Below are 54318 nucleotides of genomic sequence, written 5' to 3' on the forward strand. Positions count from 1 at the left end.
CAAGAAATTTTTTCTGATGTGGAAGATCAGTCAAAACTGCAACCACAGAGCATACTCGGAATTTCAAGAGACTTTACAACCAATGCTCTACCAAGAACGATCCCTGACCGACTTGGCTCTGATACCAATTGTTGAATAAGAAGAGTATCCAAGATAACTTTAATGATCCCAAGAAGAAGAAAATAGAGCACACTCTTAAAGAAAGCTCACAAAACAAACTAATTAGCAAAGCTTTTCTTATTTAGCTCTAGGCTTTGTTTTTCCTTAGATGATATACAATGCTTGGGGACTTGGGTATTTATAGCAAACCAAATGAAAGCTACACCACACACTTAATTAAACTAAGTTTATTTACTACCACACAAAACACATTAATTGCACCTAATTATGTTGTCTTCCACACAACCTTACCTAACTTTGCAATTGTAAGCAATTACATCATCAAACTAGATATGGACTTGGGCTTTAGATTGGGTTGTGGATTACTTATTGTTTTGGGTTGACATTGATTCTCAACACTAACTTCCAACGGGAGCACTCCTTTGGTCTGAGACTTATCACCAACGAAGCTGCTCATAGTGATCCCTGACGGAATGAGTTCATTATCAGAACGGCGTAAAGCCTTCATGAAGGATATCGGCATAATGTTGACTGTGGCTCCACAGTCGACAAACACTTTAGAGATGGGAAATCCTTCGATGTGAGCCGTGACATACAACGGCTTCAGGTGTTGGAGATTAACTGAGGGGGAACGGGGAAATAGCTCGGCCAAAGCTGCCTTAAGGTTGTCCCCGCTTCGGTTGTCTCTATCGTCGTCGTTTGCGACGAAGTCTACTTGCGTTGCTTCCTCGGTAACTACGTCCCCGTCCAAGAAATTCGACTGGTGGGTACCTGGCTGGAATTCAGCTGGTAGGACGTGGACCATACTGATCTCCATATGTTCGAGGACCGAGGGACCCATTGGATCGTGGTCGTCGTCTTCTGCAGAACTAACCTCAGTTGTAGTTGGCGGAACATCCTCGATTAAACTTTTGAGTTCCTTGGTAAGAACCGGTATCTGAGACATGGGAACCAAATCGAGTGCGGGTGGGCTATTTCCCTCGACGATGTTGACTGCCGAAGATTTACGTTGGTCCTTGGTTACACGGGCTCGTTCTTCATAGGCAATACGGGCGTTCCTCGTGTCTAGATATGTATCCAACCGTGCTATCCGTTGTTCCTCGTCGGCCGTGAGGCCGAAAAGCGATACAGCCGAGAAAACTTCGAAATGATAGCGTAAATGCTGGAGGTCTTCAAGCGAAAAGGGTAATTCGGCGGTGTCGATGTCTGTATAGGGATCGACCTCAAAACCAAGGACCCGAGCCTCCCGTATATGTTGGAACCTAGCTTTAATTGCTGGGTCGGAAGTTTTCTGGATAATTTGCTCGGCATTAGGGCAAGTTAAAGCTAAGTCGAGAGCTTCCTGACACGCCTTGGGTAATCCGTACAAGTCATTGGCGGAGTATTTCTTATGAAACTCTCGTATGTATTCCAGGGATTCACCGAGGAATGGAGGGTGTAAGTTGCGCCGTATTTTAATAAACGGCTCGCGCGGGGGTAACGGAGAAAATTTCTTTTCGGCCTCTTGTCGAAAGTACTCTAGACGAGCTCTCGTTTCCCCAGGCCGGAGAAGGATCTTAATACGTTTCTCAGATTCCTCAATGGTGGTTTTGAAACCGGTAGCTGCTACTTTCTTCCCTTCGGCTAACTCTGTCATGATAGTCGGGGTTGGCCGTTCGCTAATGTCTTCCACGACCTTCTTTGGTTGCCACTGGTTGGCCGGGCTGGCCTGCACTTCTCGTCGCCGAGCCATGCAATCTATCCGTTGACGACGACGTTTTTGGGATTTGGACAGCGCCGTATACAAGCCAGTCGGAGAATTGTAACTGTACCAGCGTTGATCCGATGTCCTGGGTGGTTTCAAAGTTTTGCGATCGGCTGGTGAGCCCGAACTGTTGGTATTGCGTGAGTAATAATCCTCATTGTAGAAAGGTGCGTCGAAATCCAGGCGCCGCCTGACTGAGGTCTGGTCTTTCGGCCGTACTTGTGGGCCGAGTCGATCAAACACTTGACATCGTGGACCGTTACCAAGTCTCTTCGGTGATGTTACAAGGGCCGTGGGGGTGTTGAAAATGTCTTATTCCCAGGTTCAACTGGTGTTTTACAATGATCACATAAAACTGTTGATTCATGAGTTCCGTCGAGACTTGATCTCGTCATAGGATCATCGACCGGTGGCCCTGATTGTTCCGCAGGTGGTGCATTTGAAAACAAATCAAGCTTTAGTCTTGTTCGACCATTCCGTTGATGGATATGCTGTACCGGGATGTATTCGGCCTTCCCTTTGTTTTTAGGAATATGAGCATCCACCATACCGATTGTTGTTGAAGGGAAGGGATTGACGTTGACCGCCATCTGTTTTTCCGGAAATTTCAACTTTCCTTTCTCGATCCAACTTTGAATTGTGTCTCGAAACACAACACAATTATTGGTTGCATGCTTATTAGAATTATGATACTTGCAGTATATCTTTCCTTTTAATTCATCGGCCTTAGGGATAGTATGTCCCGGCCGAAGCTTGATGATTTTTGCTGCCAATAATTGATCGAAAATTGCATCAGCTTTGGTGATATCAAAAGTGTATACTTTTGATGACTTACTCATTTCCTCAGCGGCCGAACGGGTTTTGGCGTCTTTGGAACTCACTTGCGCCAAAGCCTTGCAAACGTAGGGTTTGTCTATTACTATCTCGGCCGCATCCACACTAACATACTAGGGGTCTTCACTTTCGGCCGATGCATAGCTAACCGTGGGATTCTTATACAACGTCCCCCGGGATGGTGACTTTGATATCTTTTCTTCTCAGAGCAGATAATCATATTGTTCAACGTGTTGAGCAAGTTCGTACATATCTCGAATATTTTCCCCCAGAAACTTCTTTTTGTACTCCACGTCTAATCCGTTGAGGGCGATCCTGACGAACTCCACTTCGGGGAGTGGTACTCGACACCAATTCCTGGCCGACTTAAACCTTGTTAAGTACTCCATTGGAGATTCGTCGGATGCTTGAGCCATCCTGGCCAAGGATGATACGGACATCTCCATCCCTGGCCGATAGAATTGTTCATGGAACTTTTCGACTAATTCTTCCCAACTCTGCACAGAATTGGGTGGAAGATTAATGTACCAGGCGAAAGCTGAGCCTGTCAGTGAAAAATTGAACAAACATAGTTTGTAGAAGTCGCTGTTGACGTCTCCACACTGCGCTGTGAACCGAGCCATATGTTCTAATGAAGATAGAGACGATTCCCCGGCGAAGAGGCTGAAATCAGGGATCTTAAATCCTCGTGGGTATTCAAACCTTTCTACATAAGCCGGGTATGGATGGATGAATTTTGGAAACTTCGGCCCTTTCTTTAGGGCCGAATCAATCATTCTCTAGACTTCAGTCATGTTTACGAAAGCGGCTTCTTCTCCCTGGCTTGGTCCCTCGGATCTATTTCCTGGTCCTCTTCTTTCTAAGGGGACTGGTTGCGGCCGAGCGGACCCTCTCTCGGCTGGTATGGGCACACTCGTCGAGAGCTCCCGAGGTTGGCCGACCTGGCCATCTTCGAAGGCTTTACTAACCAGTAGTTCAAGCATTCTGGTCTGTGTATCGTTGTTACTTCATATTGCTTCTAACAAATCATTCATCTTTTGACCAATCGACTGCTCGACCTGACAATACTGTTCATCCAGTCGTCTCCTAAGGAATGTCCTAGTTGGTGGATCGGAACCTTCCCCACCATCGTCATCACAATCTTCCACAATCCCTTCCACAAACATTCCAGCCGTTTGATTCGGGACTGTTGGGTTGTGAGGTTGCCCGCCGAGACAGATTTCATTCTCTCGGCGTGTTACACTTGTGGCCTCGGGCGGCGCAACAATGATCGGATTTTTTGTAGAGTGCAAATCCTGCCCAAGGCCTTGCACTGGCAAGTCAGTTGTTAACTTTCCCATAATTGTTTTCTTCTTTGTAGACCGTGTTTCAACGGGCATGAACTCCGAAGGTTTAGCACAAAGGTCCCACCGGGCGTGCCAAAATGTTGACTCTAAAAATTACAAAACCTACGTGGCGCGCAGACCGAGTAACTAATAAGCTAACTATGTCCTTCGGTCGGATGCGGGGCGTGCCAACTCGTAGGCCGAGCTTGGCCGAGGAGTAAAATTTGTTGATGTCGCTTTGGGCGCGTCGTTGACTTCTCTATCTTGCGATTGCGACCGAGGAAGGAACGTTCTCGGTCTCTGGGTTCTACAGCCTGAAGACAAGGCTGCTAATTTTGCGGAGTTCACAAATCGTCGGAGCCCGATTCGGTCACTGTGATTATATTCGTAAGAGTATAAGCACGTCGAATCGAGACTAAACTATATGGGCACAGGTACTCAAACGTGATGTATGTCTTGATGGTGAACGTAGTTCGGCCGTCGGAATGCCGAACCTTGAAGCTCACTTGCGAGTATCCAATCATAAAACCACTCGGCGTCCAGTCCGCCGAGTAATGCAATTCGTAACACCTAACTATGCCGAGAAGGCTAGCAAGGTGACCTCTGCCAACAAAGGTTCGAAAACCCTTCTCGACCGAGACTTAGATAGATAACCGGTCGACCTCGACGTAGTGCTGTTTATCCAAACTGAAGATGCTTCTTGGTCGGCTGATTCTGCGGCAGCAGTGCTGTTTATCCAAACTGAAGATGCTCACCGGGTGCTTCCACAGTGCTGTTTATCCAAACTGAAGGTGTGTCGGCAGGAAAAGAAAAGGAAAAATCTCAAGGTGTTTGAGAGGTTTTGCGCAGGGCAATTGTATGCTGATTTTGAAGGGCCTTTTTTGTTGCATGATTTCTTGTATTTATAGTGCCCCATTCCTTGAAACCAATTCTGATTTAGATTAGGAGTCCTTGTCCCATTTCGCCTCTAACTCGAACAAACCTACTCCTTCTGGGATTCTGAATTTTCCTTCTTTTCGGGACTCCATTCCTTGCCGGTCGAGAATCCTGGTCGCACTAGGACTTCCTCGACCTTTTCTATTTATCCGGACTACTTGCCAGCTTGCCCGGGACTTATTATTCGACCCATAGTATTTATCATCTCCTTGGGCCGAGCACATCCTGCTGCTCGGTCCAACAATAATATTTTGGGCCCAAACATACTCCCACGGCAAGTACCTAATCTCGAAGTGCGCCTTGAAGACATTCCAATTCTCCTTGTCAGCTTCCAATAATAAATCCCTCTCATAGTTCCACCTTGCCAAGAACAAAATTTCTTTAAGGGGGTTAAATTGTGACACTCGTCCCAAATTTAATCTTATTTTATTCCTTGGCATTGAGAAATTAAGAAACTGCCCCTGACAAGCTAAATGGAAACCCTACGTGGAAATCTTTCATAGACATTTGAGTCCATATCACTTTTTTGTCCCTTTGCACATCTTTCTAGGTAGGCGTGTACTTATAGACATGTGAGCGCGAACAAGGTGTAAATCAGACAATTTATGCACATTTTCCAATGAAGGACAAAATGGTATTTTTGCACTCTCGGGAATCTATTACTTGTTTATCGAGAAAACAATGAGCTGTCAGTATTACGGATTGCAAACTGTGATATTGATGACTTATCCATTAGGTTTGTTAAGCAAGTGGGCAAGTAGGCACTTCTATGTTAGCATTTTATTAATTAGGCCTCATGCCTAATTAATTATTATTTGAGCTTGACCCAAGGACACGCATACACATCTTAGGAGTACTTTACGATACAAATGCGTGGGCACAAATAGAACTGAATTCAGAGTTACAACGAAGAATTTAAGAAACACGGACGTCAAGAGCAATTTGGTAATTTCACATTTCGGGGAGATATTTATGCTTTTGACTTTTGTGGCATTGGAGTGTGAGCCAAGTGAGGGCCATACCCTATTTTTCCCCTGTCTTCCATGACACGCTTGACCCTGATATTCCCTGAACAATAGGGTAGACACGTGTTGGCCGATACCTGAAGGTGACAAAGCCATATTAGGATGCATGAGAACTATGAATATAAATAAGACTTATAAATTTAAATATAATTAAAATGCAAATGAGGAACGTGTTCAAAGCATACAATCTAACTAGAACACTAAAGGGAATAATATAAAATTGAATGAATAAAAGAATGGGTCCTACACCAAGAGGACTCGAAGATGCCGATGCGGAAGTGCCTTGATACCGGGATTGTATGCCTCAATTCTAAGTCCTGAGAGGGCGCAAAACAAACATGAGTGGACCAAGTTGATATATATAAATATTACTGAAACAATTATCAACATACTAACCCCCAAAATTTAATGAAAACTCAATAGCATAATATGTAATAGGTTTTCAGAAAACCCTAGCATGCCATAAAACCTTCATGAAACATATCTCGTATATAGTGTGCTAACTAATGGTATCAAGTATCAGTATCTCTTGGCCCGAAGCCAGTACGTACATTTCTCGGCCCAAAACCATCAATATGTATCTCCTGCCAACCATATGTCTCCCTCAGCCATATATCTCCCTCGCTGTAGGTAGAACAATGACCACTAGATACGCACAAATCATTGAACATAGTCTTTCCAAACATAGTTACATATATCTCAAAACATCTTCATAACATATAGTCATCCATCATATATACTATAAAGAAGTCTAAAGAAAACATGTTCATAAATAGTATATAGTCATCCATCATATATACTACAAAGAACATAAGTTCAATAAAATATGGTATTCCAAAATATTCTCAATATAGCATGATAATCATATAATGTAAATCCAATTTACCTATACAACGTTTCATAAAATGTAAGCATTAAATCGTGCTTTTCATGTATGCATTTCTACTAATAAACATGCATTTTAGAAAGGGTCCACTCACAGATACTCCGTCGTTAAAGAGTCGTACGAAATAGGAATGACAGAATTGCCACTAATATTCGCACCTAAGCGCATTAAGGGTACAATTAACAAAACTATACTCAAAAGATTGAATTTCGAAAAATGAACGTCAAAAACGCTTTTAGGACGACGTTGAAATTAGCCTAGGAAGGGTCCCGGATGAAACCCGAAAGAAAAAAAAAAAAAGACAACAAAAGTCAACATTGACCGGTCTAAGTCAAAGTCAACGGTCAGTGTTGACCGGGTCAACGGGTCTGGGTTAGGTCAAGTTAACTGGGTCAAAACAAGTCCAAGGATAATTTATATTTCACAACTTTTTGTGAGGATTTTCAATTTCCAATGGTCACAACCCTTTTTGGAAATTGATAAGAATAGCGTCTGTTACCGAAAAGTCTCCCAAGCAAAGTATTTAATCTAAACGAAGTCAACACTCACAGAATTTGGTGTGAAGCTAACGGTTGATGGTTAAGGAACTTGGCTTTGTCATTGGAGTAAGCAAGAAGGTTATCGTTAGAACAATCGCCCAAAATTGTTCTAAACACACGAATTTCCTCAGTAAGAACGAGTCCAAGAACATTTATTCGATCCCACCAACTACCACTTACTAGATGTCGTCACAACTAGCGCTTTCTCCAACACACACTTCGAAAGTTTCGAATAGTTTCACATAAATGTGACTCTATCCTAGGGAACGCATGTCGCAAAGTGACATCATCATTTTAGATCTCCAAACTCAAACCACTAAGATTTTTCTGTTTCCCAACATTCCTATGTAGATTCAACTTCGCCTGTAATTCTTAGGGAATGCATGTTACAGAGCATCGGTCCGATGTTAGAAGTCATCCAACAAACTAATTCGTCACTGATGAGGCACAATCTCGACACGTGCTTCTTCTTCTTCCATAAGATGTGACTATTCATGTAGTATGAGGGTTACACAACCATGCCGAAAGACAACAAATCCGGAAGTCGTGACATCAAAATGATGTCATGACCGACACACTACTACAGTGACAGAAGATCCTAAGTATGCTCTGAACAAACCACGCTTTGATATCAAATTGACACGCTTAACCCTAATATTCTCCCAAACACCAGGGTAGGCATGTGCTAGCTTCATCACCTTCGGGTGTCGACCAACACTTGCCTACCCTAATGTTTGGGAGAATATCAAGGTCTGGCGTGTCATCCCATGTCCCCTCTCCGTATTTCCCTCTCACTTTATTCTCTCTTTCTCTTTGTTCCATTCTGTCTTCCTCACCCATCTTTCTTTCTCTCTAACTCCATCACCTCTTTTACCTCGTTCCATCTCGATCCCTCACCTTCCCCTATTTGCCTTCATTTTGATCCCCACCCTTATCCACTAGTTTTTCCTCCCCACCCTCCAAACCTTTTTTTTTTCACCACCTCCTTGTTCACCACCATTTTCTTTCTTCTTCTTCTTCTTTTTCTTCTTCTTCTTCTTTTGCCTTATCTTCTTCTTCTTCCACAAAGTTTGTTCATTACTGCCAATTTGACCACCATTTTCTTCTTCTTTTTCCTCTTCTTTATCTCATTCCCCTTCTTTTGCCTCTTCATCTTTTCCCTCTTCTTTTTCTTGTCTTTCCTCTTTAGCTTGTTCTCCCACATCTTTTTTTCTTTCTTCTTCCTCGTTATTCTCCTCTACATGTTTTTCCTTCACTACCCTCCTTAATTCCACCACCAACTTTGATAGCTATTCCACTTTCTTCAGCATAATCATGTCAGAAATATCCTTCTTGTGGGCCAACCGCGCGAATGACACCTTTAACTCTTTGATCTGCAGTTTCAACTCAACAACATCATTTGTGTCCAGAGTCAAGTTCTCATGAATCACAACATCCATATCATCGCCCCATGTCTAGTACGTTTTGTTCCTCTCCACTTTAGTCAGAACAATTTCTCTAATCCTTACAACCTACCATTTAAAGCCATGCATCATAAATACATTTATCACACATACAATATTCACACACATTCACTTTCATTCATAAAATTCAAAAGTTTTGCAATATAGTTATACCTCTCGACTTTCGGTTGTATACAACTATAGCTTCTTATGGATCAGCTGCTTCTTCATTGTCTTCCACCGTAAAATTTTGGGTGTAACAGCCAAATTCATCATCTAGTAGCAATGTAGAGGCTTCTCAAGTTGGGAAATTTTTCGTATGCTATACCTGCACGTATTCCTCAATAAATTAATACTCAATCACATTAACAAAGCCAATATTACCAATGTAAGCAACATATATTACCTTAAAAGCGTACGAAAGTACTTTGTAGCCTCATCCAGACCGTTGCGCTCTCTTCGTTCTCCTAACTTCTTCTTATTCCTCCTTCTTATCTCCCTTACTATCCTCTCAACTCTATCTCTACCTCTCATTGAAGCAGCAAATGAGAGGTTGTCATGAAGTTGTCCAAAGGAGATGGAACCCCATGCAAAGTTGTTAAACCTATCCATATGCTCCAGGAGGTGGAGGTAGTATAGAATCACAACAACATTGTTCTTTGCCCCTATCAATACAGCCTCAACAAAGTATACCAGAACTAGCTTGAAGGCATTGTCCCTATTCTTACACTCCTTAAACGCCCTTTCAAGCTCCCCTTAAGTCACATATATTTTTTTGGTGACTTTCTTAGAGGCTTTACCTTTTTCTCTTTTCTTTCTTCCCCTTGCTACTTTCACCTACCAACCTTAATTTCCCAAGAAAATACACCCTCAGTAGCCTAATCCTTTGTGGCTCAACCTTTATATCATGGGGTTCGTCGCATCTTAGCCCGGTAATAAGGCAGGAGTCCTGCTTTGTGAACTGGGTCAATTCACAACCTATTAAATAGGTTAGCCCCTCTTGATCTTTAACCCCTTGATTTGCCACTCTACAGAGCGACAACTCATGGAACAATTGCCTATTGAAATCCAATTCGTACATGCCCTAAAGGTGGCCAAAGCAGGATTCCCTAAAGGCACCAAGTTGTTCTTCATTAAACTTCTCCCTAATCAATCTTAACACATAAGGGGCTTGGGATATGTTTTTAACCCTTCCTCTATACGCATCTTCTCAGGTTACTAGTTGGACACCTTAGGTTGCCATATCCTGTACACATGACAATACACCAACAATCAACAACCTATCACCAAAGTTTCATAGCTATATATCTACTGTGAACAGAGCATCATTACTTAAGCATTTCAAGTCCCACTATCAAATTAACAATAATTCAGATACAAAAATTAGTTCCATCTCGAAACTACAACTTTACCAAGACAATAAATAATGGCCCAACCTCTATACTACCTGTCAATATAGCTTCATAACTTCACAACGCACCCAAATTTATCAAAAATTTCACATATATCCACCAATTCCAACTAATTACATCAATGAACATGCATCATTAACCTTATACCTAACTTAATTTATAATACGTAAAAGAAAAAAGCAAAATTAAATTCTACGGTTCCATTTTCAAAACTTACCAAATTTGAAATTCACTGGGGGAAAACAAGTATGATGTCGGTTATCGCGGAAGCACTTTGAACCCAACTCGAATAAAGTGAAAGGAACGTCCTTTTATGTGGAACCTTACTGCATAGCTTTCAACCAAACTCCCCTAATTTTTTTCACTGCTATTTGGAATTTCAGTGAGGCTGGAGAGCACAAGCACATACCAACTATAACTGAGTTTGGAACGGGAATGATGTTTGAGCAAACGCATGAGAGTGAGAGAGTTTTGGGATGAGGTCAAGACAAATTAAAGATGGTAAGTGTTTATGTCTGCGCAGGGGGCGGAGTTTAAATCCCAACAAAATTTAAATTCATGCCAGGTACCCTTTTTATTAAGTGATGGGTCATTTATGACCCGGTTTCACTTTAAGCTCATTATGATGGATCCGTTTTCAGCAGTTCAAATTGCATGCAACGGGTCACATCCTGTCTGCACGCAAGGTTCGGAAAATATGGTCCACACCTTAGAAATCGCTCTAATGTAAAAACTGGTTTGGAGGAGAAAAGAGGGTCACGCTTTCTTGGCTGGAAACACATATTGTACTCCTAAACCTGTCTCCATTAACCACTTAGTACTACGGTCTAGTAGCATTCCTCTTCACTTGCAAGTGAGAGGTTTTAGGTTCAATTCTTGCCAAAGCGAATTTGAACCATATTATTGCTAGCCCATTGTGAGGCTAAGCCCACCTCCTCCCTCTTAGTGTAGATAATATCGTTGGCTCAAACAAAAAAAAAACAAAACAAAAAAACCTGTTCTCAACAGTGTTCGGATGGCTTCGACATCGAGTTAGAGCTCGGGTTTTGAGTATGCTATATTTGGGCCTGAACTCTTTGTCGTATTGGGCCTTTTTCAGTAGCCCAAAAGGAAATGAAGGAAAAAAAAAAAAAAAAAAAACAAGCACCAAAACATAACAAAACCCTCCACTTTTGACCAATGCCCTAACGCGTTTCGTCTCCGACTCCTTCTGCGTCTCCTACATCTCTGTCTCTCTCCCTCTCTCTCCCTCTCTCTCCCAATTTGCTCATAGAAAATGGACGCCATCGACTCAGTGGTAGATCCGCTCAGAGAGTTCTCCAAGGACAGCATTCGCCTCGTCAAGCGCTGCCACAAGCCCGATCGCAAAGGTAATTCAATATTCGGGTCCGATCTGTGTTTTCCCAGATCTGGTTATGCAGAAATTAGGACTTTTTTATTCTCTGATATCCATGTGTCATTGATGATATTTGATGGTTGATTGTGGTGTAGAATTCTCCAAGGTCGCGCTTCGGACAGCGATTGGGTTCGTGGTGATGGGATTCGTTGGGTTCTTCGTGAAGCTGATCTTCATCCCCATCAACAACATCATCGTCGGATCTGTTTAGGTAATTGTTGGATCTCTGTCTTGGTCTGCTCTAATTCATTGATTCAAATTGTTGATAGAAATTGTGGAGATTTGATTGGAATGCTCGATCGATGCATTATGTAATTAGGTTGTTTTGGATTTGGATTTCGGATCGATTGTAGTATTTGCCATGCCTTGGAAATTCAATGTCAGATAGTTGTTTGCTCAATTTTTATGAACAATCTAAAGTTTCGATCAGGAACGTATCGGTTGAGTTTGCATATACATACTTGGCTTGGCTTATCTGACGGTACAACTGAAATGGTTATTTAATGTCGATAATTTTACCAACTTTTTGTTTAGATGTGTGCATTGTTCTTGGTTTTGAGATTTTTACCCTGTTGCGATTAATTCGAGGGTTTGTAACGGGTAGCCATTTTGCGTTGCTGCTTGATACTGGGTAGAAATGGATGTGGTACTAGCAATGGTGTTCTAGGATTCGTATAGCCGACCCCGCTTAGTGGGATAAGGCTTTCTTGATATTATATTCCGACTTATCCAATCTAAAAAACAAGTTAAAAGTTATAAAGTCATATTTGACTCCAAATTTGGTGGTGAAATTATTAATATGTCAGATTTATACGGAGTCAAATTTGACCATAAGCTTTTACTCTTTGCATTATAGAGGGATTAAGTCAGGTTTAAAATTAAACATAGCACCAAAATCATATATGACCCCAACTATTCCGGGGCACTAGAGAAGGATTGAGTCAAGATTAGAGTCAAATATAACTTTCAACTCCAAATTTCCAGTCCATTGGAAATAGCCTTAGGAAGCTGATATCGAGCCAAGGACGATTAACACAATTATTGATTCTGTGTAAGAATTGGTCCAATGTTCATATATCTTGAATATATTATTGTTAGTTTCATGTTTATTGGATTTATTCATGTGTAATTACATAGATTTCATTTAGGTGTTGTTATACTATGGATTACAGACCGTAGGTGAGCGAGTTGGTTAGGAGTGTTAGAAACACATTTCATATCTTTGCTTGTAGGATATGATGTGGATTGGGGACTGATTTTGTTTTCCCGTATGATTGCAGGTCATGCTGAAGATCAAGTTAGACAGATGGTAGATGCAGCGGACCTTAAAAAAGCATTAGCTTTTAGTTCTCATGTGTTCCTTGTTTCTGTAAAACCATGATACATGTATTTTCTTGTTTTTGATATTTGGGACCTTGTGACCTTGTCTCTTTCTCGTTTAATCAAAATTTGTGTTGTTCTGGATTCGCTTACTTGATGATTATCGTTGTACTTTTTAACCAATAAAATGTTGGAGGGATGATTGTGCGTAAAACGGTAAAGAAGTATTGAATGTGATGGTCTCCAGCGATGGATTCAGTAGCATGTTTTTACAGTATGAATTCATACAGTATGGCTATTGCTCCCGTTCGAACCAAGGGTATGTGTTAGTTACGATTGATATTGGATGTGTTTGGATACAGTGCAATTTCGGGTTCCAAATAAAGATGCACTACGAGTACCACATCACTAATTCAATGAAAGTTTGATTCAACTGTAAAAACGCGAGTTTATTTTAACGAATGTGTGATTTGCCCCTAAAACTTGAGTTTAGTTTAATCTCAGTTTCCGTAAGTGAAACTACGAATCAATAAACTCGAGTTTAGGGGCATAGCAAAAAGCACGCCTACGAGTACATAAAAATGGAGGCCGAAATTTATAAGAAAACAGAAGTCAGACACAAGACATAACTCCCTTAAAACAAATGCAAAAAATAAAGAATGAGGATCCTCTTTGGATGCTCTTTGTGAGAATTCCGAAGATTCTTAAATCGTGTCCGTTCATTGTATAACATGCGGTTAGTTTTTGTCAGGTGTTGTTCATGTTTAACTTTAAATAAAAGTATTTAAAATAATTTATGGCTGCACGATGTACAATGAATCGACACGATTTGAGGATCCTCAGGACCCTCACAAAGGGGATCCGAAGAGGATCCTCATTCAAAAATAAGGATCAAGTACCTATAACTCTCAAACCTTTTAGTGTCATTCCAAATTAGTCTAAACATTTTTAAACACTTCAAACAAGTACTCAACCTATTGAAAATGTCGCATTCACTAAGCCCCGATCAAATTTTCAAACATATATTATATTCAAAACCAACCAACTGGGAATATCATGATCAACATTAATATTAGTTGCCTCAAAAACTAAATTTCAAATGGAGATTATATAATATGGAACTAAATGATTAAATGAGTATTGAATTGAATAAAAATCGACCCAAATTGAAATTATATCAAGCGGGCAATCTCCTAACAAAGAACAGGGTTAAGAATTTAGATAGGGCTTCAAGGAGCTTGTTTCCTGCTCATGTGATTTTCTCATTTGCTGATTATGGCTCGTTAAAGCTTCCAATTTTGTGGGCGGTGAAAATGGTGGTGGCCACATCATAGCAATCCATACCACTTCAACAACCTCCATGACCTTGTTCTCGATGTTGGCGGCTTGAGTAGTAGGTAGAGTTGGTGGTTTTGCGTTGGATTTGGAGGATAGCCTGATGAAGGTGGTGGTGACTCTTAGTTGGTGGAAGCTATACTTCCTATGACCTTTTATTGATTTTAGAGACAAAGTTAGCCTTAGTTAATTTGACAGATTTTTACCTGGAACTTAACGGACGTGACATTTTTAATAGCTTGGGTACTTATTTGGAATATTTGAAAAAGTTTAGACCAATTTAGAATGACACTAAAAGGTTGGGGGTTTTAGTTACTTAATCCTAAAAATAATTCCAAGTTTAACTAAGAGATGTTATAACTAACAGATAACAATTAACTTTAACTGGTTCAAGGTAATACTACCACATAAACTAAAAACTTCTACGTACACCTCTATATTACACTCTTACGCATCAATAACAGATGCTGCTCAGCCCACAACATCAATAACTTGATCTCCCATCGCCCTCCGTTATCACATCTTTGAAAGCATCGCCACTCGGAATCATAGGCAGGACATGCTCTTGATGGGGCACTATTACATCCAACATATACAGACCAGGAGTGTCCAACATTTTCTGAATTGCTGCTTTCAGATCTTCCTTCTTCGTCACCTGGGTAGCCGGTATCCCACAAGCAACTGCAAACTTGAGCATATTTGGGAATATTTCGGACTCATTAGCTGGGTTCCCCAAGTAATTGTGTGCCTTGTTTGCCTTGTAGAAGCGATCCTCCCATTGCACAACCATACCTAAATGTTGGTTATTCAACAACATTATTTTGACAGGAAGTTTCTCCACACTAATCGTTGCCAATTCCTGGACATTCATAAGGAAACTTCCATCACTGTCAATGTCAATGACAACAGAATCCGGGATTGCAACAGCTGCCCCAATAGCAAGAGGCAATCCAAAACCCATAGCTCCTAATCCCCCTGATGTCAACCACTGCCGAGGCTGCTTGTACTTGTAAAACTGAGCTGCCCTTATTTGGTGTTGTCCAACACCAGTGCTTATAATCGCATCCCATCAGTTAACTTATCAAGAACTAGAATGGCATTCTATGGAGAAATGGATTCCCCAAAAGTCTTAAAACCCAATGGAAACTTCACTTTTTGTTCTTTCAGCTCCGCCCTCCAAGCCGAAAAATCAAGCTTAACCTTGCTCTTTTTTCCCTCCAATATCCTATTCAACCCTTGCAATGCCAATTTTACATCACCACACACCTACACATGAGGCTGTTTATTCTTTCCAATCTCTACCGAGTCAATATCAATGTGCACAATCTTAGCTCGGCTAGCAAATGCCTTTAGCTTCCTAGTAACCTGATCATCAAACCTCACTCCAAATGCAAGCAACAAATTAGACTTATCCACATCATAATTAGCATAAACAGTGCCGTGCATCCCAAGCATTTGGAGTGACAAGTCTTCGTAATTGCACAGGTATGCACCGAGACCCATCAAAGTACTAGCCACAGGGATCCCGATGAGCTCCACAAACTGCCTCAACTCCTTACAGGAATTCAAACACCCTCCACCAACATACAAAACCGATTTCTTGGACTCAGACACCAACCTCACAATCTGCTCCAAGTGACCCTCATTAGGGGACTTAGGCAACCTAGCCATGTACCCAGGTAACTAAATGGGTTGATCCCAATTTGGAACCACAAGCTGTTGCTGCACATCCTTAGGTACATTAATCAAAACCGAGCCGGGTTGACCCGAGGTAGCTAAGAAAATGGCCTCCCTAACAACCCCAGGAATGTCTTTTACATCAATAACAAGATAATTGTGCTTAGTGATTGACCTTGTTACCTCAACAATTGGGGTCTCTTGGAAGACGTCAGTGCCTATCATTCGCCAGGGTACTTAGCCGGTGATTGTCACCATCGTTATGCTGTCCATGAGTGCCTCGGCAAGGCCGCTAACCAAGTTCATTGCGCCAAGCCTGGAGGTGGCAATGCACACACCAGGACAACCCGACTCACGGGTGTAGCTTTCAGCTGCGAGCACACCACCTTGCTCGTGGGGCAGGAGGACATTGCGGATGGAAGATGAGTGCGTTAGTGTTAGAACCGTACTCTACGTCTTCCATAATTGCACAGAGATGGGATAACAGAATAACAATACAAACAATCAATGCCTTTATTTTCTTACAATGTATTACTTATGCTAATACTCAACTCTAACTGTCACCACAAGATGATGCCATCTGGCATCTTACCAGTGAGGGTTTGGTCGATCTCCATTGATGTGCCGCCGGGATAGGTGAAGACGTTTGTGACGCCTTGGCGCCCGAGGGCCTCAACAAAGACATTGGAGCCTTCTCTAGGGTCGTCAGAGGCAAACCGGGAAATTGTGGCCTCTGGGTTTGGAGGGTTAGTGGTGGTGGCGATTGTGACGGTGGTTTTAGGGGAAAGTGAGCTGGAGATCTGGAGGTGGCGGAAGGGAATGGGTTTTTGGGGAAGAGGAGAGAAGGGGTAGGTGAATCTGGAAATGGGGTGGGGGGATTTGGTAGATAACCAAACAAACCAACACGAGCCTAACAATACAGCTAAGGCCTAACGACAAAAAAAAAAAAAAAAAAAAAAAAAAACACAAAACCGAGAAATCAGCTATAGCCACCTTCATTAGAACAATACATAGGTGATGACTGAGTACAATGATAGATTGCGAGAGGTTGAACGATGCAGGGCAAAGCTTCAAGAGAACAAACAGCTTATGGATGACGCCAGGAAAATGAGTAAAGGTTTGACTGAGGTCGTCCAGCTCAAAGACCAAACCATAGAGACGTTGAAGAGGCAGAATGGTGAGAACTTATAGCTTAAGAAGTAGTTGGAGGTGACTATCCTCGAGGCTTCCGAGGCCAACAGGGAGGTTGAAGAGTTGAAGAAGAGTCTCCCAGCTGAGAGGGATACTGTTGGGCAAGAGTTCTTATGCTCCTAGGCTTTCTGCCATGTCATCAAGCTCCACTGTGCCCGAAAGGTTCGGCTTGAGAATAGGAAATGGATGGCCATGCTTGATCGGTATGACGGTAGAGGTATTATTGAAAAGTACCGTGCAGAGATAGAGGAGCATCGACAAAATGGTTAACAATTCATCCTCGAACTCGATCCTAGTAACGATGACGAGGCTGAGGATGACACCAGTGCTGATGAGCAGACTCAACAGGGTGAGGATGGTCTCGGAGATACTGAGGATGGCGATGATGGCGATGGAGGCGAGATACAACATGAGAGTTCAGCCTCAGATGAGGCTGATTCGTAGTGCCTTCACTTCCTACATGCACTAGTTAAGTGCCTAAAGGCTTTTTGTGTACGGATGTTTACAACATTGCACCGTTTATTTTGATGTTAAATGCGAAATGTTTGCACTATAATTTATGAATGTTTGAATAGATCCCTTGTTTGGTATAACCCATGACTTGGGTCTAATTGAATGGATACACCTTGAAGATATTTGTTTATTTGGATAGTCTTGTTAACAAATACTTAGACTTTATTTCATGTTGAAAGCATTCATGTTGAAGCTTCAAACTCGAGTATGTAATGTCATTTAAGTTGAAGTTTTGAGTTAGAATTTTATTAGGTCAGGGTAAGACCAAGTGTTTTAGTTCTAAGAATGTAAAAGAGTTTGGACGAAGTTGTCTGAATCACCTCTTTATTAAGTTCGTGCCAGATGGCCTTCCTTACAAAATATGCCAAATGGCTATAGCTCAACACTTGTACAATGTAAGTCTACTTGTAATAGTACTTTAGGTGATCAGCGTTCCATGGATGGCCAAGGGTCTTGCCATTGGAACTTCTAAGTTTGTAGGAGCCAGGACGACTGATGCCGACAACTTCAAATGGTCCATCCTAGTTTGGACTGAGTGTGCCTTCGCTCAGGACTCGGTCATAGAGTTGTCTTTTCTTCAATACCCAGTCCTTCACTTTGAAAGAACGAGGTTTGACCTTAGAGTCATAGTAGTTAAAGACGCGCTGCTTGTAAACGATGTTCCTCAAGTGAGCCTGGTCCCTATGTTTTTCAACTAGCTCCAAGTTGAGGGCAAGTTGCTTATCATTTTCACTTTACTTGTAGTTCTGAACTTGGTATGTTGCTTGCTCAAGCTCAATTGGGACAGCCGTCTCTGTACCAAAGGCAAGTGAGAATAGAGTTTCTCCTATTGAAGTTCGATACAAAGTTAGGTATGACCAAAAACCTGGGGTACAAGTTCTGGCCAAAAACCTTTAGCCTTGTCCAAGCTAGTCTTCAAGGTGCGCTTGAGTATCTTGTTAATTGCCTCAACTTGTCCATTAGCCTGAGGATGAGCTAGGAAGGCAAAACATAAGTTGATGTTCAATTTAGAGCAGAAAATCCTGAACTTCTTGTTGTCAAACTGTCACCCATTGTCTGTGACAATCGCATTAGGAATGCCGAATCGGTAAAGGATGTTCTTCCATACGAAGTCTTCTATCTTTGCCTCAGTAATGGTTACCAAGGGTTCTACTTCGGCCCACTTTATGAAGTAGTCAACTGCAACGATCGCTTAACGAACTTTGCCCTTCTCCATAGGCATTGGGCCGACCAAATCAAGTCCCCACTGGGCGAAGGGCCAAGGGCTGATCACAGGAGTGAGAGGCTCAGAAGGGTAGTGAGGAATAGTTACGTAACATTGACACTTGTCACAAGAGCGAGATAGTTTGATGGCATCCTGGGGAAGTGTTGGCCAATAATATCCTTGGCAAAAAGCATTGTGTGCTAGGGACCGAGATCCAGCATGATCTCCGCAGACTCCCTCATGTATCTCTCGAATGACCATTTCCCCCTCAGCAGGTGTAAGGCACCTTAAGTATGGCAGGGTAAAACCTCGCTTATAGAGTTAGTCATTGATGATCAGGTAGCGAGGAAACTTGTATCGAATTTGCTTAGCTTGGACTTTATCATCTGGAAGGATGCCATGAGTAAGGAATTTATAAATCGGGGTGATCCAATTATCCCCCTGTTGTAAGTTGCACACTTCCATGGCTATGGTGCTTGGTGCTACCAATAACTCGACATGAATATTTCTTCCAATCTCGTCTTCCACTACTGAGGCAAGGCGAGCCAAGGCATCTGAATGACTGTTTGCTGCTCGAATGACTTGGGTGATCTGGTAGTGGAAGTGCTTGAGCAAAAGTTGTGCTTGCGCAAGATATGCTGCCATGGAGTTATCCATAACATCAAAGTTGTTTGTGATTTGGTTGACCACCAACTGAGAATGGTTAAAGATGTCATGTTGTTTAATTCCAAGGTGTTTGGCCAAATGTAAGCCTGCCAGAAGGGTTTCATACTTGGCCTCATTGTTTGGCGCCTTGAATTTGAAGCAAATAACATACTCCATTGCAACTTTGTCAGGTGTAGTTAGGACCAATCCTACTCCATAACCCTGTTGGTTGGATGAACCATCAACATACAGAGTCCATACTATAAAGGTTGGTTTTACTTTTTGATCTTTCGAGGGTAACGAAGCCAATGCCCCAGGTATAGGTGAAATGTTAATAGGATATGTGAATTCGGAGATGAAATCTGCAACTGCCTGACCCTTCTCAGCTAGCTTTGGTTGATAAGAGATGTCAACTCCTCTAATGTTATCGTCCACTTGATCATTCGTGCTGAAGTGTCAGGATTCTGGAGTACTTGTCGAATGGGGTGATTGGTAAGCACGATGATGGAATCTACTTGGAAGTAAGGGTGGAGTTTTCAAGCAGACATGATCAATGCTAGTGCCAATTTCTCAATGTTAGAGTACCGTGTCTCTGTATCTTGTAAGGCTTTGCTAGTGTAGTAGACAGAGCGCTCAACATTACCATCCCTTTGAATGAGAACCGAATTGACTGTTGAAGTTGAAACAAATAAATAGATAATGAGAATGTCACCAACTTCAAGTTTGGAGAGGTCACCAGCTTCAGGTTTGGAGAGTAATGAGGCTTTACTCATGTAATCCTTGAGGTTCTTGAATACCTCGGCATATTCATCAGTCCATGTCATGCACTTCTTACTTCCCTTAAGTGCTTTGAAGAAATGAGCACATCTATATGTGGCTTTAGAGATGAACCTGGTTAAGGCTGTCACCTTGCTAGTAAGGTTGCAGATGTCTTTTAAAGTTACTGGTTCTTTCATGTCAATGATTGCTTTGGTCTTCTTAGGGTTAGCTTCAATGCCTTGTTGGTTAATCATGAAGCCAAAGAAGTTGCCGGAGCCCATGCCGAAAGCACATTTGTTGGGGTTCAACCTCATTCGGTACCTCCTCAGGATGGTGAAGGTTTCAGACAGGTTAGTGATATGTTGGTCAGCATGCTTACTCTTGATTAGTATATCATCAACATAAACTTCCATGCTTTTACAAATTTGTTTAGCGAACATTGAATTGACTAATCTCTGATAAGTCGCACTTGTATTCTTGAGGCCGAATGGCATGTCTTTATAGCAATATAGTCCTCTGTCAGTAATAAAGGTTGTGTGTTCTTGGTCCGGAGGGTGCATGAGGATTTGGTTGTACCCTGAGTAAGCATCCATGAATCACAAGAGTTCACACCCTGCCGTTGAGTCGATAAGTCTATCAATGAGTGGGAGGGGAAAATTATCCTTAGGGCATCCTTTGTTAAGGTCAGTGTAGTTAACACACATTCTCTACAAGGTTTTTTTGGAGTAGAAAGCTTTCCTTGGTCGAATTTTTCTTAACAATGACAACATTTGCTACCCACGTTGGGTAATTGACTTCACGAATGAAGCCTATGTCTTTGAGTTTTTCAACTTCGGTTTTCATTGCCTCGTATCGTTCAGCATCATAAGATCTTCGCTTCTGTCTCACTAACTTGGTTTTAGGATCAATGCTCAAGCAATGACAGATGATATCAGGAGAGATGCTCGGCATGTCCTCGTATGACCAAGCAAAAACCTCGGCATTCTCTTGCAAAAATGAGATCAATGTTAACTAAATGGGTGGTGACAAGGTGGTGCCAATCTTCACTATGAGACTTTCTCCAATTCTTTAGCAAGCTGTGCTTATTGGTTGAAAGAGTCATCTCGTGGATCGTCGGGTTGACAATTGCCATTATGAAGAGCCGAGTTGGCTTCATTCGGGTTAGTTTTTATGACTTGGTCATGTATAGAGAAGGTTTCCTTGGGCACATGCAAGTGTTGTAACTTGACTGAAGTGTTGTAGCATGATCGCGCACTAAGGTGATTTTCTCTGATGTAACCATTGCCAGAAGGTGTTGGAAACTTCATTAGCAACATATGTGTAGATGCCATGGCCTTAAGATCGTTGATACATGTGCGTCCAAAGATGACATTGTACACTGTCGGGCAATCAGCCACAAGGAAATTAGTGGTAATAGTATATGTGTAAGGGCATGTACCAATGGTGAGTGGTAAGTGTATGCTCCCCAAAGGTTGCACGATATCACCAGAAAAGCTTATCAAGGGAGTAACTGAGGGATCAAGCAAGTGTTCAGCTACATTAAGTGCCTTGAAAGCTTCGATGAACATGATATTAACCGAAGCACTTGTGTCTACAAGGATTCATCGTACATCAAAGTTGGCTATGTGAACCTCCATAATTAGTGGGTTGTTGTGAGGGTAGATGATGCCTCTTTCCTCTTTCGGGTAGAGACATATCGGATCCCAATTAGGCTTTTGATATTTGCCTCCCCTGTTGTCTTCCGTATGAAATACTTGGTGGCTAGACCTCAAAGTTTGGTCACTGTTTTTCATGGCCCTATTGGAAGATTTAGAGAAGGGTGTGCCACTGCTGATAGAATATATCACGTTCACTTGGCGTTGGTTACGATTGTCCCTAGGGGGGTAAATGAAGAATTGATCAATTTTCCCTTTATGTGCCAGAGCCTTGATATGGTCAATAAGGGTGACACACTTCTTAATGTCATGGCCATTATACTCATGGTAGCAACAAAACACGCCATGTTCTTCATTGACTTATAATTTGGTTGCCTTGGTTTTGGCTTCGGTATCAAGTAAGCTATAATGGGGGTAAATGGATGTGCATGTGGCATTCAAAGGTGTGTATATCTCATACCTTGGGGTAGCACCTATCTTGACATGCGCTTGGTCCACTGCATTGATGATAAGCTCATATTTATATATATTTTACTTCAAATTCACTTGTCTTTTCTTAGTTAGTTCCTTATATTTTTGAGCTATTTACTTTGTTTTTGTGTTTTGTAGGATTTGTCAAGCAAAGAAAAGAAAAATAGCACAAATGGGATTTTAAGTAACAAATTCGTCAAAACTGCTTGTGCAGATTAGCTGACTTTGGAAGTAAGTTACGAACAACTCAGAATGAATTAGAGAATAAGCTTTATATTCTTGGAAAGCCACAGATATCTATTTTCTGAAGCATTTCCCAGATTGTTAATATCAATTTTCTAGAAGAAGATATGGCCATTTTAACACTAAAAGGTTCACAAGAGGCTGAGCAGTTTGTAACTGCTATGAATCTAGCAGCCAAAACTGATGCTGTCAAGAACAAGCTAGCTGACACCTATTCAAATATCAAAGGAAATGGAATTAAAGATGAGGATTAAGTAGGAGTAATTGGCATAAATGCTGCCTAAAGAGTTACAATTGTTTTACCATGTTCTCTCACTTATTGCCATCACTAAATTGCTATTAGTTGGGGGAGTTATAGAGAAGAAAATGAAGCAGTGTTGGGGGAGGAACTAAAGGGCAGTTAGTTTTTAAGAAATAAATTTTGAAAGAAAAAAAAAAGGCTGCAGGTTGTAGTGGAAAGGAAGGAAAAAAGGCAAGGCAGCGGAGTTGGGGAAGGAAGGAAACAAGAGGAGGCCTTAGTCGAATTCTTTCAGTTCTATCTTCTCAAACTCATGTCTTTCTTTTGGTTTTATTTAAGAATTATGTGTAACTAAATTTTTAGTAGTTAGGGGCTCTTTTGAAGCCCCAAATATGATTGCAAGTTTATTATGACATTTCGTTTGAATTACTTTTATGAATGGATGAAAATTGGTTCACTACTTATGTCAGATGAATTATTTATGTGTTTTCTACGGATGCATACTTAGTAAGCATTGTAAACACGAATTTTCCTGAAACAAGAACACGTGTACAAAATAATATTTTGTATTGATTTTAGGGTTACAATCTCTTCTACAAATTTAGCCTCTGATTCTATCTTCGTAAGGTGTAGGTTTATGGATGAGCTATTGATCCCAAGGGTCATCGGGGCTTGATCTAGGGATGAACAGTTGATGAACGGATCTTCAAGGGCTGCTGGGCTTGATCTTGAAGAACGGGTGTATGGGTTTGTTGATCTTTGTTAATCCAAAGGGTCATTGGGGCTTGATCTTAGGATGAACAGGTGATAAATGATGAACACTTTCTTCAAGGGCCGTCAGGGCTTGATCTAAAGTTGGTGGAAGTTCCTTCAAGGGTCGTCGGGGTTTGATCTTGAAGGAGGATTTGACGAAGAACGAAGAGGGTTTTACTGATCCTTCAGGATTTGCTTGAGAGCTTTAGAGTTTCAAAGCTTCAAGGTTTTGGTGTGATGTAAAATTCCTCCTTTTTCTCTTGATGGAGAAGCCTATTTATAGGCTTTGAGAGTGAATCATCACCACCATCCATTTTTTGGTGAAGTGAGTGGATGTTGTAGGTGAAATAAATGGAGTTGGTAGGTGAAGTAAGTGTGTGATGTAGGTGAAATGAGTGTGTGATGTAGGTGAAATGAATAAAGGTTGTAATTTTAATGCATTGGTTAACATTTGTTTCACTGAAATTTCGATGTCTACAAATGCCCCCACTTCAAGGCGTGTCGTATACATGTGCTTGTCACATGTAAAAGATGCCTTTTTGAAGTCCCTTAATGTAGATGTCAATCTAAGGGTCGTCAAGGCTTGATCTTGAATTGGGCTCGAAATTTCCTCAAGGGCCGTTGGGGCTTGATCTTGAATTCGACTGGAAGATTTTCTGGTTTCCTCCGATCGTTGATTTTCCACAGGCTTAATCTTGAACAGGGCTAGAGGGTTTTTTGGTCTCCTCCGAAGGTCTGGACTTATTCCTTTTATCTGGAGTTGAATTTGATTCAAGGGTGGTGAACACTTGATTTTGAATCGGACTTGTGATTTCTTCAAGGCCCATCAAGGCTTGATCTTGAATGAAAATAGGACCACGAGCGGTATCAGGATTCAGACACATGGCAGGCAAGCACGAGGTGGAGGTGATGGCCTGTTGCTTTGTTCAATCTTTCCAATTCATATTGAAGAGGGTTAGGGGATGAATTAGCACGTGTAGTTGTTGTGTTTGCTAACGATTCATAAGATTGATGTTTCATTGTCACTCGTCTTATCTGTTCTCCAGGCGAATATGGTATTTTCTCTGGAAGTGTATCAATCGTTGAAGACGACTACTCAAGAGCAACGGTAGGTAAGCAATCAGGGAATAGGTTCCAGGCAGTCGGTTCCAGATCGGAAAGTTGATTCCAAGTGCCGGCTGATTGCTCTCTTTCTTCTTGCCCTGCAGGTAAGAACAAGGACAAAGGAAAAAACATGGAGAAAGCATGATATAAGATACTCTTGCTTTCGACCTTGATGATATGAGATACTTTTGCTTTTGAAGAAGTACTGGTAATTTGATGGCGTCACGCGGCGAGGCTTTGCTCTTTGGCGAATGTGCCAGCGGAAGGTTGTTGAGGCTTCCCGAGCTCTTTGATTAGAACAACGATGTCGAGCTTGGATTTGACTTAAACTCATCCATTTGGATTATACGGTTCTGCAAGGGAGGGCTTCGTGCTACAGTGATTTGTTCCAGCTTCTTGTACTACATTCTTCTCTGCTTGTTTCTTTTTGCATAGCCGAGGTGGTGCGCAACCCTTTGCCTTTAAATGGTATTTCAGAGCATCACTTCTCAGCGATTCATCCATGCTTGGCAGCTTCAGTGTAAAGAGCCGACATCGTGTCAACTGTCCTGAAGTATTCGTTGGGGGAATTCGAGACTCACTAACAGTTGAAGACGAGCACTCGAGAGCAACACTAAGTAAGCAACCAGGCAAAGGTTCTGGGCAATCAATTCCAGATCGGAAGTTTGATTTCGGGTTCCGACTAATTGCTTTCTTTCTCCTTGTCTTGCATATAAGAGCAAGGGCAAAGGAAAAGACAGGGAAAAAGCTTGATATGAGATACCTTTGCTTTCGCCCCTGATGATATGAGATACTTTTTCTTTCGAAGAAGTAGCGGATAAATCAACACATATATTTGTTGTGCTTGTCTCCACATACTTCGATCTACCGTTTCCTCCTGCCTTATCCATTCTCCAAGCATCTGGCATCTTCTTTGGGGGTATATCAATAGTTGAAGATGAGTACTTGAGAGCAGTGCTAGGTAAGCAATCAGGGAAGGGGTTCCAGGCAGTCGGTTCCAGACGGGAAACTTGATTCCAAATGTCGACTGATCGCTCTCTTTCTCTTTGTCTTGCAGGGAAGAACAAGAACAAAGGAAAGGACGTGGAAAAGGCATGCGATGAGATACTCTTGCTTTCAACCCTAATGATATGGGATACGTTTGCTTTTGAAGACTTAGTTGAAGAGGTGTTTTCAGGGAAGAAGAAAACTGAGCATATTGAGAGGTTTGGTTGCAGCTGCATTCTTGGCGAGGAAGAAGAGTCATGCATTTTGGATGTATGCCTTGCCATGGAGGATGAATGTTGACATATATAGGGATTTTAATAGCAGGTAGTGGTGCAGGTGCAGCTTTGTCACCCAGCTTGTCGGCAAAAGTGTGATAGTTGGAATAGTGAACTCCACGCGTTTTCAACTTTGTCAAAGATCTTTGACAAAGTTGCACGCGTTATCTGAAAAACTAGATTGCGTCTGAAAAGCATTGACGAACATTACGCAGGAAAATCCGGCTTTTAAAATTCGAAGAGTGGTGTCTTTTCGAATTTTTTTTTGAATTAGTGGCTGTGTTGCCTCTCTTTTTATAGAGGTATCGATCACATCCTACATGCACACTTTGAAGATTGCCTGCTCGTGAAAATCGTCTCCAGTGTATTTTTTTTTTCTTTCTGAGATTTGCTTAGATTTGAGTCTCAACGGTGATACGCATTAGGGTAATATATGGTGCTCGTCCTTCTTATCTTCTAATGGCCCTCTTACAGGTGAAGACTCCGTGATGAGGGATGCAACAACGGCTACGATAGTAGCTAGGAACCTCCTCACTCTTAGAGATAATAGGTTGCTTTCAAGACGATCGGATGAGTTGGCCGTTCAAGAGTCCTTAGGTCTTAGTGTTCAATGTGTGGGCTTTGTGTCCAACATGGGCCAACGCCTACTTGGTCGAACCGTCAAGTTGAATCATTGACGGCCGAGTTGGAAAATCCTAGATAAGAGATCATACAACTTAAGCGCGAGAACAGAGATTTGCACATGCTTGCAAATAATTATTTGACGAGCATGAAGAGGAAGCTTGATCAACTGCAAGAATCTAAAGGTCGAATTCAAAGTGACCATCAGAGGTTTGTGGCTTTCTTCCAGAGGCACCTTTTGCCTTCGTCATCTAGTGTTCAACTAAGTATTGAGGCCTCAAATAATTTATCTTCAATGCCTCCCGCTGCTGGGGTTTCGCCAAGTAGTGAGGCTTTGCGTGAGCAACCTTTGTGAAGGCTCCCTCTTTCTTTCTTTCTTTCTTTTTTTTTTTTTTTTTTTTTTTTGTACGCATTTGTAATTTCTCAGAGATATCAATAGACATGCTTTATTTCATTCAACGTATTATGTTAAGTACAAACAAAACATATTAAGATGTGTTACTTCCTTCCTTGTTTTTTTTTTTTTAAATGATACTTTTGCAAGGTGGTGCCGTGCACCATCCTTCCCCTATTTTCTTCTTTTCAATAATTCTGTCGCCACCATCTCTTTTCTTTTTTCTTCTTGACTTGCTAACAATAGCTTGCACCTTCTTTTTGTGTGCGTGTACATTGTTCTGATGACGAGTATGATAGATTGGCACTGCTGGGTTCCTTGCTGCACTGCATACGGACCATTTTTTTTTTTTTTGCACAGTCATCTTATTACATTCTTTATTGCATGTGGATTGCTGTTTGCATAGTCACCACACCATTATTTGCAGTCATTGCACTTCATTTACTTCTCTAGGTTCTTCAATGGGATTCCTCGCCTGCATCATTTTCTGCATGCGGACTTGCACAGTCACCGCATCATTACCTGCACAGTCACCGTACTCCATCTGCTTCTCTGGGTTCCTGTACACATATATATATATATATATATATATGTATGTGTGTGTATGTGTATATATATATATATATATATATGGGATCGCACCATCACTGCGCAACCATTGCACAGCCGCTGCAATATTTGTTGTCTTGTGGTGGAGGAATGAGAGAAGGCATCACTTGAATCAGGCAGCCCTTTATTGAAGTCAAAGCAACCCAGCAGCTAGTGTCTTTTTAATGCTATTTTCTGCTTGTGGCGACCTCGTCGAGGAAGAGGGAGATTCGGCCTTTTGTGGTTCTGCTTCAGTTTTTGCCTGTAGAAGCTTTCACATCTTTGGAGCCGTATATAGATAATATATATATATATGGTAGGTGTTTGTTCCACCACTCTGCATGCATATATATGGCAGGTAATTGTCATGGCTTGTCCCGTCACTCTATATATATATATATATATATATATATATATATATATATATATATGTTGATTGTTTTGTAGCTTGTGTTTGTTCCACCACTCTATGCTTTCTGCTGCCTAGTGTTTGTGCAAGAGACTGTAACGGGGTTTCACTGTGTAGTGCCTTTTTATCACAGTTTTCCCTCGGTGGTGCGCTGCCGTGTAGTGCTGTGCAAGAGACTGCAGTGGGGCTTCGCTGTGTAATGCCTTTTGGTTACAGTTTTCCTTTGGTGGTGACGTCATCATGCGGTGCAAGAAACTGCTTGCGTAATTGTTGCGGGGTTGCGTAGTGCGATTGCGTGGCATTCTGGTTTTCTTTGCCACTGTAGCGTGTCTTGAATGACCGTTCTGTAGCTGCCCTCTTTGCCGTGCTGCTCAAGTTTTGTGGCTGATTTTGCTTTGTTGCAGTCATGGTATTTTTCAAGTGTTTTAAGAGCAACACCATCACCATTCTTGCGAAGGAAAGTGATTCGCAAGATAGGGGAACAACGTTGAAGCTTTACACACCACTGACTGGTCCTAAGGCGCTTGCTCTTCGTGCAAAAGATAACTCCATGCATATTAAGTCGTGGTCTTCTGAAGTATCTTGGGAGGTGGTAGACTCTGTTCGACCAAATACTAAGAAGAATGCGTGCATATTAAGGATTCTTATCTTGGGAGGTGGTAGACTATGTCCGGCTTCGTTTAAGCTTCTTGGTGATCACATCCGCAACGGAGCTATGGCTTGGAATGATACCTTGTCGACTACTAGAGAAGCTATTTTTGCTGAGCCTTATTGGGACTGGCTCAAAGATATCTTGGGCCGATCTAAACATGTGCTTACTAGCATAGGCCTTTACCATGTCGTGTACGCATCTTTGTTCAGTTATGATCTCCATCCTTCCGTCCTTTATGCGTTCTTCGAGCATTGGTGTTCAGCGACTATGACGCTTCATACAGCTCAAGGAGAGATGTCAATTTCACTTTGGGATCTCCATAGGATAGGGGGCTTGCCAATCCAAGGTAAGTTTTATGACGAGGTCATTCCTAGTGCGAAGGAACTTTCTCTTTGCAATAACCGAGGATTGTCTGCAAGTTATCGCTGTTTGTTTTGGGCGTATCACAAGTTTTCCCAAGATGCTCGAGGTAACTCAGGTGTGAAGATTTCTTCATGGATCCGATTTTGGTATTGGGAGGACATAAGGTACAAGAAGTCTTTGAAGAAAAGAGGTTGCAACAAGACCACTAAGCCAAAGGGAGATCCATATCCGTCTGGTGCTATTGGTTTAGCTCGGCGCCGCTCCCCTGCCGAGTTAAGAGCGTTTAAGGACCTTGGCATAGCATCAGAGCATGTGGAAGAATCTTACATAGCAGCTTTCTTGGCTTGTTGGCTTTGTAAGTTTGTTTTTCCAATAAGCGACGTCAACTTTGTTCGTCCTGGGGTTTTCAAAGTTGCTAGCAAGATGGCTGCAGGTGAATCTTTTAGTCTTGCTATCCCGATCTTAGCCAACATTTATAACAGATTGAGTGTTGTTTTGAACTCGGCAAACACTGAAGATCGTGCTGCGGTTCTTACCTACCACTATGTGTATGGTTGGTTGGGTGAATACTTCGACACTCATTTTTCTTCTTTAACTTTAGACAAGTCGGGGCCTTCTTCACCGACTTCAGTCAAGCTGGGGCCTTTGATGACGAAGTATTCTGGCGTGCTTTCTTCGAAGAGCCCCGATGATTCTCAGGCACAAGCGCTGTTTAGAAGTTGTGAAGGCTTGAGGATGGACCATTTGGCGAAAGTTAGCTCAGTGCGGCGAGACATCATGGATGATTCACATCTTCACTTCTTGGACTTGTCTTACCTTATAAGTCTTCGCTCGGGGTATGTTTCTTTGCGGCAAGAAGACCGATGCATCGTTCAGCCGTATAGTCCCCACCGTTTCAGCAGGCAATTTGGTTTTGTCCAAAATGTGCTAGGCAAGCTGAAGGAAAAAAACCAATTAAAATCCTTGGAAGCCGCGTATATGCATTGGGAGTCTTATACCCGTGCATGTACAAATGCTTTTATCACCCTGCTGGCTAAAGATGAGTTAAAGAGTAATCTAGTGATCCGTGCTTACATAAGTTGGTGGTCAAAGGTACGTTATGAGAACTTGGGGATGGCAAGTGGTACCAATTCTTCTCATTCACACCTTGATGTATCGAGGGGTGGTTGTTCTGTGGTTCCTACGCAACTGATACTTTTTTATTGCGCGAGTGTTACTACTTTGCAAGATAGACCAGTGGTTTTAGTCCCTCAATGCCCACGTTTATCTTCTCAACATCTGGATGTATCTAAAGAGGCTGGTGATGAAGTTGATTCGCACGAAGATGGACTTGTTTTACGGCAGCGTCAACAAGTTTTAAACAAGCGATGACTTGAAGACGCTCAAGTTGACAGCGATGTCAATTTTTGTCATAAGAAGAAATAAGTGTTTAGGCTTCCTCAACTCGATGGCAGTGTGTTGTTTAAGAAAGATGTATGCATTTTCTTCTCTCTCGTGACTTCTTCTGCTTTCATTGTTTTAGCTTTTGTTTCTAACAGCTTTCTTTATTTTCTTTAGGTTGGGCCTTCTTGTTCTTTTGACTTGGCGACCACAGGCATTTATTCCTATACGGAGATGTTTGGAGGCAACCTACCTATAGGCGGAAAGATCGGGGATCCGCCTGGTGCAAAGCTTGTTCCAAATCCGCCAAGTTTCCCAAGTTTGCTGTGTGTAGGTGGAGGTATGCAATAGCCCGTCATGTGTTCAATACCTTTGCCAGCTAGCTCTGAGATCTCTCTAAGAAGGCCAAACCTTAGTGGTACTGAGCAACTTATTCATCGCATCAATCTTCATGCGGCAATGGATATCAAGAGCCATATTGAGGGGAGGATTTCAAAGTGCCCGTTGGAGGACCTTGCGTTGCTTAAGGAGGATTTGTCGAAGCTTGTTTCTACGATTGACAATCTTAACGTTGATTCTTCATCCTTGAAGATCAAGATTGCCGAACTTATAGCCGCCTCAACTGAGTATTCTTCCTTGCGCGCTATTTCCTCGAAGAAGTTGAGTCCAGATGTTAGAGCTCATCAGCTTGCAACAATAGACTTGTCATTAACCCCCCAAGTTTGGTCTTCTCAGCAAGCTGTTTTGGGAGATTATCAAGCCACAAAGACTTCTTTAGCTTCTGTCCAAGTGCGTCTAGATACGTTGATACGAGAGCAAGAATAGTTAGGCATCGAAACATCATGACTTGAAAGTGTTCTCGGGAAGCAGGGAGCTACACTTTCTCAATGCCAAGAGGAGATTTCATGCCTAGAACAAGAGAAACGCATGGCTATGGAATTGCCCATCTTGTCCCCCACCGAGGTAGAGAATTTGAAGACTTTGGAAGACTTGCTTGAAGATCGCCTCCCTAGTTTTAGGGACATAGTTTTCAAGTAGTGTCTTCTGCTTTTTTTTGTAATCAGGCTCTGGGGCTAACTTTTTCCTTTAAAGAAATGAAGTGTTTGCATTCTTGAATTTGCTCTTTATTCTTCAAAGTGTTTGTGTTTTTGTTGATGATGTGACTGTACTTGAAGTTTTGAAGTTTTAAGTTGCCTACGTACCCTTGGTTGAGGAGGGATCAAGTCATGACGTAGTTCAAATGAGTGATGGTTTTTTTTATTTTTTTTTATTTTTTTATTTTTTTATTTTTTATTTTTAATGGTGATTTTGATGATGATTTTGCCATACACAATTTATGCTCTTACGGGCCATGAGCATGGTACATTTTTTTTAGGGGTAGTAGCACTTCAAAAATCTGCCGTTGATGGGGCCGATCTTCAAGCCGTCTTCTGCCATGATTAAGTAAGTGTCATTAGTGTAGACCTCTTGTATTACGTATGGTCCATCCCACTTTGATGTGAACTTGCTTTTTGTCTTGTGAGTTGTGATGATAGGCCTACGCAATGCCAATACGAGATCTCCGGCTTGGAAAGACCTTGGGCGGACCTTCTTGTTGAATGCCTTGGATAGCCGTGCTTGGTAGCATTCCAAGTGTTATTGAGCTTCGAGCCTTCTTTCATCTAGCGCATCCAACTCTTGAAGGCGCAACTTTGCATTTTCTTTATCAGTCAAGCCTTCTTATACATCCATCCTTAGTGAGGGGATTTGACTTTCTAGCGATAGAACAGCTTCCACACCATATACGAGAGAATAAGGCATAGCTTGGGTGGGAGTCCTATGTGTAGTCCTATATGCCCAAAGTGCTTCACTTATTCTTTCATGCCAGTCTCTCTTTGTTCGGCCGACTACCTTTTTGAGGAGGTTGCACAACGTCTTGTTGAATGCTTCCGCGAGGCCGTTGACCGGAGCATGATACATGGAAGACTTGTGCTGCTTAAACTTGTATTTGTCGCAGAGCTCGTCCACGAGTTTGTTGGAGAACTGTTTTCCGTTGTCAGTGATAATGTAGCGAGGCACACCATATCGGTGGATGATATGCTTTTTGATGAAACGAACGACAGTTTCCTTTTTTTACTTCTCTTAAGGGTAAGGCTTCAGCCTACTTGGAGAAGTAATCTGTTACAGCTAGGATGTAAGCTTCTCCTGCAGATGACTTTGGCGTAATTAGTCCTACAACATCCAATCCCCATGCGTCGAACGGCTGTGAAGCAATTGTAGGGTGTAATGGTTCAGGCGGTTGATGTATGAAGTTGGCGTGGAATTGGCAGGCTTGGCACCTTTTGGCATGTTCCAGGCAGTCTTTCACTATGCTTGGCCAGTAGTAACCCATTCTTTTGAGCTGGAAATGTAGCTTTGGTCCAGACTGATGTGCCCCACACATACCTGAATGTGCTTCTTCCATAGCTTGATTGGCTTCTTCCTCACCTAGGCATCTCAGGAGCACTCCTTCAAAAGAGCGTCGGTAAAGTGTTCCTTTGTAGTAAAGGAAGGGAGCTGCTCGTCTACGTATTTCGGAACAGTGTCTAAGATCATTTGGAAATTTTTCATGCTCTAAGTAGTCGATCAGCGACTGTTTCCACTCTTTAGCATCGACTGGAAGTGCTGAGATGACATTTGTACCATCCAGTAACATTTCAGTAACGAGCGGGATCACCCATCTTTGGTAAACCGGCACGTTTGCAGCTTCATCTTTTCTTAGTGTCATACTCGAGGCTAGATTGGCGAAGGCGTCTGCCATTTGATTTTCCTTTCTTGGCACATGTTCTAGTGTCACGGCCTCGAACTTTTGTAGCAGTTGAGTTGCCAGCCGGAAATATGGGATGAGATCATCTTTCCTTACCTCATGTTCAGTTAAGAGTTGATTGATTATGAGCTTGGAGTCGCCATATACCTCAAGAGCTGTGATTTCCATGTTGATCGCCATTTGGAGCCCGATGATCAACGCTTGGTACTCAGCAACATTGTTGGAGCATAGCTCACTCAGTTTGAAGAAGTAAGATAGTATTTGCCTTTGTGGCGACATGAATACTACTCCTACCCCCACTCCATCTGCTCGTGCGGATCTGTCGAAGAACATTGTCCATGTCGTGAAGATGTCGATGTAGAACACCTCCTCGTCAAGCAAGTCGTTTGAGATTTTCCAATCAGTTGGGATTGGGTGATCGGCCAGGAAGTCTGCTAGCGCTTGTCCCTTGACGGCTTTAGCTGGGACGTAGATAATCTCATATTGATTAAGAAGCAAGGCCCATTTAGCGAGTTGCCCTATCAAGACTGGCTTGAACATGACGTATTTGACAGGGTCAGCTTTAGCAACCAGGTGGATGGTGTAAGCATGCATATAATGTCTGAGCTTCTGAATGGCAAACACCAAAGCGAGGCACATCTTTTCTATTAGGGAATAGTTCAACTCAACGTTGGTGAGAGTTTGACTGAGGTAGTAAAGTGCTCATTCTTTATGGAATTCATTCTCTTATGCCAAGAGTGCTCCTGAGTAGTAATATACAATATGAGCGGTTTCCCGGGCACAGGTGCCCCCAGGACAGGTGGACTTGACAAATACTTCTTTATGCTTTCAAAATCATTATAGCATGTTTCGTCCCATACGAATGGAACATCTTTCTTCATGAGGTGGCTAAACGGTTGACAACACCCTGCGAGGTTGGAGATGAAGTGTCTGATAAAGGCTAGCTGTCCTTGTAGACTTTTCAGCTTGTGCAGGTTTCTTGGCTCGGGCATGCTTTAAATGGCCTTGATCTTTGATTGGTCCACTTTATTACAACGGTGCTTGACGATGAAGCGGAGGAATTTTCCAGAGGTGACACCAAACGCACACTTTAACGGGTTCATCTTGAGGTTGTATTTTCGCAGCCTTTCGAACACTATTCGCAAATCCTTCAAGTGGTCTAATCTTTTCTTTGTCTTGACCACCACATCATCTACGTAACATTCTACGTTTTTGTGTAGCATGTCATTGAAGATTTTCTGCATTGCGCGTTGATACGTAGCTCCAGGATTCTTTAGACCAAAAGGCATCACCTTGTAGCAGTAGATACCTTTTGGAGTACGAAAGGTTGTTAGTTCCTCGTCTTCGAGGGCCATGCGAATTTAATTGTACCCAGAAGAGCCATCCATGAATGACAATGCCTCATGGCCAGTGGTTGCGTCCACCATGATTTCAATGATTAGCAAGGGGAAATCGTCCTTTGGGCAAACATCGTTGAGGTCCCGGAAGTCTACGCAAACACGTATTTGTCTTGATTTCTTAAAGACAATGATGATGTTGGAGATCCATTTGGGGTATTGCACTTCTCGAATAAAGCCTGCTTCGATTAGCTTGTCGATCTCAACCTGGATTTGTGGGATGAGCTCGGATCAATAGCATCTTTGAGTTTGCTTTATCCGTCGCATTCCAGGCTTGACCGCAAGATGATGAACATCAATGACAGGGTCCAGGCCGGGCATTTCTTTGTAGGTCCAAGCAAATACGTCTTTGTATTCTAATAACAACTGGTAATACTCCTTTATCTCATCCGTACTTAATAATGCACTTACGAAGATAGGCTTTGGTTCCTCGCTTGTGCCTAAGTTGAGTTCATTTAGATCATCAACCGTGGCTTGCCCCCATCTTCGAGCTATGGTGGTGCAGCAGTGACATCTTCCTTAGGGATTTCGTCTTCTTTGCCTTCTTGAATCGTGATGTGGAAGACATCTTGGACCTCTTCTTCAGTGTTGTCTTCTCGAGCTTGTTGGCATGAGGATTGTCCGGTGTAGATGATAGTACGTATTCTTACTTTCAATGGTCCGTTTGTGTCGACCTCTGAGATTGTTTGGCGCTTCATCCTTGAAGGAATCAATCTTCGAACGTCGCCTTTTTCTGCTAACCCGTCGAGCTTTTCTTCATTTGGTGTTGTCATCCTCTTTCCAGAAGGCTTCTCATTATCTTCAAATCTTTCTGAAGCTGATCGTCATGGAGGAGAGCTAGTTGTGTTGCTTTGTTTCTTAGGTTTTGACGACCTTTTGAAAACAGAGCTTTGGGATGTTGACACTTTAAGCCTCTTGAAGATGGAAGCTCAGTCTTGACTGCCAATGTGATTAAGCACTTAAATTCTGGGTCTTGAACGGCTCATCCTATCGAAGACTGAAGTCCGAGGGACAGGTTTGGGCTTTTCTTGGTCTTGTTCAATGCTCACACTGACGTATTGAGCGCTAGTGTTTTTCGCTTTGTTTGAAATCATCACGGGTGCATTTGGTGTAAAGCCAAGTCCAGCTTTGTTGTTGTCAACCCCGTAACTATGCTCCTTCAACTTCTTTTGAGTCTTGGTGAGGTTACGTTCTTTGTCACTGACGGTGTTTGAAACCTTCTTCCCATGATTAAAAGAGGAAGCGAAGTCATACCCAGCCTTATACATGAGTTTGTAGGCGTTTGGATCAAAACCTTCCTCGGTCATCTTGGTTGGAAGAAAGCTTAATTCCACCCCTTTTGTTAGAGCTTTTATGAAGCCTTATGGTAGTCTTGCAACCTTAGCACCGCCTAGCTGTGTCAGAGGCAAAACTGCATTCATTTTGAGCAACTTCACATTATCCTTGTGCCATTGTGTATCGGCTTTTCTTGCTCCAGTTTCGAATGAAGATTGACCATTCTTTCTTCTTGACATCGGGATGTATCAGAATATGGGTGTGTTCAGTCCTTTTGAAGGCATCCTACTCCCTTTGGTTGTTGTAGGTTTAGCAGGTTTGTCATTGTCTTTGCTTGAAAATGGCACAACTTGCTCTTTTTGTGTTTTAGGCATGGCTTGCCACTCCTGTTTTTTAGGTGCTGCTTTGCTCGTGGATTTGATCTCTTCTGGAAGAGCTTCGAGCACCATGTCTTCCTTCATGTAGAACTTGGCGTCTGCAAAGTGTGATTCGGCTTCAGTGAATGGCTTGGTGTCGCCTTGGATCACCTTCACTCCTTCTCGGTAAAATTTTAAGCATTGGTGAAGGATGAACGGTATTACCCCATTTTCTTGGATCCAAGGTCTTCCTAAAAGCAAGCTGTAGGAAGTTCTTGCATCAATCACGTGGAATATCGTGCTTGATTTGAGCTCACCAATGGTCATCTCCACTCGGATCATGCCCATCGCCCGTTGTCCTCCCTGGTTAAAACCCTGGATCAGCAAACGACTTAGGGATAATTCATCTACCTTGATGCGTGGTCATTGTTGATTTTGGCATGATGTTTATGACCGACCCACCATCTACAAGCATGCGGTTGACTTTGTGTTCCCTTACGTACCCCGAGACGAAGAGATGATGGTTGTGAGGCTTTGATCCCAACAGTAAGTCTTTGTCAGCGAAGTTAATTGCGTCATGGGCGGCACAAGATGTGGTACATTCATGTGGCTGAAGCTTCAAGTCTTCGTCGTTGCCTTCTTGCACTTCATGGTCGCCGGGACTTGCCAAGACTGCTGCTAGTGCTCTTCACATCTTTTTTGGCAATTGTAGCGCTTCCTCAATGCTAAAGTGTGTTGGCAGACCTTCTTCGGGTGTGAGGGTCTTTTCTACCTCAGTGGCGATAACTTTGCCTTTTGAGGGCTCTTCTATTTCTACTTCAACCATGTGACAAGCAACGGTAGTGCATTGTTGGAAAAAATCCTTCAGGAAATACTCGTGCAAGGAAACGAGAATGCGTGGCTCCTGCTCCATAGGATCCCCAACATATGTTGTCTTATCAACTTTTATGTTTCTTTTAGGCTTCCCATTGTTGCGACGATGGTGATTTCCTCTTTGTTCCGCATTTGGCTGTATGACTCATGGTTTTGGCTTCCTTGTCTTTTTGTAGGTTACCAATGTCCATCATCCTTCATCATCGGTATGTACATCTTGGTACCTTCCCTACGGTGATGGTTGTGCAGGAAGTACCGTGCAGCTTGAGCATTCACGAGAATGGTCAGGTGTCGCTTGGAAAGACATGGGATCGAACGATCCAAACGCAATTGTAATGGTATGCGTTGCGGCCGTGTCTTCAAGGTCGAGCTCAATTTCCCCTTGTTGTGCTCACTTCATGATGAGTTCTTTAAGAACGAAGCACTTGCCAACAGGATGGCTCACAATACGATGGTACTTGCAATACCTAGGATCGTTTATGCGATTCATCTCTTCAGGACACATGCATTCGGGTAGCTCGATCACCTTTTTTCCAACAAGTCGTCTAACATTGCAGCTATGTCAGAGTCAGGTAAAGGGTATGTTTTCTGTTCCAACTCCCTCAAGGTGCTCTTGTACCTGTCTTGGGTGTGAGAAGGCTCACATTTCTTTATCTCCTTCGCTTTCTTCTTGGAGAAGATCTTGATGGGCGCTGAGGAGGTCTTGATGAGGGTAGTGTTGATGGTGAAAGCTTCCTTAGCGGGTTTTTTCCCAGTCTTGTCTACATGTGGGGCTAACACTTTATCCTTCTTGAAGTTGTAATCGGCTCCTTCTTCCCATAATTTGCGATACTCAGCTCCATGTCGTGGGAACGAGTTGCCAGCTCTTCAAAAGTTCTCAGTTTTATGCCTTGGAGGATATAATGTAACCCCTAATGCATGCCTTGAACGCACATCTCAATGGCGAAGGTTTTAGAAAGCCGATCTTTGCAATCCAGACTTAAGGAGGACCATCTATTGATGTAGTCGACAACAGGTTCATCCTTTCATTGTTTCGTACTGGTCAGCTCTAGCATGCTTACAGTGCGGCGAGTGTTGTAGAAGCGGTTGAGGAATTCCCTTTCTAGCTGATCCCAACTGTTGATAGACTCGGGTTCAAGGTCGATGTACCAGTAAAAAACGTTACTTTTTAGTGAACGCACGAACTGTTTGACGAAATAGTCTCCCTCTGTCCCAATATTGTTGCAAGTTTCAATGAAATGGGCGACATGTTGCTTTGGGTTGCTTTTTCCATCGAAATGCATGAATTTTGGAGGCTAATAACCCCTTGGCATCTTCAAAGCATCAATCTTCTTGGAGTAAGGCTTTGAGTACAATACAGAGTCATGTGAGCTTCCTTTGTATTGTGCCTTGATGGTGTTTGTGATCATCTCCTGTAACTGCTGGATAGAGAGAGATCCCATGAACGCTGTTGCTTGGTCTAGCTTCAGGTTCTCTTCGACTTTCTCCGTTGGAGGTTCATTTTCTTCGTCGACTTCTTTCTTTAATGGATCAACATTTGGGTTGACTTTCACATCAAGTCGCGCATCTAGTTGGTTGATGAGTACGGCGATTTGTAAGTCCTTCTCTTCCACAGTTCGTGTGGGCTTTACGATTACTTCATTCATCTGAGCTAGCTGCTCCTTGATTGAAGTTGCTCCAGTGGTCATGACTTGCATGGTTGTACTGCCGCTTGAGTCGGCATCGGAGAGTAGAGACTCTGAGTATTTCCTCGGACTATCCTCTCTTGCGCCCTTAGCGAGGCTAGGGTGATCATAGGCTCGTGCCTCAAGTGCTCTTGTTCCTTTGACAGAGTTAATGCAGGGGCGGAAGCCGCGGCAAAAAGAGCTCTTGCCTTGCTTGGGGTTGTGATGCCCGAAATATCACCACTTGCGGTGATGATGTTCTTGTTCTTTGTTTTGATTGCAGGAACAACTTGATCCTTTCTTGATGCCATTTGCGCTTTTTGACGATTTGAGGATAGAGATGAGAGGTAAAGATTGTCCCACTAGGCATGCCAAATTTGAAAACACGAATTTTCCTGAAACAAGAACATGTGTACAAAATAATATTTTGTATTGATTTTGGGGTTACAATCTCTTCTACAAATTTAGCCTCTGATTCTATCTTCGTAAGGTGTAGGTTTATGGATGAGCTATTGATCCCAAGGGCCGTCGGGGCTTAATCTAGGGATGAACAGTTGATGAACGGATCTTCAAGGGCTGCTGGGCTTGATCTTGAAGAACGGGTGTATGTGTTTGTTGATCTTTGTTAATCTAAAGGGCCGTTGGGGCTTGATTTTAGGATGAACAGGTGATGAACAATGAACACTTTCTTCAAGGGCCGTCAGGGCTTGATCTTGAGTTGGTGGAAGTTCCTTCAAGGGTCGTCAGGGCTTGATCTTGAAGGAGGATTTGACGAAGAACGAAGAGGGTTTTACTGATCCTTCAGGATTTGCTTGAAAGCTTTAGAGTTTCAAAGCTTCAAGGTTTTGGTGTGATGTAAAATTCCTCATTTTTCTCTTGATGGAGAAGCCTATTTATAGGCTTTGAGAGTGAATCACCACCATCCATTTTTTTGGTGAAGTGAGTGGATGTTGTAGGTGAAATAAATGGAGTTGGTAGGTGAAGTGAGTGTGTGATGTAGGTGAAATGAATGGAGTTTATAGGTGAAATAAGTGTGTGATGTAGGTGAAATGAATAAATGTTGTAATTTTAATGCATTGGTCAACATTTGTTTCACTGAAATTTAGATGTCTACAAACATATCTAGGATTCTAATGTTATGAATATGTGTGTGCCTGCCCTTGTCGAATGAGGACCTACATATGTTCTAGAGTAGTACTTGTTAATTGCGATTACCAATTTCTAGGATAAATAAGACAACGCCAGTATTTATGATGCCTTGTGATGATTCAAACTTTTTTCGTTCTTAATGATTTCTACTTGTTAAACCTATGAACATGCCATTCTAGATTGCATGCTAGGGACAAGTTAAGTTGAAAACGTCATTATCTTAACATACTACATAAGAAAGAGTAATAGGTTAAGTTCTAACATTGAGCCAACTTGAGCATCTTCATCCAGAAATAAAAGGAATTTGAATTAAACATAACATGTTTGCATGATTATTTGGTGGTGGATAGCAATTCCCCTAACTCGTTTTTCTTAATTTGTGAACTACTTAAAATATATTTTTGTCCTATTTTTGTTCGATTTAATTTAAATAGCAAATCAACTTCAAAAATCCCAAAAATTTGTGTGCCTATAGCTCTGTGTGTCCAGTGTTTGCATATAAAATTTCGTTGACTTTAGATAAGTGTAAGTCGGTCTAATAATTCGAATTCTTTTGAATTTGAATAGCTTTGTCATTTCCATTTGAATTTGCAGACCTTAGTGGTTTTCATTTACATATTATTTGTTTATATTTTGTAAGAGACAATTTTAAAATTTCTTATGTATGTATATATTAAAGGTTATTTTGAGAATAATAGTGGGTGAAGAAATAATATTTTAATTTTTTAACTTTTTAAAATAGGTTAGATTATAACGTGGGTGGAAAAATAAGACAATAGGGTGGGTCTAGTAGCTCTCATTGATAAATATGAGTTTTATTATTAATTTCATTTTGTACTTAATAGTAATTATGCAATAGGGTAAAATAGACAATTAACATTTAAAATTTAAGTTGGGTGTAGAAATATGCTAAATGAGTTTAAATAAAATTTTTCTTCTTCTCTATCTCATAACATGCATACATATGGCTGCACAGAACACGTTGTCTTACATATACGCATGTTAATATGTTATAGGCTTTTTAGCCGAAATGCTCCTGAAATTTCCATAACTCATTACTTTGGTTCCTGAGATTTGAAATCAATAGAATTAGTCCCTGAGTTTATCCACCATCAATCATTTTAGTCATTCTTTGAAAAATTATGTTAAATCATGACTAAAAAAAATACTCTCAATTAAATAAACAATGGGCAAAATGATTTGACAAAAATTGAGGGTATTTTGGTCATTTTATCCTTATTTAATGGAGATTTTTTAAGGAATGACCAAAATGATTGATGGTAGTAGACAAACTCAGGGATCACTTCTGTTGATTTCAAATCTCAAGGACCAAAGTAAGGAGTTATGCAAATCTCTGAGACCATTTTGGCTAAAAAAAACTTATGTTATATGATTTAGAATATCAATCTCGTGAACAATATTAATTTGATGAAATTTCATTTATATAGGTCCTATTAATTTTATTGGGCGATTAGCAGGAATGATCATTTGTTTAATTATAGTTTGAAAACACACACATATATACATGTCAAAGAATGAAAACATATTAATCAAGGGAACTGTTATTGGCACTCCAAAAATCTCATTCTATACTCTTCACAAGTGTATTCTTGGAGTGCCAAAAGAGATTTTTTTTTAGTGCTAATAACAATTCATTTAATCAATTATCATACAAATATACTTTCTAATTAATCAATTATCTTATAGACACACACACACACATATACAGCATGAAAATGCTACTATTATTGTATAGTACATGTTTATACATAATATTACTGCAGCTACACCTTGGCGATCGTTGCACGTTTGTTTCTTAGCCTCGAGGACCAAAAGGACATAGACAAACTAGGCCACTCTTTGTATCTGGCTAACGCCGGAGTCATATCGATGCCTATTGACTTTCCTAGGACCCCGCTTCGCAAAGCCATCAAGGCCTCCAACCTCATCAATGGGAAGTTGACGAAGATAATAAAGCAAAGGAAGGCTGATTTGGCTGATGGCAAGGCTTCTCTGACGCAAGACATTTTGTCACACATGCTCATGACATGCGATGAAGATGGAACCTACATGAAGGAATTGGATATCAGTACTAAGATTATGGGGCTGTTAATTGGTGGTTATGAAGCTGCCGGCGCTGTTTGCACCCTCATTGTCAAGTTTCTTGCTGAACTCCCTCACATCTACGATGCAGTCTACAAGGGTACGTAATTGCACCAGATGCTCCATAATTTGGGCACTTGGGTTAAATGACATCCAAATTACTAAAAATAATATTTACGGTTTCATTGTTGTTGGATGCTAAATCAAATACTAATTACAGAGCAAATGGAGATTGCAAATTTGAAAGCCCCAGGAGAGTTGTTGAACTGGGATGACATTCAGAAGATGAAGTACTCGTGGAATGTAGCTCAAGAAGTGATGAGACTGACGCCACCAATTCAAGGATCCTTCAGGGAAGCCTCAACTAACTTTGTCTTCAATGGATACACAATTCCAAAGGGTTGGATATTATATTGGAGTTCGATCACAATGCACAAGAGTGTAGAATATTTCTAGGAACCCGATAAATTTGATCCGTCGAGGTTTGAAGGAACCGGGCCAACACCATACACTTATGTTCCATTTGGAGGAGGGCCAATGATGTGCCCCAGCAAAGAGTATGCCCGAATGGAAATACTTGTGTTCATGCACAACCTGGTCAAGAGGGTCAAATGTGAGAGACTTCTTCCCCAAGAGAAAATTGTAATGGACCCTTTGGCCATGCCTGCCAAAGGACTTCCAATCCGCCTTTTCCCTCACAATCACATTAATTGAAACCACCATAACCGTCAATTTGTTTGATTACACTGAGATATTATTTTCAATAATTTGTGGTTTTTACTTTGTACAATGATGATGATGTAATAACGTGAATGTGAACTACACATTCTAGCAAGAATGTATTATATGTTGTGTTGATTTACTGCTAGACAATTATCTGTCTTACCAAATAAATTTGAGTAAATTACACATGACTACCTCAACTATCGATCGAATCACAATCTCATACTACATGTTTTAAACATTGCAATGTCATACCGCAACTTATGAATTTGTTGCAGTGTCAAGTTTCCATTAAATTTTCTGTTAATTTGGCTGTTAAATGATGACGTGATAAGAGTAGAGCCTACTTCTTTGCCAACAGGAATAAAAAATTAATAAAATAATAATTATTATTTTATAATTAAAATTAATTAAAAAAAAAATCTCTCTCCCTTCTCTCCCCTCAGATCGCCTGTCATCACTTTTGCTCGCTCCCTCCTACCATCCCATCCCAAACCCAGAAAATATAAAATCATACCACATCCCCACCCTCCCTCGCCTCTTCCACCTATTCTCTCCAACCAATTCCACCATCCTCCCCTCACTCCTTTCCCGGGCAACCATTCACAAATCCAACAAACCCAAACACCTTGGTCGATGGCTTCGTTTCGCGGCATGGAATGGACTTTCTATCCCAATTCCGTGACCTTTCGCGCCTCCTTCCTTGCAAATAGGATAAAGATGAGATCTTTCGCGCCTTCTTCGTTCTGCGGCCGTTGCCGCAGGAGATCTTTCGCACCTCCATCGTTTCGTTGCTAGAGTGGAATTGGAGTTTTGGGTCGGGAAGTGGGGGGAAGAAGAAGGAGGCTGCAAGTCAGAGTAGGATTGAGTTTGTAATGAGATGGTATGAAGAGGAGAGAGTGTGGGGAGGAGATGACCAGAGATCTGGGGGGAGAGAAATTGGAGAGATTTTTTTTTAATAATTAATTAATTCTAATTATTATAAGTAATAATTTTTTTTATAATTAATTAATTTTTTAATCTGGTTGGCAAAGGAGTGGGTCGCGCTCTTGCCATGTCATCATTTTAACAGGCAAATTGACATAAAATCTAATAGAGATTTGATATTGCAATGAATTCATAAGTTGAGGTATGACATTATTATAGGGGTGGTTCGGTATGGGATACCATACCGAAATTAGTATCCCGAATCCCAAACCAAAATTTTTCGGGACGGGAATTTGAAGACCAATCCCAAACCAAATTTTCGAGAATCCCAAATTTCGGGAATCCCGAAATATTTTCGGGATTTTGGGACAAATCGGGAATCCCAAATTGAAATATGAAATTATGAATTGTTCTTCAAATATATAATTCAAGAACACATTCATGAACTAGGAATTTCATTTCATTCACACTACCATTTAATTGAACACTGGCATGCCTGACTGTTTTTATCATAGTCAAAATTCAAATTAATTAAACCCTTTTTGCAATATGTTGAGAGACAAAAGAATCAAGCCTTCTAAAATCATCAGCCATGGCAGCAGCAATAATAAAATCCACATGAATATCAAACAAAACATGAAAAATATGCAAGGTGTAGGGCATTCCAGGTTGCAGAGCATGAATTAGAAACTACTAGCATAAATTATAAAAGAATAATATATATAATAATTAATATTATATATTTTCGGTTCGGTATGGGATTCCCAAAATATCGAGAAGCCAATCCCGAATCCCATACCGAAATTTTGGGATCGGTTCGGGATAGCATCCCGAAAATTTCGGGAATTTCGGTTTGGGAAATTTTTGGTTTGGGATCGGGATTTTTTCGGTTCAGTTCGGGATTTTTGGGAATTTTTTCCACCCCTACATTATTATGTTTAAAACATGAAATATGAGATTATGGTTTGACCCATAGTTGAGGTAGTTTCATATAAGTTATCCAATAAATTTTCAAAGCACTACACACATTTATATTGGGACAATTATAATACTAAAGGGTATAATTACACTAATAATTACACTAACACTGCATGAAACCTCCTCAGTTTGAGACATTACAGTAACACCTCATAAGGTTTTAATTTTCTTTCATATAACTCTTGAGTTAATAATCTGCTTATAAATTTACAAGTCTACCCTTATAATTAAACAAAAGCCCATTTCTAAAGCCCAAGGAAATTATTTGGGCGGCCCAAAGTTTCAGCCCATAGGGTTTAGAAAGAAGACTAGGGTTTCCTCCTGGAGTCTATAAATTGCCTCTTCCCGGTCTCTTTCTCTCCTCAACTAGAACCGTCGCCTCTCTTTTCCTCTACTCGCCTCTCTTTTCCTCTACTCGCCTCCTCCAAATCCAGGGCCGATTCTCCATCCTTCCCTCCCCTTCATCTTTTCTCTGTCTTGGCAGATAATTGTATTGATGGCGTTGATGAAGCTCTTTGTGCCAAAGACGGCAGCTATCGAGCTCCGTCAATGACGGTCACAACCCTCTAAGAAGTTCTGAGCCTCCTTCCATTCTATTGTTTTCATGTTTTAGTTGGTTTTATAGTTTTTTATTTTTTTAAATTGTTTTAGGAGTTGGGTTTGATCGAAGAAAGCGAGGTGACGATAGAAATTCATGTCTGTCAATCCACTGACTGGTAACAGTGTGATGTTACTGTGAATCCCGACAGGTTCCGATCGCTTTCTATCTAATTTTCCATTGTTTTCGCAATTCAAATAAAAACCATAATTTTATTTTTTGGTTTGACAAGAATGTGGGGGCAGGTGATGAATCAAATTGGTATTTATGGGTAATTTGCATCTGAAATTCATTGATGTTTTATCTATCACCTTGGAGAACTGATGCCCTTGTTCCCCTTTTTTTTTTTTACTAATTTTTATTTGTCTGCTTCTTTTATAAATGCTAATTATTAAATCATTGTGATATTTTTAAGAAATTTGATAATTTATTGTCTGTGATGACAAATCCAAAGGCTTGTTTCTCAAGAACATTCGCAGTGGCCGACCAAGAGCTTTCGCCTTTCGCCGGGCTTGAGAGCTTATGCTGCTTTTCTCCTTCCTTGGATGTCTGAGAAACTAACTTTTATAGATGCATATAACTACACTGTATGTTGTTTCAGTAGTTTAAGATCTGAACGTTATTAATGATTAACTCACACTTGGATTACCGAAATTCCTCATCAAATTATTTTCAAAATTCGACAAAAAAATTATCTTCAACTAATCTCACGATTTTTTTCATGGTGTTTTATGATTTTTTATTTGTATTTTTAATGTGGTGCACATCGGTATGAAGTTATGTTTAAGAATGTGGTAGGTTGTGTAAATTTTCGTTATTTAATGGAATTTAAATGTTTTAAGCTTAAAAAATGCTCATAAAAAAATTAAGCTAAAATTCTTTGTAAATATGCTCTCTTTTCAACTCTGGGTAGTACATATTTACGCAGATCACAACGTTTTCTAATGAGGATTAAGAAAGAGGCATGGTTCTGTATATAATATGGAGATTGCTATTCAAGTTGCCATATGGTGAAAAATCGGTCTTTTGTTCAAATTTAAGGTCTCTTTGGCGCAAGTCAATTCAGACGGCAATCAGGCCTTCAGGAGAAGAAGCTTAGGATGGGAAGTAAAGGTGGTAAGTTCAGTGCTTGGGGAGACGTGGTTAGGTAACCGAGGCCGAGCAAGCTGCTTGGCACGCATCACTCTGAAAAGGCGTGTCATTTTGATTGAGCACAAGTAAAAATGTGTTAGTACGCTAGTTTACATAGGTGTGACACGTTAAATGTAAGATTGGAAAAACCCAAGGCTGGCGAAGGAGGTGATCATTGACGGTCTATATAAAGGGGTGATATCTTTTATACGGGGTCGGTCAATTCATAAAATAGAGAATTCATGCAAATTGTTGAGCGCTAAATTTTTTTTTTTTTTTTTTTAAACAATAAAAATACATTAAGCGGAAAACCCACGAGTATAATCGTTTCTTACTAAATCAAATTGAAGAGCAAATGAAGGAATACAGTGATCCCAAATATGACAATCAGAAATAAAAAGGCCATTACGAGCAAATACATCTTTTACAAAGCTAGCATCTCACGAGTACAATCGTTTCCTACTAAATCAAATTGAAGAGCATGAAGAGCAAATGAAGGAATACAGTGATCCCAAATATGACAATCACAAATAAAAAGGCCATTATGAGCGAATACATCTTTTACAAAGCTAGCATCTATGAAAATATGTTTCCAATCAATGCAAGCAAAGTTAGTTGCCTTCCACTTAATATCTTTCGTAATGGTAACTAGATTCCACAGCGTCACAACCTCGGTTCAACACTGACTAAATGACCAACTTAGAGTCACATTCAACCATAATCTTTGTATAGCACTTCCTCTAAGCAAAAAGAAGGCATTCTCTAAGAGCCCTAGGCTTCACTTCTGAATTAGTGGCACCATCAAGAGTTAAAGCTCCACCTCCAATAAGCTACCCATTATGACTCCTTAAGGCAACCTCGTCGTCGCCTTGTTCCCAGCCATCGAACTGACACATCGTAACCCGGAATGTTCACGTGTTCATCTAAATCGTGATGTGTTGGCCGACACCCGGAGGGTTACGAGGCCATAAAGTAAGGTTGATGTGTAAAAGTAAGGATAAACTTAAACTTTAAATAAATAAACCAAAGTGCACAACGTGATTGGATGGTTACCCTTATTACAATACTTGAAGTTCAGAGCATAGTGCAGACTCATCCGTAAATGATGATTATTTAATACATAAGCAACCTACTTTGACCGAAGGACAATCAGCTATTTCCACTAAAACCTCTTACTCCCACGACTTCAATCTCTATGTCCTAGAAGGGTGAAAAATAAGGGTGAGTGGGCCTATAAAATAAAGTTTTCTTAAACCTTTTTGAAAACGTGTAACCTTTTGTTGTAAAACAAGTTTATGATTTCCCTAAGTAATAATATAATAATAGGTAGTAGGGAATCCTGCAGCACAAATGAGTTTCAATTAATATAGGGTGCTACTACGAAATATCTCATCATGAAAACTTAAATAGTTGTTGTAAAATCACAGTTATGAAAAATCACTGCTCATTATTTATGTTCTAGTAGTACATCACTTGAAGTTGGTGTTACGCGCATCACATACGAGTCCAAGCAACAAACCTAGGGATTGGCTGACACCTAACTCTAGATCCAAAGTGAACGTAAACGGTGCATGTGAGCATACACATGAAGCTAGTCCTTGGCTTAGGACATTACAACTAACAAATAAACAACGTGCACACATGTGACAATGAGTATATATAATGAATAAAGATGTCATGCCACATTTTATACTCATAGTTAATAAAAATATAAAGTGTAGAAAATCTAATAAGAAGATAACCATGGCATGTTACATCAATTATGTAAGGAAACGGTTATGTGAAAAAAATCACATATATATATTCATTTAAAACCAAAAGACCCGCTCATTGATATGTTGCAAGGTCATAATCACCTTACCTATTATGCCTGCGGTACTCCTTTGGGTGGTCATCTCCTATATGGGAAATTACTATACTAATTAAACAAATAATAATTGATGCAAAACACCTAATTTCCCCTTAGTTTGCTCAAAATGGAATTTGAAGACAATTGGTATTGAATTTGGAAAAACAAAGTGTGAAAATGGAATTAGCGCGTCGAAATACCTTAAGAAGGGTCCCGGGCAATTTTTCAAAATGTCAACTTTGATCAACTAACCGTCAACAGTTAACTTTAACGGAATATTCTCTTCTCAGAAGATATATTCTGTTAAAGTTAACTGGGAGTTAACAGAATATTCTAGGGGGAATATTCCCTCAAATTTTAGAAATGGTTTGGGCTGGAACAAAGGCCCAAAGGTTTGGGCTCAGGCCTTTTTTTTTTTTGAAAAATGATCTGGGCCGATTTTGCAGATTTGGGTCAAATTTGGCCCACGGATCTAGGTATGGGCTTGGGCTGGTTCAGGTTTAGGCCTTTTTTTTTCTCTCTTTGCTGCAGATTTTCGTTGGAAAATCTGGGGAGGGTTCAAACCCTCCGTTCAAAGCCATTTCACAACCAAAATTCAGCCATAATATATCAAAATGAAGCTTAGGATGAGAGGACTAAGATTACTTTTCAAGGCCAAAAGTTGGTCGGAGATCATCTGAAAGTGGCTTGAAAGTGGCAGCTCGAGTTGCAGTTCTCCGTTTTCGTCAATTTCGAAGTGGGTTTGGGCATGCAAGCTCAAACGCATTGGTAGTGGGAAGTCGTCCTACACCTTCAAACTTAACCACAACAACAAGGTTTTGTTGGGTTTAGCTTGGAAAAACCTACAACTCGCCGAAAAATATGGTGGGTTAGGAACCATACTTCGAAACACGTAGAAACTTGCATGCATGCTAGTAAACTACACAAAAAAACTCAAGGGAGAGCTTGAGGGTGGAAATCTTGAGCTTACCTTGGTCGGATAAGTTTCCATTCGTTGGAGTTCGTCCAACGCCAAAACGGAACCTTGTTTTCATTCGAGTATGGCACCACCAAGGAGTTGCAAAGGGTTCCAGATAAATTTTGGGAGAATTTGGAGGTGTTGGTCGATGGTTGGTGTGTGTGTGTCCGAGAGGGAGAAGATAAAGAGAGAGAGAGAGAGAGAGAGAGAGAGAGAGAGAGAAAGAAAGAAAAGAGAAAAAGAGAGAAGAGGAACAGGCTAGAAAAAGAAAGAGAGAGTGGGAGGGAAAAGGAAGAAAGAGATGGAAAAGGAAGAGAGAGAGAGAGAATGTGTGACCAGCTAAAATGGAAAAGAAAGAGTGAGTGATGTGAGAGAATTGATGGAACAAAATAAGGGGGTTTGTAAAATGGAAAACTAATGAAAAGGACTTGAAAACTTTGAGTTTTAACGATAAGAACAAAATAAAGGGTAAAGTGAATAGTACTAGAATTGACTTTTTAGTATAAAAATGTGGTTTTTCGTTAAAGTAAATAGTATCGTGAGCTTTTCGTTAAAATTCCCTCTTTAAAACCCATCCAAAATAATTTTTTATTTCCACTTGCACATGCATAGTCTACACAAAGCCTGTTTAAAGCTGTTTTCAAATTTCCCATGCCAGACCAAGGTAGTGGTGCACACTGCACGAGGTTGGTCTTTAAAGTTTGAACTTATCTAAGGTGAATTTACACTATTTTGAATATATCTTGGTCGTTGCAACTTCAAATTGAATTCCGTCTGCGGCCATATGTTCGTAAAAATAAGTATTGTTAAAAAATAATAGAATAAGAATGGGAAAGTGAAAGGAAAATTGAGGTCCACGTGGAAGGCTTATGTGGCATCTCAGAGGTAATTTAGAAAATTCGTTGCTATTGGGAATAAAATACATTAAGTTTCGGGACGGGATGTCACAAAACCGCCAAATTTAGCTTAACATAACTCTGATCCGGAGGATGCCCTTTAATAATCATAGAAGTATCATCAGTATTCCTTTCTCCAACCTTTACAATTGGCTTTAAGATATCGCTCACCCACAGATATAGCCAATAACTTAGATCCCGCCGGGATGGGCATAACATTTCTGAACACCATATTATTACGGTCATTCCAAATTTGCCAACAAATGAGCAAACACTAGCTTAAACCACTAAGAACTTCCTTATCAACATGCTTTAAAGAATTTAGCCAGTCTACTACTGAGTGGAAGTTAACATTAGTGAAATTGCCCAACTTAATTGAACAAAGGTCCCGAATCGATTTAGTGACACCACAATTAAAGAATAAATGCATGTGGAAGAAAAAAGACACACCTTATCACTATTATTCGCAATTTGGTTTAATCTTTTCCTAGTCTGAAGTCTATCACGAATGAACAACCACGCAAGCATCTTAATTTTAGGAGGAAGATTAAGTTTCCACATCTTATTAATTAAATTATGCTTTGTAGATTGAGTCAATGTCCCTTTTTGAATCCAAGTAACCGATTTAACAGAGAACTTACCATTTGTATTTGGACCCCAAAGTAGCACATCTTTGGAATCTTGCAAGGGAATTATATAATACATCGAAACAGATCCTATCAAAAATTTCTATTTTTCCTTTGAATTATTCATATATATATCCTATGAATTTCATTTCGCATCGGAAAATTTTCTTCACAATTTCAATATTACTAACCACTTGCGATAGTTTTCTCCTATTCTAACAAAAATTATCAATAAAGTCACTAAATTTCAAGTCCTAATTAATATTTTGATTTTCAATATTGGGTAAGAGATGGAACAACGAGTAAGGAAAACCCAATTGTGGGACCAAAATAAAATGTCCTTACCATTACCCACTCTCCATCTCATACCTTTAAGAATAACATCCCTACTTTTCAAGATACCTTTCCCAGCAAAAGAATGATTTTGTCTAATGTTATTATCCAAAAAATTTTCCTTTCTATGATACTTACTTTTTACTCACCTTCCAACCTAATTTAGCGAGACAAGCGTTATTAAAATGATCTAGTCTTCTAACTTCCAGATTGTCCACTTTCTTAGGAGCAAAACCGAATCCCAAGCCACTAGAAATTTTTTTTTGTCCTTACCTAGAAAAAATTGCTACATTCTTTATTGAGCTTATTGACAATTGTGTCAGGAAACTTAAAGCATGACATAACATGATTGGGCATACAAATTAGAGTTAATTAAAACAAGCCTCCCAGCTCTCGAAAGAGTGCTTGCTTTCCAACCAACTAATTTTTGCTTGACCCTCTTAAGTAACTCATTTTCATTAACTTGGTCTTTCCAGAAAACAATATTGCGGATATCTAGATACTTACCAATAGTAGTTTTATCTTGAGTTTGCAATATATTAACAATATCAATTCTAATTGGAAGAGGTAGTATTCTCGGAAAAATACAAGGAGGACTTATGAAAATTATTTGTTCACCTGCCATTTTAGAAAACATATTAAGGATTTGAAGAATATTCCTCGCACCCCTTGGTGTGGCCCTAGTAAACAGGAGACAGTCATCAACAAACACTAGATTTGAGATTTTAAATCCTCTAGGTGAGGATAAAATACAATATGTGGCTTCGGATTATTTGTTTGGGTATTGATGTGTCTAATTAAAGGTTCCATACAAATGGTAAAAATATAAGAGGACACGGGCCCCCTTGTCTAATTCCCCGCTTCGGATAAAAATAACAATGAGGTCGCCCATTTATAAGCATAGAGAAGGAAGGAGAAGTAATACATTCCATAACCAACTCAACCCAACGACTATCAAAACCAAATCTAAGAAGAACATACCGAATGTAATCCCAGTTTAAGAAATCATGTCTTTTCCATATCTAGTTTGATACCCATAGCTCTAGTTGTTTCTTTCATCCTATTGAAACCTTCAAACATTTCATGAGCAATAAGAATATTATTCTGAATGGCTCTTCCCAGAGCAAAAGCACCTTGATTTGGAGAGATGCAAAGATCTAACAGAGGTTTTAGTCGCTTAATGATGATCTTTGTGATAATTTTATAACTAACATTACACAAACTAATAGGCCTATAGTCATCAACAGTTTTCGAATTATCTATTTTAGGAACTAAAGCGATGCTAATATGATTTATGAGCATTAAATTGGATCCATTCTGAAAAGAAAAAAAAATCTTTGACCAAACAGGAAACAGAGTCCCTAATTTGGTCTCAGCAACCATGAAAAAAGGCCATACTAAAACCATCAGGATCCGGAGCTTTAAGAGCTCCACTACTACTCATAGCATCCCAAATTTCCTCATTTGTAAGAATGAATAACAATCCCAAATTTCCTCATTTGTAAGAATGGATAACAAACTTTCATTATGATGATTAGAAATACAAGGTTGAATGATATCTGCTAAATTACTTAGGTTAGCACCCAATGGAGGTCTATCACAAGAAAACCGCTTTTTTAAATTGTGCACAAAAACCTGTCAAGGCCCTAACCAACGGACCACCAAAACCCATTCTCATGTTTGATTTTTTTAAATTTGTTCATTTTCTTATGAATAGTAGCCACAACTTGAAGAATTTAGTCTTCTTATCCCTAAATTGCAACCAATTAGCTTTAGCTCTCTGAGCCCACATAAATTAACACATGATTCAATTCATCTCGAAGAGATTTTTCTTTCATCAAATCAACAGAGTTGTTACTCATAATTTGCTTTTGAAGCTCATCAATTTCATTTAACAATTCTTTATTTTTCTCCTTTAAATTGCCAAAAGTATCCTTATTCCATTTATAAACTAGAAATTTAAACTTACTACACACATTCTGAATTTATCGATTAATATTAGGGTCACAATGCCAAGAATTTTGCACAAACGTTTTAAACTAAGGATGATTAAGCCACATAGCCTCAAATTTAAATGAGACATAGTTATTATTCTCCACACTAGAATTTAGAGATAATAAAATAGGATTATGATCAGAACCAAAAATAGGATAGTTATGCCAATGATATTCTGGGAATATATTTAACCATAAAGGGTTAGCCACCACCCTATCCAATCTCTAAAAAACAACTGTATGATCTGTATGACAATTAGTCCAAGTAAAAGGAACTCCAAACGCATTTAAAGATAAAGGATTGCCACGATTAAGAAAATTGATAAAATTGTTCGGTTTGATTACCTCCAAGCCCACCATTTCAAAAACAGTCTCTATCTTTTTAACAGTGTCTCCATCTTTGACGGCCACATGTCACAACCCCTTTTACACAAGTAGTCATATATGGATAGGGATCCTCTCCAGATCCCTTCCACCAAATCCACCCAATCCACCAATTTAAGCCTTGGAAATTTGATCTAACGGCTAAAAATAGGGGGCCCCTTTAAAGTTATAATAAAATTAGCCGTTGGATCAAATTTTAAGATCCCGGATTGGTGGATTGAATGGATTTGGTGGAAGGAATTCGGAGAGGATCCTTTTCCGTCGTATATATGTTGATGTTTCTTTTGTTTATCTTGCATTTGATTGCATGGTTTTGGTGATGTTTCTTGTGTAAATTTGGTTTTTGGAATGATGGATGGAAAATAGCGAGGTGACCACAAAAATTCATGAAACGTCATTCCGTTTAAACATCATTCCTCCCGTTGTTAAATGTTTTAATTGGGCAGGTGATGTTTCTCTAGGGGTGGGTTCGGTTTCAATTGGTTTGGTTTTTTGCCAAAACCAAAACCAAACCGAAATTTGGTTCGATTCGGTTCAATTCAAATTTTTTTCGGTTTTTATTCGGTTCAGTTTAATTTTGGTTTGGTTTTTTCTGGCTCGGTTTCGGTTTGGTTCGGTTTTTTTTATAAAACCTTCTTCTTCTTTCTTTTTCTTTTTTTTTTTTTAAATTTGAAAATTGGTTTGTGCTCTACAACTTTGTATACAATTTTTCCATTTCAAAGAAAGTAAAGGAAGAAAATAAGGGAAAGAGAAAGAATATGCTAGAAGAAACAAAGAGAAAGAAGATGCAAGGAGGGTCGGGTGGGGAGAAAAAAAAGGAAGAAAGCAGAGGGTCGGGTGGGGAGAAAAAAAAGGAAGAAAGCAGAGGGTCGGATGGGGAGGG

General features: G+C 40.6%; 3 protein-coding genes, 4 non-coding genes and 2 pseudogenes across 7 annotated transcripts; 6 read left to right on the forward strand and 3 right to left on the reverse strand.

Moving 5' to 3' along the window:
* The first annotated feature begins 11445 nt into the window (after window positions 1–11445).
* Window positions 11446–13131, forward strand: LOC137732177 (protein transport protein Sec61 subunit gamma). The gene is made up of 3 exons (XM_068471477.1): window positions 11446–11633; window positions 11755–11870; window positions 12940–13131. The coding sequence occupies exons 1-2, from the start codon at window positions 11540–11542 to the stop codon at window positions 11868–11870; spliced, it is 210 nt and encodes a 69-aa protein (XP_068327578.1). The 5' UTR covers window positions 11446–11539; the 3' UTR covers window positions 12940–13131.
* A 1667-nt stretch (window positions 13132–14798) lies between these two features.
* Window positions 14799–19160, reverse strand: LOC137732924 (acetolactate synthase 3, chloroplastic-like; annotated as a pseudogene).
* Window positions 19161–19220: 60 nt separating this feature from the next.
* On the reverse strand, window positions 19221–20716 carry LOC137732925 (uncharacterized). Its single transcript, XM_068472169.1, has 2 exons — window positions 20091–20716; window positions 19221–19992 (listed from the first exon to the last, which is right to left on the reverse strand). The coding sequence occupies exons 1-2, from the start codon at window positions 20714–20716 to the stop codon at window positions 19221–19223; spliced, it is 1398 nt and encodes a 465-aa protein (XP_068328270.1).
* An 11860-nt stretch (window positions 20717–32576) lies between these two features.
* LOC137732926 (uncharacterized) lies at window positions 32577–33860 on the reverse strand. Its single transcript, XM_068472170.1, has 2 exons — window positions 32922–33860; window positions 32577–32816 (listed from the first exon to the last, which is right to left on the reverse strand). The coding sequence occupies exons 1-2, from the start codon at window positions 33858–33860 to the stop codon at window positions 32577–32579; spliced, it is 1179 nt and encodes a 392-aa protein (XP_068328271.1).
* A 7345-nt stretch (window positions 33861–41205) lies between these two features.
* Window positions 41206–45821, forward strand: LOC137732927 (beta-amyrin 28-monooxygenase-like; annotated as a pseudogene).
* Window positions 45164–45250, forward strand: LOC137733078 (small nucleolar RNA U61). The gene has a single exon (XR_011068396.1). It is a non-coding gene; the product is annotated as a small nucleolar RNA U61 (small nucleolar RNA).
* LOC137733083 (small nucleolar RNA snoR14) lies at window positions 45340–45426 on the forward strand. The gene has a single exon (XR_011068401.1). It is a non-coding gene; the product is annotated as a small nucleolar RNA snoR14 (small nucleolar RNA).
* Window positions 45501–45596, forward strand: LOC137733072 (small nucleolar RNA Z101). Its single transcript, XR_011068390.1, has one exon. It is a non-coding gene; the product is annotated as a small nucleolar RNA Z101 (small nucleolar RNA).
* LOC137733051 (small nucleolar RNA SNORD14) lies at window positions 45696–45821 on the forward strand. Its single transcript, XR_011068369.1, has one exon. It is a non-coding gene; the product is annotated as a small nucleolar RNA SNORD14 (small nucleolar RNA).
* Window positions 45822–54318: the final 8497 nt, after the last annotated feature.

The sequence above is a fragment of the Pyrus communis genome, chromosome 4 (genome assembly GCF_963583255.1).
Source record: "Pyrus communis chromosome 4, drPyrComm1.1, whole genome shotgun sequence".
In the NCBI taxonomy this organism is placed as follows: Eukaryota; Viridiplantae; Streptophyta; class Magnoliopsida; order Rosales; family Rosaceae; genus Pyrus; species Pyrus communis.

What these genes read in the sequence shown, in the direction of transcription:
- LOC137732177 (XM_068471477.1), top strand. Translation starts at nt 11,540, where the DNA reads ATGGACGCCATCGACTCAGTGGTAGATCCGCTCAGAGAGTTCTCCAAG. An exon ending in CCACAAGCCCGATCGCAAAG is followed by an intron (nt 11,634 to 11,754) that starts GTAATTCAATAT and finishes ATTGTGGTGTAG; the next exon opens with AATTCTCCAAGGTCGCGCTT.
- LOC137732925 (XM_068472169.1), bottom strand. Translation starts at nt 20,716, where the DNA reads ATGGAAGTTTATGTTGATGATATACTAATCAAGAGTAAGCATGCTGAC. An exon ending in TTGGCACTAGCATTGATCAT is followed by an intron (nt 19,993 to 20,090) that starts GTCTGCTTGAAA and finishes CTGACACTTCAG; the next exon opens with CACGAATGATCAAGTGGACG.
- LOC137732926 (XM_068472170.1), bottom strand. Translation starts at nt 33,860, where the DNA reads ATGTGCCTCGCTTTGGTGTTTGCCATTCAGAAGCTCAGACATTATATG. An exon ending in ACCGACGCTCTTTTGAAGGA is followed by an intron (nt 32,817 to 32,921) that starts GTGCTCCTGAGA and finishes CTACATTTCCAG; the next exon opens with CTCAAAAGAATGGGTTACTA.